Below are 72,089 nucleotides of genomic sequence, written 5' to 3'. Positions count from 1 at the left end.
TGGAAGAAGAAAAATTTCAGTGTTCCCAACCACAGAAAACGTATTACAGGTAGATAATGACTAGGGAGAAAAGGAGCATTGATCTCTCTAAGACCCGTGATTGTTTGACCAATATAAAGTCATCAGTCCTGAAACCACATAAATACAAAACATAAACCTGGATTAAGCATTGTGTGTGTGTGTGTGTGTGTGTGTGTGTGTGTGTATAACAATAATAATCCAAGAAAAAAATACTCGAATTTGAGAGTGAGTGGTAACATGGAAGAGACTGGAGGGATTAAAGGTAAAAGGGGGAGAGATGTAATTATATTTTAATTAAATGTAATAAAATTAAAAAAGGAAATAAAACATCTTCATTTTGTGTGAAAAATCTTTAAAAAGTTTTAAGAGAATATTATAAACTCACAACTCTATGGACCAACTTCAAACCTAAAAAAGTTAAAAGGGTTAAAGTAGGAAAATTACTATAGTCATATTATATCCATACTCACAATCAGAGAAGAATGACTTAAAGCATTAAAGCTGACTATGTGGCTATGAGGCTTTTGTTACTGTTTTGTGCTAAGGATGTGGAAGAATTTGGCACTTTTTGGTAGAAAAGCCATTGAATGCTTTTAAAGAAATGTTACAGATTGTCATAATGTGAGTTTGAAAGATAGGAATGTTGAGAGAAATGCAGACATTGGGAACCAGCTCAAGATATTTCAAGGGAAAATAGACTCTTATCCAGAATAAGGCTAAGGTTTACTTCTATGATATTTTGGCCAAGAATCTGGCTTACTCTGCCTGTATCTATCTGGTGGACCTGAGACAGAGCTTGGATTTGAAGAAAATTAATTAATTTAGTTTCTGAAATAAAGGTAGCTAGGAAAGCTTCAAGTTTAGGACAAGCAGAATACAGACAATAAAGCAGCTGTCAATATAAGAGATTGGTACCATTTAAGACAAAGATGACCTGCCCATAGGATAGTGTTTCCTAATGGTCAGCACAGAGAAGATGATACAGCTATGGTCCAATGAAACTAGGTTGCCGCTTGGGCCAGTCATGAAATTTGGTGGCAATGTCTACATTTTTTCTAAATTTAATATATGAAAGATGCAATACTAAGAGAGTCTTTAAGAACAGCTGAGGCCAAGAGCTGTGTGACAGAGTTTGAATCCTGGCAAAGAAGCCCCAAGAGGATGTTGCATGAAGTTATGAAGGTAAAGTTTAAGCTACTGTAGAGATTCCAGAGTATTAGAAATGCCAGGATGATGGGACATGATCTAATATCTGGACAAGGACATCTGGAGGTAAGAAATGGAATCAGTTCCAATGCTGAGAAAATCTGTGTGTGCTGAAGATAGCATATGTAGAGGGATTGGGACACCAAAGCTGATTTCTCCATGAAAAGCCCCAGAACTGGAGGATTTCATTTCTCTGCGTGATTTTGGCTTTTTGTATAATCATCACTTGCTATTCCTAGATACTTATTTTTATTTTGGGATAAGAATTTTTACATTATTCTATCATGCATAGCAATAACATAATTTTCTACAGGATATCACAATACATTTTTTGATGTGGTAAAGTTTTTAAAGACTATGAGGACTTTTAAAGTTGGACTGTATTTTGCATTATTAAACACACAGAGAACTTTGGAAATAAGGGTTGGTAGGTTATGTCTAAAACATAATGTGATGTGTCTATGTGACAGGTTAACAATGAATGAAGCTGTGATGGTTAATGTTATATACTTAACACAATATAGAATTGCCTGGGAGGGAAATCTGAATGAAGGATTGTCTATACTACTTAGTCTGTGAGCATGGTTGTGGGCCTGCATCTTGATTACTTTTAATTTATACGGGAAGAACTTCCCTTGTTGTGGCAACGTTATCTACGATGGGGATTCTGGAGTGTATGAGAATAAAGAAAGCAAATTAAGCTCTAGTAAGCATACATACATCAATTCCTTGATCTCTACTCTTGACTTGTGTCAAGTTTCTTCTACTTCCTGTTGCACTGATGCCCCAACAGTGACGGACTATAGTCTGAATTTGTGTGTAAAATAAACTTTCATGTACCTTGTTTTGGCCAGGATAACTACAGAAAGTTATAAGGTGCTAACCTTCTTAATGTAGTTCATGCTTGCCTCAAACTTTCAATACTACTCCATTTTCTCTTCCTCAGTGCTAGTTTTTTTTTTAAATAAGCCTAATATAATATGACTGAATAAATTTTTCTTTTCATTTTAAAAATATATTATTATTATTATTTATTATTATTGCTATTATTATTATGTGGTAGCATATGTGATCTCGAGCACATGTGGAAGTCAGAGCATCACTTTGCTGAATGCAGTTCCCTCTTTACATTCATGTATGTTCTGAGAATGGAATGAAGGCCATCACACTTGCTTAGCAAGTGCTTTATTTGTTTAGCGTCTCATTAACCTTCCATTTTGTGTTTCTATGTTTTTGTTATTGTTTTTGTTTTGTTTTGTTTTGGACTCAAAACCTTCCTATGTAGCTCAGCATTGCATTGAACTTACACTCATCCTCCTGTCTTTCAGGTACATAGATAGTAGATATGCATTATCATGACCAGCAAAGTTCATTATTTCTATGCTCTATCTGGCCCACTGTGAACATCCAGTACTTGGTATTCCATATGAGCTACATTGGCATACTAACTTGCCTTAGTTAGGTATTGTATTTAGGTGATAAGACATCATGAACAACATCAACAGGGAGAGAAAATGGTTTGGTTCATAATTCAGTTTGTAATTCATCATACATAAAAGTCACACCAGAAACCCTAGACTGGAATTTGGAGCAGGTAAGATCTGAAGTAGAGGACATGTAGGAAAATTGCATACTGGCATATTCCCCATGTTTTGATCAGCCTACTTTTTTTATAGCATCCAGTACCAACAGTCCAGAGCTGATACTGCCAACTGGTATATCCTTCCATAGCAATCATTAATTAATAAAATTCAACAAAAACTTTTCCAGGAAAAAGTTTGGTGGGGTTATTTTCTCAATTGAAATTCAATATTCTCAAATAGCTCTGACTTGTGTGAAGTTGCTATTAAATAAGACAGCAGAGGGCTTTAATGTATACAGCCATAGGCATGATGTGTTAAGGATAAGAAATGTTGTCTTGGACTTATCCATAACAGGAAGGCTTGCAGCTACAGAAGTAGAATTGGTAGAGTACTTTATTCTCATGCATGAAGCCTTGGATTTGATCTCTAACACTGCATCAAGTAGGGCATGCTGGTACCTCTCTTTAATCCTAGCTGTTCTGGAAAGTGAAAGCAGGAGGATCAGTGGTTCATAGTCATATTCTGCTATTAAGTGAGATAAAGGACAGTCTGAACTATATGGAATATATCTCGAAAGCAAGTAAGGATTATAATACTATATAATACCAACACACAAACTAAAGCCAGCTTATATCACATGAGACTGTGAATCTCTCATTTTTATTTAAGCCTCCCCTTACATAATCTAATAGTTCTACCATCGATCTCTATCCACAGTTATCCAGTGGACCTCATGGCTGCCCATGTCTAGGATGTAATTTATTTGACTAGTGGCTCTTAGTCACCTAACTTGTGGAAGACTAGCAGATTTCATACTTTGGTTATGAGGCACCTCTTTTAAGTACATTCAACTCAAACTTCCTTTAAACTGATAGATAAAACAAAGTACTTTTCCATATTATTTAAGTTTGTGTGTGTGTGTGTGTGTGTGTGTGTGTGTGTGTGTGTGTGTGTTGGTACGTACATACGTATGTAAGTAAATGCACATGCCCACAGGTGCCAGAGGCCTCCTGAAGCTCAAGCTGAAGGTGACTGTGAGCTACCCAACGTGAGCCCTCTGCAAGAGCAATACTCACTCCTCATTACTGACCACTCTCATCTCAGTGCTTTTATTCCCTGGCAACATAATCAAGCCCCTAAGTATAACTCTTAAATTATTTTTGTTTGGGGAAATTCTGTTTATACTTTCTGGCACTGATAGTCCTTGTACTTCTGATATTGCTCATGATTCAGTCTCCAAAGTACTGGTAAACTACTGGTTCCAGTAATTTTCCTATTTTCAGACAGGTTGTCATATAGCCTAGGCTGGCTCCAACTTAGTATGTAACCAAGGATAACTTGGAACTTCTAATCCTTCCAATACTAACTTGTTCCATACAAACCATTCTATTTTTTGAAAACACCCATAGAGTAAATATTATTTTTTGTCAAATTTCTCTTTATAAAAGTTCAATTCAACTAAAGACTATGTCATGTATATTCGACCTCTTCTGTAATCATGTAAAGAATTCTTGACAAACTATATAAATCTGTTCCTGTGACAGTTAGGACCTCTATTCCCTAACATAAAAGTAATATCTGTGCAGAGGGGTTTTACTTCACCAAAGTTGACAAATATAAATTTTATTAACTATCTTTTCAGAGCTATTTATTATCAGCTATCTTTGTCTGGGCATCTCTAAGGGCTAAAGTTTGATGCCTTGGTATATCTATATATTATTCAGTAATTTATTAGGGATATTATATACTTATTATAACTGACATACATTGTTCTGATAGATTAGAATAGAGCCTGGATAGCTATCTCAAAATATTTCAAAAGCCCAAGTACACATATTTCAGGGAATCATATCTAGGGGCTACACAAATTAAGTATAGGACTGAAAAATACTATTCCTGATAATTAAATCAATGGAAAACATATTGTCACAAAAATACACTTACATATTTTTAATATATTTGTTTGTAATTGTTGTTAGCTAAAAGCAGGTGTTTATCTGGGAAATGACCAAAGCACTGGTGTGTCTAATGCATAGATTATTTCTCAGCAATTAAAAAACAATGAGTACTCCCACCTTATCCTCTCTTTCTCCATTTATTTTTCTCCCTCTGATACACAGACACAAAATTTTCAATCAATAGGAACTCCTCTGGAAGTATCAGGAAAGTGCCACACACTACAAAACAAGCATTGGGTAATTTCCAGGCCAATACTATCATTTTAATTCTGTAGGAAAAAAAAAAAAAAAAAAAAAAAAAAAAAAAAAAAAACTCCCCTAGATACCTTAAAGAGGCAGAGACTCACTCCCTTGTAAACACAGGTAGAATAATAGGTGACTGTTGAGAAATATTCTGGAGCAAAGCAGCAAGTGAGAAATAGGAAGAAAAGGAAGAGGAGAAAAGAGAGAGAGAGAGAGAGAGAGAGAGAGAGAGAGAGAGAGAGAGAGAGAGAGAGAAAGAGAGAGAGAGAGAGGATATACTCAAAAGAAAGAAACTTTCTTTAAAGGCCAGTGTTCATTCAGAATTTATTTATTTATTTATTTATTTATTTATTTATTTAGCTTTTTTGATTTATTTAATCTTTTCTTCATACTCCAGGTGTTATACCCCTCCAGGTCAACCCTCCGACTGTTCCACATCCCATACCACTGCCCACCATTTCCACAAAATTGTCTTCACCACCCACCTCACCAGACCTCCCCAAGAGACTGTCTGTGGCCTCCAGTCTCTTGAGGGTTTGGTGCATCTACTCTGACTAAACCCAGACCTGGCAGTCCTCTGCTGTATATGTGTTTGGGGCATCATGTCAGCTGGTATATTCTGCCTGGTTGGTGGCTCAGTGTCAGAGAGGTCTTGGAGATCCAGGTTAAATGAGACTGCCGGTCCTCATACAGGGTTGCCCTCCTCCTCAGCTTCTTCCAGCTTTTCCCTCATTGAAACAGAGGGATCAGCAGCTTCTGTCCATTGGTTGGGTGTAAATATCTGCACCTGACTCTTCCAGCTGCTTTTTGGGTCATTCGGAGTACAGTCATGATAGGCCCCATTTTGTGAGCACTCCATAGCCTCAGTAGTAGTGTAAGGCCTTGGGGCCTTTCCCAAAGCTGGGCCCCACCTTGATCCTTTCACTGTACATCATTTCCATCAGGACTTCTCTGTTTTTGTTCCTGAAGGTCTTTTTGACAGGAATAGTTCTGGGTCAGAGCTTTTGATGTGGGATGGCAATCCCATCACTCACTTGATGCCTTCCTTATCTTTCTACTGGATGTGGGTTCTACAAGTTCCTACTCCCCATCTACAAGTTCCTACTCCCCACTGTAGGTCATTTCATCTAAGGTACCTCCATTTGAGTCCTGAGAGTCTCTCACCTCCCAGGGCTCTGGTACATTCTGGAGGGTCCCCCAATGTCATACCTCCATAGGTTGCCTGTTTTCATTTTTTCTGCTGGCCCTCAGGGCTTCAGTTTTTTTTTTCTCTACCCAATACCTGATCATGTTCCTCTCTAGTACTCCTGGTCCCCTTCCCCACTTGAGACCCTCCCCCCACCCCACCCCCACCCTGTGATTTCTTTCTTCTCCCTTCCAAGTGGGATTGAGGTGTCCTCACTTGGGCCTTGTGGCTTGATAACCTTTTTAAGTTCTGCGGAATGTATACTGGGTGTTCTGCACTTTTTTGGCTAATATCCACTTATTAATGAGTATATACCATGCATGCCCTTTTGGTTCTGAGTTACCTTACTCAGAATGATATTTCCGAGTTACACCCATTTGCCTGAAAAACTCAGGATGACTTTGTTTCTTAATAGCTGAGTAGCTTGATCCTGATTCAACTTTGGTACCTGGTATCTGTCGAGAAATTTGTCCATTTCGCCCAGGTTTTCCAGTTTTGTTGTGTATAGCCTTTTGTAGAAGGATCTGATGGTGTTTTGGATTTCTTCAGGATCTGTTGTTATGCCTGTAGTGGTGCACGCAGATAGGATTTGCTGAAGGAGGCAAAGGCAGGAGGATCACGAGTTCGAGGCCAGTCTGGGCTACACATTTTTTTAAATTAGGTATTTTCCTCGTTTACATTTTCAATGCTATCCCAAATGTTCCCCATACCCACCCACCCCCAATCCCCTACCCACCCACTAACCCGTTTTGGTCCTGGTGTTCCCCTGTACTGGGGCATATAAAGTTTGCAAATCCAATGGGCCTCTCTTTGCAGTGATGGCCGACTAGGCCATCTTTTGATACATATAAAGCTAAAGAATAGAGCTCCGGGGTACTGGTTAGTTCATATTGTTGTTCAACCTATAGGGTTGCAGTTCCCTTTAGCTCCTTGGGTAATTTCTCTAGATCCTCCACTGGGGGCCGTGTGACCCATCCAATAGCTGACTATGATCATCCACTTCTGTGTTTGCTAGGCCCCGGCATAGTCTCACAAGAGAGAGCTATATCTGGGTCCTTTCAGCAAAATCTTGCTAGTGTATGCAATGGTGTCAGCATTTGGAAGCTGATTATGGGATGGATCCCTGCATATGGCAGTCACTAGATGGTCCATCCTTTCGTCACAGCTCCAAATTCTTCCTCTGTAACTCTTTCCATGGGGGTTTTGTTCCCATTTCTAGGAAAGGGTAAAGTGTACACAATTTGGTCTTCGTTCTTCTTGAATTTCATGCCTTTGGCAAGTTGTATCTTATATCTTGGGTATCCTAAATCAGTCTGGCGGTTCCTCAGAAATTGGACATAGTACTACAGGAGGATCCAGCAATACCTCTCCTGGGCATATATCCAGAAGATGTCCCAACCGGTAAGAAGAACACATGCTCCACTATGTTCATAGCAGCCTTGTTTATAATAGCCAGAAGCTGGAAAGAACCCAGATGCCCCTCAACAGAGGAATGGATACAGAAAATGTGGTATATTTACACAATGGAGTACTACTCAGCTATTAAAAAAATGAATTTATGAAATTCCTAGGCAAATGGATGGACCTGGAGGGTATAATCCTGAGTGAGGTAACCCAATCAAAAAGGAACTTGCACAATATGTACTCACTGATAAATGGATATTAGCCTAGAAACTTAGGATACCCAAGATATAAGATACGACAGTATCCTAATTAACAAAATCAGAAATGAAAAGGGAGACATAAGACCAGAACCTGAGGAAATCCTAGGCATCATCAGATCCTACTACAAAAGGCTATTCTAAACAAAACTGGAAAACCTGGACAAAATGGACAATTTTCTAGACAGAAATCAGGTACCAAAGTTAAATCCAGATCAGAATAAAGATCTAAACAGCCCCATATCCCCTAAAGAAATAGAAGCAGTCACTAATAGTCTCCCAACCAAATAATGCCCAGGACCGCCCACATGGGTTTAGTGCAGAGTTCTATCAATCAGACCTTCAAAAAAGAACTAATTCCAACTGTCCTCAACCTATTTCACAAAATAGAAACAGAAGGTACGATATTCAATTCATTCTATAGAAGCCACAATTACTCTGATACCTAAACCATATAAAGTCCCAACAAAATAGAGGACTTCAGACCAATTTCCCTTATGAATATAGATGCAAAAATATTCAATAAAGTCCATGCAAACCGAATCCAAGAACATATCACAAAGATCATCAATAATGATCAAGTAGGCTTCATCCCAGGGATGCAGGGATGGTTTAATATAAGGAAACACATCAACGTAATCCACTATATAAGCAAACTCAAAAACAAAAACCGCATGATCATCTCCTTAGATGCTGAGAAATCATTTGACGAAATCCAACACCCATTCATAATAAAAGTCATGGAAAGATCAGGAATTCAAGGTCCATATTTAAACATAATAAAAGCAATATATAGCAAACCAGTAGTCAACATCAAACTAAATGGAGAGAAACTAAAACCAATCCCACTAAAATCAGGGACTAGACAAGGCTGCCCACTTTCTTCCTATCTATTCAATATAGCAGATAGGATTTGCTGAAGGAGGCAAAGGCAGGAGGATCACGAGTTCGAGGCCAGTCTGGGCTACACATTTTTTTAAATTAGGCATTTTCCTCGTTTACATTTTCAATGCTATCCCAAATGTTCCCCATACCCACCCACCCCCAATCCCCTACCCACCCACTAACCCGTTTTGGTCCTGGTGTTCCCCTGTACTGGGGCATATAAAGTTTGCAAGTCCAATGGGCCTCTCTTTGCAGTGATGGCCGACTAGGCCATCTTTTGATACATATAAAGCAGGAAGGAAGGTACACCCGGAACCTGCGCTCCCCAGAGTCCCCAAAGCCTGGGCGACCTGCCCTCGTGAGGATGGGGTGTCATACTTGATCCCGACCTCTCCGCATTGTCTTGATGTATTACATAGCAGGGTTGGCACACTCAAGACTAGTGACCCTGTCAGAATCGGCCCTATCAGAGATGCTGGGAGGTCCCTATTGTTTCTCCTGCGCAGCTGCTTGCAGAATTTTTAAACTCTTGTGGGGAAGGCAGGGATGGGGGTTGCGGGGTTCTCGGTCATGGAATGAATCAGCAAGGATGAATGTGGGAAGAACCAGGAGGCTAGCAGATAATCTCAAACTGCTAGCTAGTTCCCCTGTCCAGAGAAGTCCCAATGCTATATACTTAAGTGCCAGCCAGTACCCCCAAAGGACACGTGGCAGTGACAAAAGTGAAAGAGAAACAAGAAAGTGAATTCTGGAAGTATGAGGAAGTAAATAGAACCATGGAAATTGCTGTTCCTGAGCAGAGAAACTGGATCTGAGAAGACAAAAAAAAAAAAAAAAAAAAAAAAAAAAAAAAAAAAATCACATGGTTGGTGATTTGAAATCCTAGCCAGAGCAATTGGAAAACAGAAGTAGATCAAGGGGATATAAATTGGAAAACAAGAAGTCAAAACATCACTATTTGGAGATGATATGATCATATCTATAAGTGACCCCAAAAATTCCACCAGAGAACTTCTAAACCTGATAAACAGCTTCTATGCAGTAGCTGGATATAAAATTAACTAAAAAAAAAAAAAATCAGTGGTCTTTCTCTATACAAAGATAAACAGGCTGAGAAAGAAATTAGGGAGACAGCACCCTTTACAGCAGTCCTAAATAATATAAAATATCTGGGTGTGAATCTAACTAAGGAAGGGAAAGATCTGTATGATACAAACTTCAAGTCTCTGAAGAAAGAAATTGAAGAAGATCTCAGAAGAAAGAAAGATCTCCCATGCTCCTGGATTGGCAGAATTAGTATAGAAAAAAAAAATTGCTATCCTGATGAAAGCAATCTACAGTTTCAATGCAATCCCCATGGAAATTCCAACTCAATTCTTCACCAAGTTAGAAATGGCAATTTGCAAATTCATCTGGAATAACAAAAAACCTAGGATAGCAAAAATTATTCTCAACAATAAAACAACATATGGTGGAATCACCATGCCTGTCCTCAAGCTGTACTACAGAGCAATTGTGATAAAAAATGCATGGTACTGGTACAGTGACAGACAGGTAGATCTATGGAATAGAATTAAAGATCCAGAAAGGAACCCACACACCTATGGTCGCTTGATCTTTGACAAAGGAACTAAAACCATCCATTGGAATAAGACAGCATTTTCAACAAATGGTGCTGGCACAACTGGCAGTTATCATACAGAAGAATGTGAATTTATCCATTCTTATTTCCTTGTACAAAGCTCAATTCTAAGTGGATCAATGAATTCCACATAAAACCAAAGACACTGAAACTTATAAAGGAGACAGTGTGGAAATGCCTTGAAGATATGGGAACTAGGATAAAAAAATCCTGAACAGAATATCAATGGTTTGTGTTGTAATATCGAGAATCAACAAATGGGACCTCATAAAATTGCAAAGCTTCTGTAAGGCAAAAGACACTAGTCAATAAGACAAAAAGGCCACCAACAGATTGGGAAATGATTTTTACCAATCCTAAATCAGATGGGGGACTAATATCCAATATATACAAAGAACTCAAGAAACTGGACTCCAGAAAATCATATAACCCTAGTAAAAAATGGGGTACAGAGCCAAATAAAGAATTCTCAACTGAGGAATACTGAATTGCTGAGAAGCACCTGAAAAAGTGTTCAACATCCTTAATCATCAGGGAAATGCAAATCAAAACAACCCTGAGATTCCTCCTCACACCAGTTAGAATGGCTAAGTTCAAAAATTCAGGTGACAGCAGATGCTGGCGAGGATGTGGAGAAAGAGGAACATTCCTCCATTGTTGGTGAGATTGTAATCTGGTAAAACCACTCTGGAAATCATCCTGGTGGTTCCTCAGAAAATTGGACATGGACAGGAAGATCCAGCAATACCTATCCTGGGCATATACTCAGTAGATGTTCCAACTTGTAATAAAGGCACATGCTCCACTATGTTCATAACAGCCTTATTTATAATAGCTAGAAGCTGGAAAGAACCCCGATGTCCCTCAACAGAGGAATGGACACAGAAAATGTGGTGCATTTACACAATGGAGTACTACTCAGCTATTAAAAACAATGAATTAGTGAAATTCTTAGGCAAATGGATGGTGAAATGTTCAGTGGGCATCTGTTAAATCCATTTGTTTCATAACCTCTTTTAGTTTCACTGTGTCTATTGTTTAGATTCTGGTTCAATGACCTGTCCATTAGTGACAGTGGGGTGTTGAAGTCTCCCACTGTTGGGGCCGGCTTGCGGCTCTCATGTCTGGGTTCTAGCCTGGGATGCATTTTGAAACTGAAAGAAAAGAGGGAATCTAGGCGGGTAAAGAATGAAATGGAGTCAAGACTGAATTCTGATCAAGACTCAACTTTAATGTAGGCAAACACGCTTTATAAAGAAGAGGGGAGGCCCATTCCCAGCCACAAAAGGTTCCTTCGAAGTTGTCAGATCAGCCTTTTATTAAGAACCCAGGAAAATCACAGATCCTTGTTAACTCTGGAAGATCTTGGAGAAGTGATTCAGCCTCAGGCAGGTGGCAGGTAGTGGCATATCAAAAGAGAGGGATGAGAAGCAACACAGCAGGTGGAATTGCCTCAGGGGCAGTTGGTCTCAGCCAGTCTTGCTAGGCCGGAAGGAGGTAATATTTCCCCCCCTTTAAATAATATTAAATAAAACTGGAATGAGGCATAAAATTTATTTATGCTCTGAAGTCATGCCTTGGAATTATGGTGGCTGGCAGCTCTGCCTGTCTTGGGATCTCAGATCCTCCCGAACCATCCAATTCCATCATAGGGGGCTACATGCAGTTGTATGTGTAATAATTTACACAAACATGGCACTGTGGTGTCTTATCAACAACCACGGCCTTTTGGCATGTACCCCTGTATTAGATTGGTATGATTACGTGATCTGGTTGCCCTTCAACTGACTGTCAGGGCCTCATCGCACACCATATTCCCAAAGCAGACCAAAGCCACAATATGTATTTAGAATTCTTCTTGATGAACAATAATAATAACTGCCACCTGCGTTGTTGGAGGCCAGGTTTTACATCTGTTGCAGACAGGCTTAACTGCATTAACTGACCTGCTTGAAAAACAAAGGTGTGACTGTGAAAGACAAAAGTATAAAACTTCTTTGAAGAAGTCCAGGTACTCCATTCAGTTGCAAATTAGCAACAACCAAGCTCAGGCTTTGAGCTCCAGGTGTGAGGGAGCTGGCTTTGAGAATTAGCAGAAAGGCCAGAGATTCTCTGGAATTGGAGTCTGAGCTCCAAATTAACTTTTCTAGATAATTAAGAATTTTAGCTATCTTCAATATGAATCTCTAATATTGGAATTATTACTAGACCAGTCTAAGATTGAGTTAGAATAAATGGTCACAATGGAGAAAAGAGAAAAATCATTATGACTATATTATAGGACTGATCTTTCTAAGTCAGAATTTGCAGTCTCTGATGTTCTTTTTGCCATAAAGTTAAAAAGCTTGAAGCAAGGCAGCTTCACTAGTCCAAACTGAAATAAATGGTAAACAAGGATGGGTCGAAAACATGTACCCAATTTAGCTTCCTTGTCACATTAGTCAGGGCACTGAGCCAACTCACCTGCCAGCTTGTCACACAAATTAGCCATCATGCTTCTGCAGCGTTCTGTGGAGAGATCATATGTTTTTCCTTTCCCTAATAAGGTAGCTGTTCAGAATCAAGCCATATGCCTATAAGTAGATCCTTTTAAGATACTATAAGGCATTTATTAAGTTCTTTGACATCCAAATTTCAAAATTCTAAAATAAAAGTATGATTTAAATAATGTGCATGGGAATGCACTAAATAATATGCATGGGGATAATTTCCCTTCTTTGTCTTTTAAAAAGTTAAAGTTTTAAAGTTCTGCAATACCTTGTCCTTGAGAATTAATAATTTGTTGACAAAATATCTCAAATGCTTGACTGTTATAGTCAGTATTCATGTAACATGGGCAGTGACTAATAGCACTTTCAATTGTTTCTCTGAAAGAGCGGTTGTAACTAGAAAACTTGAAAAGTTGTTAATAGTCACAGGTGCATAATTTATTTATTCATTAACTTAGAAATGACAGTATTTATTTGCAGCAATTTATTAAGTATAAGTTCTCCAGAATTAACACTATTATGTGGAAACAAGTAGTAACTGAGGACGCTAATGGCAAAGAAATTGACATGCACAATTTCCATGAATATTAAAATATTATCTTAAATCACAACTGTTTTGAATATATAAAGAACGAGATTATATATCTAACCTATCTTATATGTAGGGCCTATAGATTGCCTGAGAGGTAAATCTAGCATGGCATTGTTTTAAGATGTCTAGGCAATCCAGAACAGTTTATTAAATGTCTAAAAACAGCCTTCTTAAAAGGATTACGATTTTTCTTATAAGTTGTATATGCATAAGCAATTGCAAATTTGAGAATTAATAGCATCTGGGGGTCAAACAATCTTAAGCAATTGTGAGCTCTGAGATATAATACTGACTCCAAATTAAGGTTTAAATTTTCAGCATTTTAAAACATCATCCACACCACACAACTAAATTATCTGTGCTGAAGCAGGGGGAAGCTCAAAAGAATATGCGCGTGATCTAATTCACATGTACTATTTCCCATAGAGGGGTTGTTTTTAAACACAATAATTGGGATGCATGCTTGCATGCATGAATTTATAGAAGATACAAAAAATGCATAAAAACAAATTTTAACTTACCTTTGGGATACTGTCAATTTTATTTAAAATGATGGTATATAATAGATTAATTATTAATATTCTGTAATAACCACATTAAATGCTGTTTGGAACAAGGAACAGACATTTTGTCAGGTTCCTAAGGCACATTTTTTGTTATAGGTTTGCCAAAATACACGAATATATCTTACAATTCTTTATTAGCACCACAGTAGTTTTAATAGATTTTTGAAACTGTGCTTTGAGGTGAGTACTACCTCGGCACCGCCCACCTGCCTTGTTGTGGCTCCATGGTCTCGGGCATGACACCCACAGGGTACCTCGGGGGTGGGGGGGGGGGTGGGGGGGGGCAGTTTGCCCTAAGTCCTCCTCGTCCCTGGCCGCCTGCCACCCTGGAATGCAGAGTCACTCTGAAAAGGACTCTGGATTTTAACCTGCTGTTGAGCCCCACATCTCTGAAACAGAGGTGGTGCATGCCCGCTGTGCCTGCTGCAGCGATGTCAAGTGGCAGCTCCTTCATCCTGGCACTGGCAGCAGAGTCGACCTTGCTGTATCAGCCACTTCTGTCACCACTGCAGCCACCTTGGCCTTCCTCTCAGGCTAGGAAACCCAAGGGAGGGTGTCTGAGCACCCCAGGCCTTAGTGGGAAAAATATGGCTACATGCAGAGGCTCATGGGCCAATGGCTGGCAAGGCCCTCCCCCCTGAGTTGGCTACATGGCCTCCCGATTTTTGCCAGCTTCTCTTATCACCATGCCCAGGGAAAGCTGTGTGCCCAAGGGTCTCGCCCCACAGCTGCCAGCAGTCACTGGCCCTGAGCCAGAGAATACAGAAATTAAAGAGGGTAGGAAATCACAGCAGGCAAAATATTTAGAAGTTACCTGACTGGAAACAAAGGAATGACTTCAAATGTATTAACAGGAACCAAATAAATGTTTACAGTAAGGATAAAGCTGCTCTGCCTAGGGTTAGCTTAATGACACCTAAGGTTTTAAGCAAAATTCCTTTGAGAGGCATTAGCTAATAAAATATTTTCTACTTAGAAAACAATATACACTGAAAGATTCAAACTCTTGGCTTCTTGTATAAAGCAGAAATGATAAAAATTCCTCACATAATGTAGACCTATATTTAGCCATACCTAGAGGCAAAATATTCCAGTAATTACAAACTCACTAGAAGCAAAACGTTTACAATCATTAAGATGCAAAGAAAAAAAAACAAAAAAACAAAACTTTTGGATCTATAATAACTATATAAACAGTAGGCAAGCCAGACTGTAATGCCTTTATAAATTCTACAGTGTGTTTGACCCTTTATAAACTATGAATTTGAACTTTATTAAAACAACATTTAGCTAGATCTGCAAAGGTGCTCTTTTAGCTAAAAGAAGATTTCCCAAAGATTTCCCCTGGAGGCAAGCTTCCAGAGCTTCCCCAGGCACCATTTGCAAGACAAAAGAAAGTCACACAAACCATGCAGAAGCTACTCTGAGCTTAGTTCCTCCTGCCATGAGGACAGAATTTAGAATTACTAAGTTTCTTTTGCAACATTAGATTATAACTATAACTTTGGGAAAGCAAAACCCAATTTCAAAACAATTTATCACCTTTAGAATCAATATTAGAAGCATTACTATCATATTATGAAGTTTGGCTGCCAGTTTATACCTATGAATACATGACAGTGCAATCTTTAATGCTTCATTAAAGAGTCATTGCTTTAAATCTTATCTTCTACTTTCTTGGATAAGAATCACATTAAATATTATCTCAGTTAGAAGTTTCTTAGGAGGCCCAGTTTTTTGACCTGCTTATGTCACCTGTTTGAAAAACTCTAGAGTTGCCAATTTAAGGCTAACCCTCTGTTATCAATGTAACAATTATTTAATCATAACAATAACTTATGAGCTGATTGTGAAGACACGCAGAGCACATTATCAGAAAAAAAAAGAAGCAGTTACACTTAGATCAATCAGAGAATATTAATTTTTTCTAGCTATAATTATAAAATAAAAGACACTTTGTAATCAGATAAACACAATAATTATGAATGCAGAGAATTTTCTTAGGGAATAAAACATCTATCAGCATTTTCGCCCCAATACCACAAGGTTGCAGACTCTCTTTTTTCTTTTAAAGAACAGTTTTTACAGCAGGGGCCCTCCTGATGTGTGCCTGATCTTGGCTAAAGCCTGTGGCCCTCTAGGCTTTGCTATACCAGCTGAGAAAGTTTTAGTCATCTTTTATCTTCCAACATGAAAACACAGAATATTCATTCATTCAGACTAGACATGAACATACATGAATCGAACATGTGGACAGACTGCTGCACCAGACATTAGTCAAGACCTTAGGAAAAAAAAAAAAAAAAAAAAACTCAAAGAGGGCAGAGAACTTTTGCTGTAGGTCCCAGAAATAACAAGTCAGGGCACCCCTAAAATTTCTCTCTGCTTCTGGGACAATTTCCTCCCACCTGATGCAGTTTCTGACTGTGACCAATCCAACTAATTATAAAATCTAAACCCCTTTTTCTCTCTAACCTAAGAAGCAGCTCTGGAAGCTGTCCCTAACTGACTTTTATGTTCCTAGATTCTGATAATCTCACTGCTGAACCTAAGTGAATTCAGCATGCAGGTTTAGCGCCATTCCAGCTTAGACTGTACCACACCTGGCAACCTTATGCCTGTTTCTTCTCATGTTCTGGTACAAATTTTCTTTAATTATTTTCTTCTTCCATGGAGCTCCAAACCAGCAGTGTTCCTTCCCGTGTCCTCTGCCATTTACCAGATCCTGCGTGGGACACCAATTTGTTGGTCCAGTCTGCAGCTCTCATGTCTGGGTTCAAGCCTGGGATGCATCTTGGAACTGAAAGAAAAGAGGGAATCTAGGCGGGTAAAGAGAGAACCTCCTTTGTCTTTGTGTGTACAAAATCCATTATATAGTAAAATTTTATTGGACTATATATATACATGCTAGGGATATATCACTAGCTAATCTAAGACTTGAGTTGAGACAGAAGACATTGTATAATAATCATGTCTGGTTATGCATTCACTAAGGTCTATATTTGGAATGAAAAAATTTTCCATTTTTTAAAATCTTATTTTATATGATATTCACAAATATTTTGTCTATATCTATATCTGTGTACTATAAACATGCCTGGTGCCTATTGAAGTTCAAAGATGGTGTCAGATTACCTGGGATTGTAGTTAAAGACAGATGTAAGCTGCCACGTGTTGGCTAGAAATCAAACCCCAGATCCTCACCAAGAAAATCAACTTCCTTTAACGACTGGGAAACACCTTAGCATTTGTTTGTTCATTTATTAAGTGCTTGAAATGAAACACAGTGGAATAATCACTGCTCTCTGTAAATACACCTCAAGATCTTGATTATTTACATACGTAAAAATGGACGAAAGTTAACTCATGAAACAACACCAACTACTTCAATATTCAAAAACCAAAAAGTACAAACAAAATCTAAATAATACCTTCAAATTCTTTTATAAATTATTGAAAATAGAGGGGAAGAATGAAGCAGTTACTCCAACTTCTTGATATACATAAGAATTCAGAGTGAGCAAATAGACATAGTAGTTCAAACTCTCTAAAATCCTTTCTGCTAATTAGAAACACATCAACCAATGACCTCATGGAATGCTAATATTCCATTGCTACAAACAGGGACCACATGGAGATGAAACTTTTAGTTGGGGAAACCATTCAGCTTAAGTGAAATTAAGTCTTCTCCTCAAGGATATACCAACAATTGTATCAAACCTTGTATCAGTAAGAGGCAGGTACTATAAGACACCTATATATTAACATTCAGTACAAAGAACATGGCATCACCCAGAAAGTACATTTTCTAAAGAGCTCAACCAGAGTTAGTTAACTGAGAAGACATTGATTAAATTTGTTCAGCAAACCAAAATTATTAAAATGTCATGGGTAATAGGCAGATGGGGACACTACACAAATGTGTGTGGTGTGTGTTTGTGTTTGTGTGTATGATGTGTACAAGTGTGAATTATAATCCTAAGAGGCAGATTGTGCAAATTAGATGCAAATAAAATTAAATGATATTTTCTGGGGTAATAACATTTCCGGGAATTTAATTTTAAATGAATAATTCTTTCTTTTTAGATATTTTCTTTATTTACATTTCAAATGTTAGCCCCTTTCTTAGTTTCCCCTCCAAAAATCCCCTATTCCCTCCCCAATCCCCCTACTCCCCAACCCACCCACTCTGATTCCTACTCCTGGCATTCCCCTGTACTGGGGCATAGAGCCTTCCCAAGACCAAGGGCCTCTCCTTCCTTTGATGACTGATTAGGCCATCATCTGCTACATATATAGCTAGAGCCACAAGTTCAACCATATGTTTTCTTTGATTGTTGGTATGGTTCCAAGGAGCTTGGGGGTACTGATTAGTTCATATTGATGTTCCACCTATAGGGCTTCAGACCCCTCCAGCTCAATGTGTATTTCTCTGGCTCCTTCATTGGGACCCATGTGCTCTGTCCAATGGATAATTGTGAGCATCCACTTCTGTATTTGCCAGGCACTAGCAGAGCCTCACAAGAGACAGCTATATGAGGCTCCTCTCAGCAGCCTCTTATTGGCATCTACCTAGTGACTGTGTTTGGTAGTTGTTTATGGGGTGTATCCCCAAGTAGGGCAGTCTCTGGATGGTTGTTCCTTCAGGATCTGTTCCGAACTTTGCCTTTGTAACTCCTTCCATTGGTATTTTGTTCCCCATTTTAAGAAGAAAGGATGTATCCACACTTTGCTCTTCCTTCTTCTTGAGACTCATGTGTTTTGCAAATTGTGTCTTGTGTATTCTAAGTTTCTGGGCTAATATCCACTTATCAGTGAGTACATATCATGTGTTTCCTTTTGTGATTGGGTTACCTCATTTAGGATGATATCCTCCAAATCTATCCATTTGCCTAAGAATTTCATAAATTCACTGTTTTTAATTGCTGAGTAGTACTCCATTGTGTAAATGTACCATATTTTCTGTATCCATTCCTTTCTTGAGGGACATCTGGGTTCGTTCCAGCTTATAGCTATTATAAATAAGGTTGCTATGAACATAGTGGATAATTCTTAAACTTTAAAAGAAATAATGTAGCCAGACAAGGAAATCTCCCTTTGCAATCTGAAGAGAGAGAGAGAGAGAGAGAGAGAGAGAGAGAGAGAGAGAGAGAGAGAGAGAGAGAGAGAGAGAAGGGGAGAAGGGAGAGGAAGGGAAAGAGTGAGAGAGAGAGAATAAAGTTGTATGTGAGAGATGGATTCTATATGTTCTGTCCTTTAGAGATCCATGACTAATACAACTATATTTATTGATTATTTACCTTGACAAACCATATTTAAAATTTAGATTCTATAAAACAAAATTGGCAAGTTGGAATGATAAAAATGAACAAAAATCAAAACAAACAAATAAACAAAAACATGAAAAAAAACTAAACCAAAAAATTCAACCAAAGAAGTAATAAACCAAATAGGAAAGAATGCTTGATGTCATTTTGCCATTTTCTGTCATAGGATACATAGGGTAGGGCTTTATGTCCTTAGAAAATCTAAGTTAATATTTTAAAAATATCTCCCATTACATCTCAGTCTAGGTCCCCAAAACCATTGCCAAGACGTTTTGATTTTCAAGGTTATGTATGCTGCAAATTTATTTTCAGACACGGGGAAACATTTTGATTTCCATTGAAGGACAGTAAGAAATAAAAATTATAGCACTTAATAAAAACAATATGGCAGATATGTATGCCAATCCCATGGCTCTGCCTGCTCTTTGAGCATTGGAAAAAATTGGCATTTGGAAAGATTGCAGGAAAGATACCTCTTCCTTGCTGGGCACGGAGAGGTGATTACACATAACAGCAAGAAAAATAAAGGTGCTAGCAATAGCATTGAGGACAGCTGAAAGAACAAATGGATTGTAGTCATTATTCTTATGCAGTTCCTCTGTGTATAACTGCTGTAGAGCAAAGACAGAACAAACTGTCCCAACCAGACCAACAACATTTGCAACCAGGAGCAGAATTTGAGATACCCGGATATCCAAAGGAACAAGGTTGTTATGGCAGGTGTAGTAATGGCAATCTCTCAGGTGGCTTGAGTTGTGGTTGTGGTGGCAGATGTAGGCCTCCCAAATATTCACAAAAGCCAGACTTGGGTAGGAAAGCATGGAGTTGTTCAAGTAGCAAATTCGCCATTCTGGAAGGGCCATAGAGGTATTGCACATTATGCATGCTATTGTAGCTAAAGTGAAACCTCTTATTTGGTGATTGGCAGACTTGTTTAGCAGGACCATGCTGGCATCAAATATGTGGAAACTGAAAAAGAAACGAAAGGATATATAAAGGTCCTCTTTCAGCCTTTAGCAGTGCACTTTAGATTAGTAGTTCCAAAATGATAGACTTGTGTTTAAAAAAATGTAGCCTTTTCTCTTTAAGGTATGCTGTTATGAGTATGGTTTGAGAATTTCACAATAATCAAAGATTATCAGATTCTAGTACATGCACTTTACTATTTGGCATACATTACCTTAGAGGCAACCCTTTAACTATCATTACCCATCTAACTAGATGAAATTTGGCAATTAAAAACTGGGGGAATCTTTACCAGGAAACAAATCTTCAGTGAAGAGAGATTAAGTACAAATTGCACTATAATTTTTACTTATTGTCTTTCATTTGTCATGAAATGTGTTGTAAAATACAAAACAATATACATTTGAATTCTGAGATGGCTAGTGTTTTTTCTTTTATCTATGTTAAAAGTCTAGTATCTTTGTGTGTGTGTGTGTGTGTGTGTGTGTGTGTGTGTGTGTGTTTGAAATATTTTTGCTAGAGAGACAATGAACCATATGTCTGAGACGTAGCTTAAACTGAAAGTTCAAACTACACATAGTAATATGAAAATCCAGATGACAACTGTGGATTCAAATGAATGAAGGATAAGACAAGAGAAGAAATAAAATTCTGACAGTGGAGAATACCAGGATGCCTGTTGGTTCTAGTAGGACTATTATCAGTTGGTCCATAGGATAAGGGATTTTGAATGCTGATTCTTAAAATGACTTCCCGTTGCCAGAGCAACACTAGTAGAGAACATACAAATAACTATATTTCTCTTTGGTTAGATGATGCTGCTAAATTATGGTCTGATATTGTAGGTTGAAGCTAAAATATTGTACATAGTACACAAGTTGTCTGCCATGGAACTCCCATCTCTCTTAAAAATAATTTGTTTTGAGGCAGGTTTTGAGACAGGTTCTTGGTAAGATACTTAAACTGGTCTTGCAATTCATATGTATTCTAAGAAAGCTTTCCTGAAGTTTTTATTTGTTTGTTTTATTTGAATTAATACCTCACTAGGTTCATTAGGGTAGCCTCAAACACTGTGTGACCCAGAATGCCCTTTACTTAACATTATTTCTGCTTCTCCCATCAGAAAACATTATACTCAAATCATATGCACAGATTTAAAAAAAAAAGACATTTTAGTTCCCTACCAAGTCTTTCTGACACAATCCTTAAGAAATAACATTCTAGGAGCTATGTGTCTAGTCGAGTGGGTAAGAAACATAAGGAAGTTAAAAAAGATCACAAGATTCCAGTATAGTGGACTTCATGTGTGCAGACCAGAAGAAACAAGCTCAGAACATGGTGTAGCCTCAAACATAAGGTCGCCGACATAAGTGGAATTTGGGGTGATTTTAATGTACTTAGAAATACCATTTTTGGAAAGTGGTACTGCCCCTGGGTGAGGATGCCTAAGTTGTACAGGTACCCTTTATTTCCATGGAACTGTATATATAATAGTCATTGTTAAATATTTATACCTATATTTAACCACATTAAGTAGAATATGCAATAAAGAAGGCAAGGGTATATACTAACCAGCAATGCTATCTTCAAGTTAATTCGTGTCTAGTAACTTGGCAAGAACATCTGATATCTGGTCCAATGGAGTCAGGAAGGACAAAGGTGTCTCTCCTAGCTGTGTGCTCTTGACCACACTGTTGAACTTGCTCCAAGCTCTGAGCCCTGTTTTGCATCACAAAATTCCAATCCTTTGTGACCTTACCATCCCCCTCTCTCCCTAACTCTCTCTGCCCCCTCTCTCCCTCTCATTACCTTTCTCTTCTCTCTCCTCCTTTCCTCCTAGGTCTTTCTTCTCTGATCCCTCTCTCTTCCCCCTCTTTCCCTGTCTCCCCTTAATTTTACCCCTCTCCACTCTCTATTTCTCTTCTTCTCTCTTTCTCTTTCTCCCCTCTTTTCTGTCCCCCATCTCTCACCCTCTTTACTCCCTCCTTTTCTCTGTCACCTTTCTCCAACTTCTCTCTCTCATCCTCCTCTTTCTATGCCCTTCTCTTCTCCTTTCTATTCCCTCTCTTCTCTATTCTCTCTCTTCTCTTTTCCTTCTTTTACCCTCTTCTCTGTCTCCCTCTCTCACGAGCTTTCTCCTTTCTCTCACTTTCTCACTCTTTCACTACCTACTGTCACCTCTCTACTTTTACCCCCTCCCTCCCCCTAGCTCTCCCATCTTTCTCTTCTGTCTGCCTCTCCTTCTTACACTCTCCTCTCTTCCATCTCTCCCTTCTGTCTCACTTTTTATCCCAAATTTCCTTCCCTCAATCTCCTCTCTGTCTTTGTCCCCTTCTCCTCTCCTAGTCCTCTTTTCTCTCCCCTATCTCTTCTCTACCTTCTCTTCTCCTTCCCCTTTCTTCCTCTCTCTTATCTCTACCTCTTTTTCTCACCATTTCTTTCCCCCCTCTTTCTCCTGTCTCTTACACTCACACCCTCTCTTTTAGTCTCTGATCTTAATTTTACCTATTTCTCCCCTCTCCATCTAAATCTTGCCCACCATATCTTCCCCTCTCTCGCTATCCCTCTCTACACACTCCATTTTTTTCTTTCCCATCTCTCCTCCTCTTTCTCCCTCATTTTTGACTCTCCCTACTTATTGCTCTTTCTTTACCACTTTCTTCTTCCTAAACTTAACTATATCATTCTCTAGACGGATGAAAACACCAGGACAGAGGGAGAGATAGGAGAATAAGGGAAGTAAGGGGAATGGAATAGAGGGCAAGAGAAGATGGTGTTGGAGAAAGAAAGAAATATATCGTGATGAAGTGAGAACAAGAGAAAGAGAGGGATAAGGGAATGAATAGGAAGAAAGAGATGTGAGAATAAATAAGGAAAGTGAAAGAGAGTAGGGTGAAAAGAGAAGAGTGAAGGAGATAAGAGGAGAGAATGACAGGAGAAGAAAGGGCATGTGTGGGGAAGACAGGAGAGAGGAAGGGAGGGAGGGAGAGTTAGAAAAATCTTGGGTGAGCAAAACACTGAAAGAACTACCGATAAATAAATGGAGAGTGCATAGGAGAGAAAGAAAAAGAAAGTAAAATCGAGAGAGAGAGAGAGAGAGAGAGAGAGAGAGAGAGAGAGAGAGAGAGAGAAATGAGAAATAAATTGGGAGGGGGAATGACCTTTAGAGAGTGACAAGTAAGAGAGGAGTGGGGATTAGGGTAGAAAAAAGAAGACAAGGTGTAATGGAGAAGGTAGGATAGGTTAGCAAAAGAAGGAGTGTGAATATAATAAATAAAGAGAAGGAAAGAGAAGAGATGGAAGTGGGGATAAATACAGAGGGTAAGAGAAATAAGGAAGGGGAGAAGATAGAAAGGGAAAGAGATAGAGGAAAATATAAGTGGAGAGGAAGATATATAAAGGGTGAAATATAAAGAAGAGAGACAGATGGAGGAAGACAGAGAAGAACGGAAGAAGAGTGTCAGAGAGGAGAGAGGATAAGGGTGAAAGGTAGATTGGGAGAGAAAGAGTTAAACAGGAAGTGAGGGGACATGAGAGGGGAGTAGGTATATAGAAAGGAAGAGAGGGGGTCAACATGAGGGAGATATGGTAAAAAAGAGACAGGGAGAAAGGAAGACAGATACAATGAAGAGAATTAGGACAGAGATAAAGGAGGAAAAGATAGAATAAGACAGGAGAGAAAAAGAAGTATGGGAGTGAGAGTACCATGCTGTCTCTCTGTCTTTCCCATTTTATTCCTGTCTAATTCTATCTCTATCTTCTTTTTCTCTCTTTCTCTCTCTCCTGCTCTTTCTCTCTTGCACTTTCTTACTTCTTTTTTCCCATTTTGTCTTTGTTGTTCCCTTTCTATTTCTCTGTTCTCCCATCCTCTCTTTTTATAACCCCTTTATATACCTCTCTAACTCTCTCTCTCTCTCAATCTCTTCCTTCACATACTGTACTCTTTCTCTTCTCCCTATCTCTCTTCCTTATGCTGTCTTCTCCCCATTGTTCCCCTCACTCTGCCTTCTCTCCCATTACCTCTCCACTCTGTTTTATGTGCTCTTGCCCTCTCCTTGTCAACCCTCACTGCATTTTATCTCCCTGTCTTCCCTGTCTTCTACTCTATCATTTTATTTCTATCTTCTTAACTCTCTTAAACTTGCTTACATTTTGACCTCTCTGTCTCTGCCTCTTCTTTTTTGAGACTTCCATTTCTTTTGCACTGCTTCCTTTCCTCTGTTTTCCTATCTTTCCTTCTATTGCTTTCACCCACTTAAACCACCTCTGTCTCCATTTATACCTGTTCTCTCCCTATTTCATCCTTTATCCCTCCAGCTTTATCTCTGCATGTCTCTCTTTCATGCTTCCTGCCTCCTTTTCTTTCTTCAAAGCTCCTTCTTTTTATCTCCTCTCACCTTCTTTTACCCCATTTTTCTACCCTCTCTATCTAATTTCTTCCTCATCTCTGATTTCTCTGTTTCTTCCCTTCATTCTCCAGGCCCCTTTCTATCTCTATCATTTTTCTTTCACCACCTCTCTCTTCATTTCTTTATCTTCCCCTCCACTTTCTTTTTCTCTACTTCTCCCCTCTTCCTCATCTTGTCACACTATCTTTTTCTCTCTCCAGCTATCTCTCTCACTCTCTTGCTTACTTTTCTATTCTTCAGTATTTGCCTCCCAAAAATCTCTAATACTCTTACTTTTGTTAAGTGTGATGTTTTTTCATATTGAAGAGAATGAGACGGGGGTGAAAAGAAATTAGAAAATGAGTGAGAGAGTGTGAGAGACTAGGGAGAGAGATTGGGGAGAATGGGCAAAGAGAAAGCAAATGAAGAGATAACTGTTGGATGAGAAAGAGAAAAGAAAATGAGGTAAAGAGATGGAGAGGAAGGGAGAGAGAGTAGGAGGAAAAGACTGAAAGATAGCTAGAAATGGAGAAAGAAGGAGAGATGAAGAATTAAAAAATAGGGAGTTAGAGAGAAACAGAGTGATAGAAAGTAAGAAATAGAAGGAATTATACACACACAAACACACACTAACACACACACACACATATATATATTATATATATGAGGCATATATATATGTGTATATATATATATGTATATATATATACATATATATATATATATATATATATATATATATATATATATATATATATATATATATGAGTATATATGAGGGACAACTGGAGAGACAGAAGAATAGACAGGAAAAATATACAGTGAGTTAGAGAAGGAGGGAATATGGTAGAAAGCAATAGAGTGAGATGAGGGAGAGATGGGGAGAGGGGGTAAAAAGAAGGAGAGAGGAATTGAGAGTGAGTGAAGGAATATGTGAGATAGATAGAGAGTGAAGGACAGAAGAGAGTGAGACAAAAAATGGGAAAGAGTGGGGGTGGGGGTGGTGGAGAGTGGAACAGAGGGATTAAAGATAGGGAGATCAAAACAAAGAGAGATAAAGGGACAGAGAAAAGGGGATAATAGGGGAAAAACACATTGTTGAAGGGTATGAATAGAATGAGACAAAGATAGAAAAGGAGAATGAGACAGGTAAAATGAAAATGGAAAAATAAAGAGTGACGTAGAGATAATATGGAAGATGATAAAGAAGGAATTGATCAAATGGGTCAAGGGAGAGAGTGAGAAAGAGGAGAATGGGTAAGAAATTTATGTAGAAAGAAAAAAAAGAGAGACTACTAGTGTCACAGTAATAGAGCTAGAGTTAAAGAGGCAGGAGTAGAGATAAAGAAAAAAAGAAACAGAGAGAGAGAGAAAGAGACATAGAGGGGTGGAAATGAGGGGCTTTGAGAGAGTTAGAAAGGAAGAGAGATTGAGTAGAGCAGGAAGAGAGGCTGAGAGAGGAAGAGAAAAACCCACTTCATTTCCTCCATCTGTCTTTCTCAGCATGTTTCCTCATTCTTTCTCCAACCATATATTTTAAAATCTTTGTCATCCTCTTTCTGTCATTGTTTTTATTTATCACCCTCTGTGTATCTTTCAGTCACATTCATCCTCTTTTTCTGTCGTCCTTCCTTTCTTTCTTCCTTCCTTTCTTCCTTCCTTTCTTTCTTTCTTTCTTTCTTTCTTTCTTTCTTTCTTTCTTTCTTTCTTCTATCTCATCTCTACTTCACTTTCTCTCATCCCTCTTTATTTTCTCTCTCCCTCTAATTTTTTCTATCTGTATTTTTCTCTCTTTCTCTTGCTCCCTCCTACATTCTCACTTCCCTCTACTACCCTGTATTCCTCTGTTCCCTCTTTTTCTGTCTTGTCCTCTAATCAGTCCTTACCTTATCTTCTATATTTTTCTTACTGTCTCCCTGTCATCTTGAATCTTTCTCTGTAATTCTCACTGTTTCTTACAGTTCTTATCTTTTCCTCTACCTCCCCTCCTCTCTACTATAGCTCTTTATATCTCTTACATATCTCATTCTACTCCATCACTTTATGGAAATGGAGGGGAAGAGGGAAAAGTGAGAGAGGAAAAAAAGAAGAGCACAAAGAGTGTAGAAAAGTTAGCTAGTGAGCAAATATGGAAAGGATATAAAGAGGATAGGAGACAAGGGGATAATAGGGAGGGAGAAAATAGAGAGGAAGAAAATAGGATAGAGTTAAATGGAAAGAGAGACAGAGATAGGGACGGATATGTGGTAAAAATAAATACAAAGCAGGGAGAGTTAGTGAGAAAGGCATAGTAATAAAGTGGGAGCTAATAGAGAGAGATAAGTGAGCAGGGAATCAACAGAGAGTGAGAGGAATGGAATAGAAACAGGGATGGAATTGAGTATAAACATGGATGGAGAGAGAGGGTAGAGATTAGAATGGATAAAGAGAAGAGTGAGACACAACAATGGAGAGGAAGAATAGGGAATGGATAAAAAAGGGAAGAGAAATGGATACATAGAAAGGGATAGGGAAAAGATAAAGGAGGAAGACAGAGAGACAATGATGGAAAGTGAGACAAAAAGATAGAAGGGATTTGGGAGGAGAAAGTGAGAGAGAGTAGAGAGAGGCTTTAAAAAGGTATTCACTTTCTTTCACCTCTCTTCCTCTCTATATCACTTCTCTCTTAACTACTCTGTCTATTACCCTTTCTATCTTCCCATCTTTGAATAATGTCTCCAACTCTCTCTTTAGTCCCTCTCTCTACTTCTCCTTCCTTCTCATTCTCTCACTCGCCATCTCTATTTGCTTCTCTGTGTCTCTTCCCTTCTATCCATTATATCTCTCCCATTGTCTCTCTTTCTCACTCTAACCTCTTTCCCTCTGTAATATATATCTTGTTCTCCTATTCTTATACTCTATCTTTTATCTGTATCTTTATCTCTTTCTGTTCCCATCTCTCTTTAGCTCTTATTTTTTATCTTTCTTCCTCTCCTCACTCTATGCCTCATTCTTTTTCACTCTTTATCACACCTCTCTCTCTCTCTCAAGGGAGAGAAATAGAAGAAAGAGAAGGGTATAAATGTGGCAGACTTGGAGGGAGAAGAGAGAAAAGGGAGGAAGGGAAGTGATTTGATTGATTTCCATTATGGAAATCAATCTGGAAGTTCCTCAGAAACCCAATTTTCTGGTTGCTGATCCACCCCATGATAATTGAGAAAATAGAAGATGTGAGAAGCTTTTTAACACACCTAACACTATATATACTAACTTATTAGAGTTTTGAAATTGTATGCATATTTTCTTTTTCACATGCTTCTCTTCAATCTTCTGTCTGCTGCCCTCTTTTTTACCTATGTGATCCAAAATGCATATGTCACAATCCATATATTTCTATATTTTTCCTTTAGCTCCATGTTCCCTGAACACTTTAAAGACTATCTAAGTATTATAAAAAATTTTTCTAAGCTACAAACTTGAATTTCTATATTACAAACTGATCTCTCCTTTTAGATATTTATTAGGCAATTTAAACCTAGTTTTCTAAAGTAAGATTACTGATGGAAATATTTACAACACAATTCTGAGCAGTCTTCTTAGTTCTGCCCTTGGTTCTTCCACGTTTATGAAGGTTTGTGCAATCTAATTAAAATACAGGGCATATAGTGCCCTATAACATCTTACTTTCTGTCACTTCTGTGAACTTCTCTCCACATTAGGGTCTTTGCTATTCATTAGAAATGCCAACCAGACCTAAGAGCTATTGCATTTGGTGTGCCTGCTGCCTAAAATGTTCTTTCGTAAATATGCACAGTTTGTAATTTCATTTCCCTGTACTATTTATTCAAATGTCAACACACTAAAAATGATTTCTCTAATCACTATATAAAATATACTTAAAATAGACATCCCCCACTGCTTTTACTTTTCACTATTATTATTTTTATTTCTATAGCAGTCATTACCATATAGTCATTTTTACAATTAGTATTTACTGTCCTTTATTTCAAAAATAATAGAAATTTCATGAGGTTAAAATTTTGTTTGTAGTTGCATTAAACTGTGTCAAATAGTCCCAGACTCCGAGGAATGAAATATGGTTTTGAGTAAAATAATACATCAAGTTAAACAGAAAACAAATACTTTGAAGTAAATTATGACACATGTTCTCTTTTAAAAGCAAGAGAACCTGGGCTTTAGAGAGAATTTACAATATGGTCAAAATCATAAGGATGCCAAATTTCTATACTTGTTAAGGTGCAATTTTCTTCTGGAGATATATACAAATATGTTTTTAATGTCAGTAATGACTGATAAACATGATTGAGTCCAAGCCTAGTTCAGTGAGAAACTTATATATTATGGTTATTTATAGGGGCATTGATAAGGAGTTGCTCATCTAAAAGCAGATAGATGATCAATACTTTCTGCATTTATCAGTGGCAACAATTAATAGGAACATAAAAGGAGCTCTGTGAGGGAATTTCAGGCAGCTCAACCACTTAGAAATCTTTTTCTAGGAAGGTGTCTATTTGTAAAACCATGTGTTTATCTTTGAATATATTATAAACTTCAGGAACTTTCTGTGCCTTCTAAGGTTTTATAGATTGTTTGTTTATTAGTTTTCTGAATCTTACAAACTTTCTTCCTTACTCCAGTAGGGAACAAATGTTTCACTTAACAGTAAATGACTACAAAACACTTTATTCCTTTCCCAGGCTCTTATATCACTTCTGTCCCATCCTTGAACATTGAAATTCTGATTTTATATTTGATAGTTTTCTTACTTTTATTCTTGAGAATGTGACCACTAAATCACATATACCATCATTTATTTTCAGGAGCTTGATATGTGCTAAAGCTTTATAGTAGATACCACCCATGTAGGACAAAATTGAGGTTTTCTTCCAAGACCAAGAACTACAGCAACAATGATCTACAGGTAGAAATGTTGTAGAAGGTACTTGTATAGAATACTAAACCCTTTTAACAAACAAGTAAACCTTGATTCCCCAGTTGCTTGTATAAACCATCAAACTACACACTTTTGTACTGCCTTGTAGTAATAGATGTGAGTTTACTATAGTGGACTGAGATTTAAATTCAATTAGAAAATATTTACTGTATCCTATGAATTCATGCCATTATTTCACCAGCCATAATATATTGCCTTTTATGTTGTATAGCTTTAAGAGATGAAAATCTATCAGAGTGGTTGATGACAATTCCCTTTTAGTGAATTTTATGATAGGTACTAGTACTATGAGAGCCAGCCACCAAGGTGGAAACTACTAGCTCATCCTCTGACTGACATTTTCATGTCCTGCTGCCAAATAATGTGTGTCTTGATCACTGGAGAATCATTTATTTCTTCAGTGTAACTAACAGCAATAATAGTAAGCTATAGGGTAGCAGTTGGGAATCAGTGAATAGCAACTTTTTTGGTATTGAATGACACATTCATAAGGATCGCCTAAGATGAAGTGAAACATAGGTATTTGAATTATTATTTATAACACTAGAAAAACTACACTTTTGAATTAGCAACAAAAATTTCACAGTTTGTGATCATCATACATAAAGAAATATATTAAAGGTTCATAACATTAGGACATTTGAGAACCCCCTGCTATAATTTTCTATTGCCGTGAAGGACATCCTAAAAAACAACTTATATTTAAATAATCTAACATTAGCGCTGGGATATTTTCCCCAAGACTTTGTGGTTCCTATGGTAATGACCTTATATAACTATGCAAGATAAGTATGCATGCTATTTTCTTCTTTTTACTATTCTTCCAGATATTAATTTTCTTCCAAATTTATAAGATAAATTGTGGGTCAGTGATAGATAATATTTTTTTCAGAAAATGGACAGGATCTTTGAAGGCTCATCATTATCAACTCTAAGTAATTATTATTTCACCATGAATATGTAAAGGAGTGCTAAAAATAAAGGTTAATACAACCTAATACAGTGTGAAATTATCTCACCAATGAATCAGTTGTTTTATCAAAACAGTAATGTAAGGCACATTAGAATAAGTAGAAAATAGTATCCCAACTTGCCCTTCATATTCAAGTAATTTTTTTTTTCTGACCATTTGCCTTCTAAGTGTGTAGATGGCTACATATGTATAGAAGCAAGAGATCCGCATGGGATAAACTCCTCAATCATTTTCCAAATTATTAAATGAGACAGAGTATCTAACTGAAATTAAAACATGCTAATTTGGATAGACTGGTTTTCTGGGAATCCTCAAGAATCTTACTATCTTAGCTTTCCCAGCTTTAAGATTATAGTCCATAGGCCCATCTTTCTTGCAAACTTTATATGCCTCAGTACAGGGGAACGCCAGGGCCAAGAAGTGGGAGTGGGTGGGTAGGGGAGTGGGGGGGGAGGGTATGGGGGACTTTGGGGATAACATTGGAAATGTAAATGAAGAAAATACCTAATAAAAAAGGAAAAGATTACAGGTGGATGGTAATACACCAAGATATGTGTATGGGTGCTGAAAATCTGAAATCTCATAGTTATTATTTGCATGTCAAACACTTTACGAGCTGATCCTTCTTTGTGGTTTCTATCTAATTTGTATAATTTGTACTGTTGCTTGCCTGGGTTCAGTTGTATATTTCTGTACCTCTAATTTTCTCTAAAAGATGGTGTCTACTGTTTTGCCTGGCTCATATCAATGTATGAGCATGGAAATACTCTACCTTTTTGTGATATTTGATGAAACCAACTTTCATATTCTGACAGGGTCTAATCCATAACTCTGATTCTTTAATTGTCTCAACCATACATGGCTGGTAGAAATATACTTATATCTCTAGTTAAGTTTTCTACTGTTGTGATAAAAATACCTCGACAAAATAACTTGGAGGAAAAAGGGTTTATTTTGTCTCGGAGTTCTGTAATACAGTTCATCATAGCAGGGGAATCATATCTGTAGGAGTATAAGGAAACTGCTCACAAAGCAGTCACAATTAGAAAGCAAAAGGAAACGAATGCTTGTGCTTAACTCACTTCATCTTTCTATATTTTTTTCATAATTTTATTAGGAAATAGGCTAACCTCAGCTTGGACACAAATGCAAGTTCTGAAGCCCATCTCCTTTTTGTTATTATATTAACTTGATGTTGTCAAGTTAATATTGCAGGTTAGTCAACATAACTCTAATGTTTTTCAACTTGATTCAAAAACAAAATACATTAAATCATAATTTAATTCCCCTACTGTGAAGTCTAAAATTAATCACAAAATGCAAAATACAATACAATTTCAAGGGTCTCCTTAATCTTTAAAAATTCTAAATATAGTGCAAAGCTGTATTATCTGAAACTCAAGTAAATATGTTATCTGTGATTTTTTGTAAATTCAAAAACAAGTTACATACTCTAAATCTAAAATTACTCTCTATAAACATATCCATTTTAAAGAAATGAAAAGGGAGACATAACAACAGAAACTGAGGAAAACTAAAATAGGAAAATCTACATGAAACGGATAACTTTTTAGACAGATACGAAAACATAAGTTAAATCAAAACCAGGTAAACGAACTAGAAAATTCCATATCCCTTAAGGAAATTGAAGTCATGAATTCCCCCCCACCAAAAAAAAAAAAATAAAGAAATAAAGAAAGAAACACAGAGCCAGATGACATTAGTGCAGAATTCAAATAAGAGCTAATTCCAATACTCCTCAAACTATTCCTTAAAATAGAAACAGAAGGAACAGTGTCCAATTAATTTTATGAAGCCACAGTTACTCTGATATCTAAAACACAAAGACCCAACAAAAAGAGAAGTTTTGTTTATGAATACTGATGCAAAAATACTCAAGACACTTCTAAAAAATTGAATCCAAGAGCATGTCAAAATAATAATTCACAACTATCAAGTCTGCTTAATCCTGAGATGCAGGGATGGTTCGATATACAAAATTCCATTAATGTAATCCACTATAAAAACAAACTCAAGGAAAAAAAATCACATGATCAGATCATTGGATGCTGAAAAAGCATTTGACAAAAATACCATTTCATGTTTAAAGTATTGGAGAGATCAGGAATTCAAGGCACTTACCTTCACATAATAAAAGCAATACACACAAATCAAATAGCGAATATCAAATTAAATGGAGAGATACTTGAAGCAATCCCACTAAAATCGGGGACAAGACAAGGATGAACACCCTCCCTGTATCTATTCAATATAGTCCTCAGAGTTCTACCTAGAGCAGTAAGACAACAAAATGAGACCAAGGGGGACAATTGGCATAGGAGAAGTCAAGGTATCACTATTGGCAGATTATATGATAGTATAAACAAGCAACCCCAAAAATTCGATCAGAGAACTTCTCGAACTGAAAAACAAATTTAGCACAGTGGCTGGATATAAAATTAATTCAAACAAATCAGTAACCTTCCTTTATACAAATGATAAATAGGCTGAAAATGAAATTAGAGAAACAATACCCATAACAATAGTCACAAATAATATAAAATATCTTGGGTTAACTCTAACCAAAAATGTGAAAAACCTGTATGACAATAACTTCAAGTCTCTCAAGGAAGAACTCAAATATGACCTCAGAAAATGGAGAGATGTCACATGACCATGGATTGGTAGAACTAGCAGAGTAAAACTGACTACCCTACCAAAAACAATCTACCGATTCAATGTAATACCCATCAAAATTCCAACACAGTCTTTCAAATCACGTAAAGAACAACTCTCAATTTCATGTGGAAAAACTAGAAATGAATAAATAAATAAAAATAAAACCACCTTGGCGAAAACCATTCTTAAAAATAAAAGAACATCTGGGTGAATCACTATCTCTGACCTCAAGCTGTACTACAGGGCAATAGTGATAACAATTGCATGATACTGGTACAGTAACAAACATGCTGAATAATGGAGTAGAATTGAAGACTCAGAAATAAACCCATACATGATGAACACTTGATCTTTGACAAAGAAGCCAAAAAAGTACATGGAAAAAAGAAAGAATCTTCAATAAATGATGCTGGTCTAATTGTCAGGTGGTATGTTGAAAATGAAAATAGTTCCATATTTGCCACTTTGCATAAAGCTCAAGTTCACATGGATCAAGTACTTCAATATAAAACCAGATACACTGAATCAAATAGAAGGGAAAGTGGGAAAGAGTCCCAAACTCATTTTCACAGGAGAAAATTCCTGAATAGAAATCCAATGGCTCAGGCTCTAAGAACAAGAGTTTATAAATGGGACCTCATGAAATTGAAACGATTCTGTAAAGCAAAGGACAGTCAATGGAACAAATAGACAATCTACAGACTGGGGAAAAAATTCACCTACTGACATCTAATAGAGGGCTAATATCCAAAATATATAAAGAACTCAATAAGCTAACCTCCAAACAACCAAATGACCCAATCAAAAAATGGGGTATAGAACTAAACTGAGAATTTACAACTGAGGAATCTTGAATGGCTGAGAAGCACTTAATGAAGTGTTCAAAGTCATTAGTCATCAGGGAAATGCAAATCAAAAACCCTGAGATACCACCTTAGACTAATCAAAATGGCTAAGATAAGAAACACAGGTGACAGCAGATGCTGGTAAGGATGTGCAGAAGGAGGAACACTCTTCCATTGCTGGTAGGATTGCAAACTGCCATGACCACTCTGCAGTTCAATCTGGTAATTGTTCAGAAAACTGGAAAAACACCTACCACTCTTGGGCATATACCCAAAAGCTGTCCCACCATAACAGAGGGACATGTGCTCCATGATGTTCATAGTGGTCTTCTTTGTAATAACCAGAAACAGGAAACAACCCAGATTCCCCACAAGTGAAGAATGGATCCAGAAAAGATGCTATACCTACACAATGGAACACGATGCAGCTATTAAAAATGACTTCATGACATTTGCAGGCAAACGGGTAGAACTAGAAAATATCGTCCTGAGTGAGGTAACTCTGACAGAAAAGTTCATAGATGGTAGGTACGCACTAATAAGTGGATATTAGCTAAAATGTACAGAATACCTTAGATATAACACACAGAATTTAAGAACTTTAATAAACAGAAAGGCCAAATGAAGTTTCTTAAATCCTGCTTTGAAAGAGGAAGAAAATAATCATAGGAGGCGTAGGAAGGGAGGGACTTGAGCATGAGAGGAGACAAGGAGTGGAAAAGGGGAAATGGATAAGATAATGAGTGGTGTAGGGGACAGAAGGAAGCCCAGAGGTCCAGTCAAATGAATGGAAATTTGCAGCCACAGAAGGTGGGACATACAGAACCCTCTAGAAAGTACCAGAGACCTGATAGGTGACATCCAGGACTCAATAGAAGTGACCTTAGATGATGTGGACAACATAGGGTAAAGAGAAATTCAAGAGTACATCTGCATTAGAAAGTAAATGCCTCAAGAGGAGGGATGGTGTTACCAATCCACAGTCAAAAATTTTGACACAGAAGTATTCCTTTCTAAAAGAACTGCAGGAAAAAAGTGGAGAGTAAAATGTCAATTTTATCTTGGGTATTCTGAACTTCTGGGCTAATATCCACTTATCAGTGAGTGCATATCATGTGTGCTCTTTTGTGATTGTGTTACCTCACCCAGGATGATATCCTTCAGATTCATCCATTTGCCTAAGAATTACATATATTCATTGTTTTTAATAGCTGCATAGTACTCCATTCTGAAATGTACCACATTTTCTGTATCCATTCTTGTGATGAGGGACATCTGGGTCCTTTGCAACTTCTGGATATTATAAATAAGGCTGATAAGAACCTAGTGGAGCATATGTCCTTATTACAAGTTGGAACATCTTCTGGGTATATGCCAAGGAGTGGTATTGCTGCATTCTCCAATAGTACTATGTCCAATTTTCAGAGGAACTGCCAGATGATTTGCAGAGTAGTTGTACCAGATTGCAAATCCACCAGCAATGGAGGAGTGTTCCTCTTTCTCCACATCCTCTCCAGCATTTGCTGTCACCTGAGTTTTTGATCTTAGCCATTCTGACTGGTGTGAGGTGGAATCTCAGGGTTCTTTTGATTTGTATTTCCCTGATGATTATGTTGAACACTTTTTCAGGTGCTTCTCAGCATTTGGTATTCCTCAGTAGAGAAATTTTGTTTAGCTCTGTACCTCATTTTTAATAGTGTTATTTGGTTTTCTGGAGTCCAACTTCTTGAGTTCTTTTTATATATGGGATATTAGGCCCCTATCAGATTTAGGATAGGTAAAGATCTTTTCTCAATCTGTTGGTTGCCCTTTTCTCCTACTGACAGTGTCCTTTGCCTTACAGAAGCTTTACAATTTTATAAGGTTGTATTTGTTTATTTTTGATTTTAGAACATAAGCCATTGTTGTTTTTCAGGAAATTTTCCCATGTACCCAAGTACTTGAGGCTCTTCCCCACTTTCTCTCCTATCAGTTTTAGTGTATCTGGTTTCATGTGGAGGTCCTTGATCCATTTGGACTTCAGCTTTATACAAGGTGATGAGAATGGATCAATTTTCATTCTTCTACATGCTAATCATTAAATGAGCAAGCACCATTTGTTGAAAAGACTGTCCTTTTTTCCATTGGATAGTTTTAGCTCCTTTGTCAAACATCAAGTGACTATAGGAGTGTGGGTTCATTTCTGGGTCTTCAGTTCAAATCCATTGTTCTACCTGCCTGCCCTTGTAACAATACCATGTGGCTTTTAGCTCAATTGTTATGTAGTACAGCTTGAGGTCAGGGATAGTGATTCCACAAGAAGTTCTTTTATTGTAGACAATAGTTTCCTCTATCCTAGGTTAGCTCTTATTCCATATGAATTTAAAAATTAATCTTTCTAACTCTGTGAAGAATTGAGTTGGACTTTTGATGAGGATTACATTGAATCTGTAGATTGCTTTTGTCAGGATAGCCATTTTTACTATATTAATCCTGCTAATCCATGAGCATGGGAGTTCTTTCCATCTTCTGAGATCTTCAATCTCTTCAGAAACTTGAAGTTATTATAAAAATTTTTCACTTGCATAGTTAGAGTCACTCCAAGGTATTTTATATTTTTTGTGACTATTGTGAAAGGTGTTGTTTCCCTAATTTCTTTCTCAGCCTGTTTATCCTTTGTGTAGAGGAAGGCCACTGATTTGTTTGAGTTCATTTCATATCCACCTACTTTGCTGAAGTTGTTTATCAGGCTTAGGACTTGTCTGGTAAAGTTTTTGGCATCACTTAAATATAGCATCATATCATCTGCAAGTAGTGATATTTTGACTTCTTCCTTTCCAATTTGTATCCACTTGATCTCCTTTTGTTGTCTGATTTTAGTGGAATTGCTTCAAGTTTCTCTCCATTGATTCTGATGCTGAGTCTTGTTTGCTATATATTCCTTTTATTATGTTTAGGTATGTACGTTGAATTGCTGATCTTTCCAAGACTTTTCTCTTGAAGGGTGTTAGATTATGTCAAAAGCTTTCTCAGTATCTAATGAGATGCTCACATTTTTTTTTCCATTTTTTATTAGGTATTTCGCTCATTTACATTTGCAATGCTATAACAAAAGTCCCCCATAGCCACCCACCCCCTCTCCCCTACCCACCCACTCCCCTTTTATGGCCCTGGCGTTCCCCTGTACTGGGGCATATAAAGTTTGCGTGTCCAATGGGCCTCTCTTTCCAGTGATGGCCGACTAGGCCATCTTTTGATGCATATGCAGCTAGAGTCAAGAGCTCCGGGGTACTGGTTAGTTCATAATGTTGTTCCACCTATAGGGTTGCAGATCCCTTTAGCTTCTTTGGTACTTTCTCTAGCTCCTTCATTGGGGGCCATGTGATCCATCCAATAGCCGATTGTGAGCCACATTTTTTTTTAATTTATATATTTTGTGGGATACATTAATGGATTTTCCTGGGATGAAGCCTACTGAATCATGATGGATGATCATTTTGATGTGTTCTTGCATTTCATTTGGGAGAATGTTATTGAGAATTTTCTATTGATATTCATAAGGGAAACTGGTCTGAAATATTCTTTGTAGGTCTATGTTTGGTATAGGCATCAGAATATTTGTGGCTTCATAGAACAAATTGGGTAGAGTACCTTCTGTTTCTATTTTGTGGTATAGTTTGAAGAGTATTGATATTTGGTCTCCTTTGAAGGACTGATATAACTCTGCACTAAACCCATCTGGTCCTGGGTTTCTTATTTTGGTTGGGAAACAATTAAAGACCAAAGTGAGGATAATTCAAGTCTTCTTAGAATGAGGAACAAAATACCCATGGAAGGAATTACAGAGACAAAGTGTAGAGCAGAGACTGAAGGAGTCACCACCCATAGACTTCCCCACCTGGGGATCCATCCCATATACAATCGCTAAACTCAGACACTAGTGTGGATCCCAACAAGTGCTTGCTGACAGGTACTTGATATAGATGTCTACTGAGAGGATCTTCTAGTGTCTCATGAATACAGAAGTGGATGCTCACAGCCATTCATTGGTCTGAGCACAGGGTCCTCAATGAGGGAGATAGAGAAAGTACCCAAGGAGCTAAAGGAATTTCCAGACCCATAGGAGAAACAATAATATGAACTGATCAGTATACCCATAGCTCCCAGGGACCACCAAACAAAGGGTACAAAAGTGGGACTCATGGCTCCAGGTGCATATGTAGCAGAGGATGGCCTAGTTGGTCATCAATGGAAGAAGTCCTTGGTCCTGTGAAGGCTCTTTTTTCCAGTGTAGGTGAATGTCAGGGCCCATTAGCAGGAGTGGATGGTTGTTGAGCAGGGGCAGGACAGATGGATAAGGAATTTTTGGAGGAGATACCTGGAAAAGGGATAGCATTTGGAATGTAAATTTAAAAAAACTATCTAATAAAAATGGAAAAAAAAAACGGAGAGGAGACTGTTGGAAGTGAGCTCCAGTGACAGGCCCAACTAGGGATCCACCTCATGGGGAGATACCAAGGCCTGAAAATATTACTGATGCTATGATGTGCTTAGGGGCTGATCAAGGGTGTCCTCTGAGAGTCTAGACCAACAGTTGACTGAGACAGATGCATATACTTACACTGAATCCTTGGACTGAAGTTGGGACCTCTATGTTTGAATTAGGAGAAGGAAGGAAGAAGCATAGAAAGACAAAAAGGCTCAACTTGCTAAGACCCCTGGGAGCTCCCACACAGTGTGTCACTAACTAGGCAGTATACAGGAGCTGGCCAGAGGATTCTAGTACATATATAGCAGAGGACTCCCTGTTCTGTCCTCTGTGGGAGAAAATAAGCCCAGAGAATCCTCTGGAGACTGAGGTCCCTGGTAGTGGGGAATCCTTGTGTTGAAGGAACATCCTCTTTGCGACAGAGGTGAGGTATTTTGGGAGGGGGGCATGGAGGGTGGCAAAGGCTAGAATACAAATAAATATATAAATAAATTTAAGAAACCAAACTAAATAAACAAAACAAATAGAGGAATTTGACACACAAGAAATGATCAGATTAAAGGAAGTATGGAGCCAAGTGTCCAGAAAATGGGGATTTTAAAAGCAGAAACCATGTCCAGGCATCTCTCTCAGCAGACAGATGTAATTACAAAAGCATGGAATTTAAAGGAATCAGCTTTAACAGAAGCTAAGTGGCTAACTAGAGGGGATTCCCACAAACAGGCAGTTTAACATAAGATAAGTTATCTAGGATATGTTGACCTTTAGTTTTGTTTGACCTTGTCACATTCCCCCACCCCTTCTATGGGTATAAGTCAAATTACTGACTCATCTTGTTCAAGGAGTGAATAGTTAGTCATGAAGGTGAGGATACACAATGCCACAGTTAACAAGATCAGAATAAAAATTAATGGAGCAGCTAATGATTATAGTTATGAGGACCTGGTAAAAATAGACTGATACCAATCATCTGATACTCGTCACCTTCCTTCCTCCCTCCCTCCCTCCCTTCTTTCCTTCCTTCCTTCTTCCCTTTCTTTTCTCTCTCACATTTATATTCTTTTCTTTTTCACTCCATATCAACAATTCTTTTTTTACATTTTCTCCATCTTCTTTTGTTCTATCATTCATTACATTTTTCCATTTAACTGTTCTTTTTCCCTTTCTTTCTCTATTCCACTTTCTTTCACTTATATCTCATGGCTTCCTTTCTTTCCTTCTTTAAAGCAGTTGGCAATGTCTGTACTCAAGGGGACTGTCAGACAGCATGTGTAAGTTTTCCCTCACCCTTCCTTAGAGCAATGGTGTACCGAACTTCCAGGAAACCTGCTGGAAACTCGACTGGGACGAAGTACTGGAATACCACCTCATTTCCTGTTCATAGAAGGTAATAGGACTCCATGGGAAGTTACAGACCCTACATACTCACCCAGCAAGGGTCCTATTTCTTGCAGCTCTCTTGCTGATAAACTGGGCAAAACAATACCAAAAAAGGTATTAAAAATATATTCAACTTTTAAAAAGTTCCTTCAATTCAGATTCTAGAGACTAGGATCATTATCAATAATCAGTGCTAAGGCAGTTGAATGGCTATGGCAGTTGCAGTGACTATACCTGCCCTGATCAAGAATAAAATTAACCTTTGTTAACAATGACTCTTGGCTATTATAGGTTCTTTCCCATCTCTTTTATGGGTATATACCTAGAGGATAACATAGACCATTTTACATAGAATCTCTTTTGGGGGGGGTAGGTTTTGGGATGATATGATGTCTTTCTTGGGTAATCTGAAAACTTCCAATAGTTGCTATGGTTTTCTTCTCTATTTTTGATTATTTTTCCTGCTGAGGTTAACAATCTTCTTTCCCTGCGTAAAACTCTGTGGACATGGGCCATGGTAAAATGAAAGCATTTGGGTATCTACATATATGGTAATGGTTTTGTCTATTCTCCAGTGCATCAATACACTTTTATTTCTTCAGATGAAGTAATAAAATGAGAGTTGCAACCAACGTAAGCTAATATATGACTTGGGCTGATATAAGAACATTTCCTTTTCTGTTCCAACTATCTCTAGGCCTATGCCTAGAAGCTTCTAGCTTCCTTACAATCTAATATTTGAAGCTGAATGATTCAATAGAGCTTCTCTCACCTTTTGACTGGATTGTTCTGCATGACGTCATGCTAACATTAGCAATATATTCTAATCTTCAAGTTACTTTTTATTCTCTGGCTCATTCTGTCTTCACCTGTGTCTATTTTGTTCTCTCTGCAGTGTATCTCTGTAAAACTGTCTCAGTAAAACTGTCGTACACATATACTATGCAGCTCACACCAAACACCAAACCAAACTCCAAACACGACATACCACATATGACACACACACCAACACTCTCTCTGCTTTTAAGTAGACTCATTTTAGTGTTTTGTTCTGAGAGTTGGGAATATTCCATCTCTGACTTATTCTATCAAACCTTTCTCTGATTTATTTAACTGCCTCTCAATTGGATGTCACTTTAAAACATGGCTACTTTATTCTATAAATTAATCTTAACTTCACTGTCAGAAATTAAAGATTTGTACTAAGGGTGTGTCTGTATTCCAGCCAGATCACACTATATATACTCTAGGGGCTATTTTCATTCTGGCAGGATCATACAGACCTAGAAGGTCTATGGAAGTGATCCCTTATCAGAGCAGCCGTGCTCCATGATTAAAATTTCTCTGCAAAGTGGAATGCTTTGGTCAAAGATAAAGGTTCAGTTCAGTGAGCTGAGGTTCCCCTGCTTAAAGATTGTGCTCAGATTGACTTATCTTGGGCCAGTCCTGTTGCTGAAATATACTTGATATCATCTTGGGTAAAACTACTCCCATGTGTGAGTAATAATTCATCTGGTATTGTGAGTGGCAAGTCAGTAAGATCAGGCCTGCTATCAGATCAGTCACCACAATATAACTATTCATGGGACCAATAAAGTCATTGTCTGTTAGGGGACTGGCAGGATTTATGGCTGAGATCTTGTGGAAACAAATCTAAACTTTATCAAGAAGCAGGGCTTGGTATTGAGTCACATTAGTGTTAGACATCCATGTGTTGGGCCATCTGCTCAATAGAGTAGCAACAGACTATGAGGCTGTCAGGAACACTTCATGCCCTAATATTAATTCCTAAGCTTCTTTTACTAGAGACAGTCATGACCTTATATATGTTAGCAATCTGGTTGTGACTAGGTCAAGTCTCTGAACATACTTGATGTCTGTCTTTTCCCATGTCCCAGAGATTGTATGAGGAAATTTTAGGCAATGATTTCTGGCCTTATATTTATACAAGTGGCTTAGTAATATCTGTAAGAACCAGGACCAGGACAGAAACCTAGGAATTTTTAAAGGTGCTAAAGTTCTTCTCAGTCTCACTTCATTCTAAATGCCACACATCACTAATATTGGCATAAAGATGCTTGACTGTCTTGACAAATCCTGTTATTCATAGCTAGCAATATTCAACTACTCACAGGTTGATGTGGGAGTAGGTATTTGCAGGGTACCTGAAATACAGTTGTTAGAAATTGTTTTCTTAATCTTGGTTGTAGCTTAGGTGTTTGTCTTGAAGAATATAGAGCAGAGATATTTTGGTTAAGACTTTGAACCCTAGAGCTTAGCCTCTAAAGAGAAATTCTGGTAGTTGTCAACTCTTGAGAACTCTCAGATCTCCCAAGGCCTCTATGTGTCAGGCCCATTCTCTAGGATTTCAGTTGGGACCTCTAAAATATATTGGTAGCCCATTAGAAATGACCACTCAGATACAATTTATAGCCATTTGAAGACTTCATTCCAGCTAGCTGCAACTACAGCAGGCACCTGAGGATCTAAGTATGGCCCTCAGTGTCTAGAACACAAGGTTTTTAAATGCAGAAATCATGGTCTGGTATCACTCTCAGCAGTCACACAGGGTTTTATAAAAGCAAGCAGTTTTAATATAAGCTAAGACAAGCAATTAGGTGGAAGGGGGTCCATACAAACAGGTAGAAGGGGGTCCATAAAATCAGGTTGTTTAGCAAAAGATAAGTTAGCAAAGGTATCCTGACCTTTGATTTATAGAATAGGGATGGGTAATTATCTTTGGGATTTTCCATTCTAGTTAAATCTAAATGATAATACAAGATGAAAATATTTTTGCTATATCTTGCCCCATCACACAGCTTTACAAAAATGCTCTTTCAGAAATATCTTGCAGTGACTCCAAACATGTTATATGTTCCTGGATTCCACTGTATGCTGAATCTGTGCCCCGCTTCATGTTCCTTATGATCATATCATAGTATAAAAATGTGTTTAATCCAAATTTAAAGTCACCAAACCACCTCAAATATCCAAAGTCTCTTCTGATATTCAAGGCAATCTGTTAATTGTAACTGACTGTAAAGCCAAAAAGCAAATTATATATTCCAACATATAATGGCCGAGGATATTGGTTATTATTCCCAAAAGGCAGAATAGAGTCATAGAAAGGAAATAAATGATGAGCCAAAGCAAAACTGTAATCAGCAGGGACATCACAGGATTCTGTAGATCTATGTATAATTTCAAAGGTTTTTGACCTCTCCCTTGGGCTGACACCATTCACTTATTTTATCTCCTACTGTCAGATATCTATAGATCTGTCACCTCCACCATCTGGGGTTTCTAATAGTAATGTTAGCATTACTTTCATTGTTTCATTTAATGACTTTCAGAGACTTCTTTGTGCTTTCATACAGTTACTCTCACTGCTATAAATGTGTGAGGGCTAAAGTTTTGTTTTAAGTTTTAATTTCTGTGTTTAAGATATCTATAAAACAAAAATGCTTCTAACATGTAAGCCTCACTTGTCCAAGGAGAAACAAATTCCTGGAATGCCACCTTCAAGGGAGATAACAAGCAATATGTTTTCACTTCTATAAACATGTTTTGTTGCCCTAACTGCACAAGATATGCTAAATCTCACATAAACAAGAGGTAAGTAGGCAGGATGTGAGTCAGGATGTATGCTGTCTCTCCATTGGATGAAGACAGGAAGTATGAAGCATGAAGCCTTGAAGCCTTGGGGAGTTTTTTCATTATAAACACATACTGACTTTTTTTTTTTTTTTTTTTTTTTGGAACCCCAGCTTTGAACCAGGCCATTGAAGATTTTCCTGGCTAGTATTTAATAAAACTCACTTCAAATTTGGCTCAAACTTTGGGTTACTGGTGTTTTTCTTGCTTGAGGGATTAAATATGCTTGGTTTTAATGCTATTGTAATGATGGAGGAAGAAGCCATGACCCCTTGATTCCTGTACTCATGGATTTAAGTATAGAAGCTTTTCAATACAATGTGACCCCATTGAGTGCCAATGACATGCTTTTTTTTTTCTTTCTTTCTTTCTTTCTTTCTTTCTTTTATTCAGTTCCTTTCTAGGAACACAAATCTTTTGATCTCTTTCAAAAGTTGGAAGCTTAGTTTAGTGTGGTCTTTTCTTTCCTTTTCCCATTGTTCCAGTTCAAAACAAAACCCTCTTCTTACTGGTGTTAATCTCCTTAACAATTAAAACCACTTTCCTAACATTTTCTGGGCTACAACATTAAGCTTCTCACTGTTTATTTCTCTTTAAACTGTAAATTTTTATGTCTTTCTTCACCACTCACTCGTTTTTATTCTAAATATACATAAGCATCATAAGTCACAACCATGCCACAGAATCAGAAGTATGTTTTCTTGAAACTTTCTTTTTGCCGAAGAAATCAGTTCAGTTCTTTTTTTACTTAGCAGTTGGAATATTCTTAGGATAAAAGGAGGAAACCTCAAATACTTTGGCAAAATATCACAAGAATGACCAGGAGCCCAGTTGTTTAAGTCTGTTTTTTTTCTCTATAATTTGATTTGTTATCAGAATTTACTGCCTTCCAGTCTCCTCCTAGAAAAGACTTTTATGCTCTGCTTGCATCATTCAACTACTTTTCTAGTCCAAAGTTCCAAATATTCCATTTCTACAAAAAACAAACAAAAATTTAAAAAAAACACACAAAACAAAACAAAAACATGGTAATGTTTTTCACAGAAATACCCCCCTAACCAGTAAAATTTTCTATATTATATAGTTCACTATATAAAATACTATTATCAAAAGTATTTTATAGAATAATATCCTAATAACCATCATTTCCTACTACCTTTAGTGGGTGGTGGGCTAGAGGGGACCTTAAACCCTTATTAAAATAAGAACTACATTATATGTGCTTACTGTCCTTCCTCCATGTTTATTTCTGTACATCCTCTAGGCAGGAAAAATTGTTAGTCAAAATTTTTCTTTGTGTTGTTATCCCTATTCCTTCATTGGAACTCTGGCCTGATTATAGGAGGTAGTCATTTTAGATATTTTATCCCCTGTTTGCTAGGAATCTTAGGTTCACCTTCATAATTTCCTAGGAGTTTTTCTTTTGGTAGTTTTCTAGTTCATCCCAGAGATAGCCTACCCACCAATCTCTGAGTCCTATCTTCCAGTTCTCTCTCCTTCTGACCTCCCCATACTTGATCCCTCCTGTTATACTCCCAACCCCTAGTTCCTCCCAGTTCTCTTTCCCCATCCATCCCAAATGTCTATTTTATTTTCCATTCTCAGTGATATTCAAACACACATCCTTAGATACTTCTTTTTTTAAGTAGCTTCTTTGGAATTGTGGATTGTAGCATGGTTATACTGTACTTTATGGCTAATAATTAAATAAATAATTATAAGTGAGTACATACCATGTTTGTATTTCTGGATCTGGTTTACATCACTCAGGATGACCTTTTCTCGTTCCATGCATCTGACTGCAAATTTCAAGATGTCCTTGTTTTTAGTAGCTGAGTAGTATTCCATTCTGTAAATATAATACATCTCCTTTATCTTTATTTCTTTATCCTTAGCTTTAACTCTATTTTTGTAAAGGGACATCTAGGTTGTTTCCAGTTTTTGTCTATTATGAATAGAGCTGCCATGAACATATATGATCAAGTGCTGTGTGGTAGGATGGAGTATCCTTTGAGTATATAACCAGGAGCTTTGAAGTAGAATTATTCCCATTGATTTGCAAAGTGGTTGTACAAGTTTGCATTTCCTCAAGCAATAGAGAAATATTCCTATGGTCTACATCTTTGCCATCATGAGATGCCACTTCTTTTATTGATTTTAGCCACTTTGACAAGTGAAAGAAATCCAGAGTCATTGTAATTTGCATTTTTATGATGACTCAGGATGTTGAACATTTCTTGAAGAACCTCTCAGTCATTAGAGATTCCTATGTTGAGAATTCTGTTTAACTCTGTACCTCTCTTTAAATTGTTACTTGGTTTGTTGTTATTTAATTTCTTGAGATTTTTATGTATTTTAGCTATCAGCCCTCTGTTAGATGAAGGTTTGATGAAGACCTTTTCCAAATCTATATGCTGATATTTTGTCTTATTCATAGTGAGATTCCAATTATTGATTGCTAATCTAATCCTCCAATTCTTGGAAAACCTCTACCCTTTTAATTTGGGGATTATAATGACCTATATACCTATTTTCAGGACTGTTCTTTCAAATCTCACTTTAGGGAGATAGCCATGTTTAAAAGAAAATAAAGTTTGCTTAATTTGAAAAGAAACATGTTTGTGTTGATGGCCTTATACTCTTTCAGTGGGATTACCAATCATTACAGTAAGAAAATGGCCATGAGCATATTAGTAGAAGCAGACAGCTGAGAGACCATATCCTCAAGTGCAAGTATAAATAAAGTAAAAAGAAAATGAACTGACTATTTTATGAGATATTAAGCTCTCAAACTTTGCTTCCAGTGACTTACTTCCTCCAGATATACTGCTGAAACATTCCCAGCAGTGTCAACAACTTGGGTCCAAGTGTTCCACAATCTGAGGCTATAAGGGGACATTCTCATTTAAAACAAAACAAAGAAATAAGACTATATATTACCCTAAATCATGATTCTTATAAGACTAAGACTGAAACACTTGTACCTGTGAAAGATGCTGCCAAGTTTACTTTCTAGCTTGAGATCTATGTTGTCCCTCTCGCAAAATGAGTATGACAGCTTCTGTGTGACAATGGTATTGAAGAAACTTCACTATGCAATTAGTTTTGAGAAACAGGAAACCCTTTAAGTTTATCCTTACTTTCTTCAAATATATTTGATAAGATGGGCTTTTGATGGGAGGAATTTTTCTATCAGGACATCATACATGCTGGCACAGTGCAATGTTGAGAGTTTCTCTTTAGTTTTGCTGATCTCTATAACAATTAAATATGATTTCTCAGTACAACCTTCAATATTTTCTCATCTTAAAATGTCCTCTGCCAAATAAATTATCTTGTTTCCTTACACTATACTTTATTCAAGTTTTCAGGAAATAAGCACATTAAAACCAGATTCTTGTTCAAAATACCAGATGGTCGCTAATCACCCTTATATTATAGTGCTTGTAATCTTCTGAAACCTCATGAGAAAAGTGTTCTACCTAATTGTTTTCAACTTGACAGAAGTTAGAGTTATTTGGGAGAGGAACCTCAACTGAGAAAATAACTTGATCAGATTGATGTAGATGAGTCTATACTGGCGTTTTCTTTACTAATGATTGATGTGTAAGGGTCAGTCCTGCTAAAGGCAGTGCTACTCCTGAAACCTGGTCCTAGAAAACAGAGAAAGCAATGAGAAGCTAGTCTTGAAATGAAAGGTAGTAAGTAGAAATCTTCTATGTGTCTTCTCCTTCAGTTCCCTATTCAAGGTTCTGGCTTTAAGTTTCTCTTTTGTCTCCATTCAGTTTATCAAGTTTTATTTGAGAGTTGTAAGATGAAATAAACTATTCTTCTCCAAGTTGATTTTGGTCGTAGCATTTTATCATGGCAATAGACACCAGGATTCAATTATCTACATTTCTCTTAGCACTCATTATTGTCCAAGTTCTACCTGATCTGACCACTAAGCTCTGCTTAGATCTTTTGGTATGTTCTATAGGCAGAAATCCCAAACTTTTCTACACTCCTCTAGTAAACCATTTCCAAATATTGTAGAGCCACCACAAGGTCAGTTTTGCCACAGTAACAACCTTATTTATAGAAACCAAATATCTATTCTTGCTTCTTTTCCTATTTTATAATAGATTAATCTGAAAAAAATGATAAAGCTTATTTCACTCAGAGTTGCAGGGGGTGTAGTTCATCTTGATAGGGGATACCAGCTAGAAAGAGCTACAATTAGCTTGTTATATTGACCCTGCTGTCAATGCAGCAGACAGAAATAAATATTTATGAACAGTTCACTTTGTCCTTTTTATACAGTTTAGAATTTTATTCCAGTAAATGCTGCCATGTATTATGAACATTTTTTCATACCTCAATTAACATAATGAGTACAATTCCTTACACCTATGATTAGAGATTTATCTTCTAGCTGACTATAGATCTCAAATTGAAAATAGAGATTAACTATTTTATCCTATGCATTAACAATCTCCTTTCCAGTTATACTTTTATTTTCAGGAAAGAAATGTACTTCAGATTTGTGGTGAATAAGTATACACTTCTATATATCAAGCATAATATTTTCACCTGTTCTAATTTAATAATTTTTATTTCTGTCAATTGTTACTTCAATTTTTATCTTATAAAAAACTTACTAGCACAATATTTAATTTTCTATTAATATTGGTTTCCCTAAGAACTCTAGCTTGGCAGAAATATTGACACATTTGCTTTTGAATATCCTAGACAGATACTATGTGTGTTTCATCCTGACCTCATTCCTTCTTGATTCTGTTAGGCTTTCATACACGCAAATTTGTTAACCTATATCATTTAGATCTAATAGACTCTACTAGCTAAAAGAAATAACACATCTCACCACTCAATTACAGAACTCCATGAAGGCAATAAAACTTCATGCCCTTAATAGGCCCCTGCTGAATCAGTCTTATTTTTCACTTACCAATAATCATTCTTCTCTCTAAAGCAATGTCCTAGATATCCAAAACTGTATCTTTTTCTTATTAGTTCCTCCAGAAATGACTGTTTTTCCTCTATTGTTTTTTACTTCCTGATATTTGTGGAATCACCACCTGATAATAATAAATGACTTCCATTTTATTTTATTTTTTACTGAGTGTATTTTCAACGTGCATGCCTGTCTGTGTGCATGATTCCATGAGTGTATACAAGAGAATGTGTATATGTGTGAGTGACTGAGGATGCTAGACTTTGATGATATATGCCTTCTTCAATTGTTCTACACCTTATTTATAAAGGCAGGATTGTTGTGTTTTATAAAATGGTAGCAGTAAAGTGGCAGAAAGAAGCAACTGGGCAGGCCGATACAAATGTATTCCCTCTGAGAAATGAAGCCATTAGGCAGACCTAATATAAACAAGGTTTATTGGTGAGAAGGAAAATGATGTGGGAGGGGTTGAAAAGGAGGGAGGGAAGAAGGGGGAGAGAAAGGAAGAAGGAAACAGGTTTGGTTCAAAAGGGGAAGAGAGAGAGAGAGAGAGAGACAGAGAGAGAGACAGAGAGACAGAAAGACAGAGAGACAGAGAGACAGACAAAGACAGAGACAGATAGAGAGACAGACAGAGAAGATGGAGAGTCCTTTTTTCTATTTTATCCATGACCAGGCTTATACATAGTTGTTGCTAGATAATTGCTTGGCATTGGGCAAAACCTATAGGAAATACTAACTTTCCTCAATTTTGTTTAATTAAAAAAACAAGGGGTTCAAAAGAGATAAGACATTATGTTCTTTAGCTACTTCCTGCTTACTTTGAGCTGATGGTTTTCTTCTGGGAACCTAAGAAAATTGGGACAGGATGCTGGTCATGTACAGCGAGAGATGGCTGTTTAGTTGCTGTACAGGGTTTTTGGGAGCATCTGTGAGTGGAAAGGTAGAGGTCCAGTACAAAAGTCAGTGATGGTATAGACTAAGCATCAGTGCATTGCTTCTTTGAAGCTGGTCTGGATGAAGATTTTGAGTCAATACCTGGACTTGGCAAGATACTGAAACAAATAGAAATATAAGAAGCAGAAAATAAAGTTAAGTAGATTTGGGAGAAAAAACCTTTTTAAGGTATATATTTGAAACACTTAGGCTAATGGTCTTAGTTGTTGGGGGAAGGGGTTCCACAAAACTAGGGAACAGGGGAGGAATCCCATCCTCTGGAATAGGCAACAGGTGGGAACTTACGCTATTGGTTTATAGACTAATGTATCCATTTGGAGTTCACTTGACCCATACAAGATAGATCATAGTGGGTTTCCTGGAGTGTACAAGAATCTTTAAGTTTACAAAAGAGATAAATTTGTTATCCACATGGACAGTCTTTAACATGAACTCAGGAAAGAGAAAAACCTTTCTGGGAGTAGAAGGGTCAAGAGCAGCTTTTTCCTTTATCCAGAAGACTGAATGTATATAAATTTAGCAGAATGTGGTTTATATTTTAGAGACAAGCAAAAGAAACTTTAATTTGTAATTATGACAGTTGATCCTATAGATTTAGCATGAGATACACCTTAAGATTATAGTTAAAATACAACCAAAGAAAATATAAAATTTTGAACTTGTGATTATAAAAGTGAATAGTAGAATGTTTAGAGTTAGGCTAATTTATCATAACTCCACTGACTAATATTAGGATTCTGAACTCTTGAAGTCTTAATATAACTGTGGCATGGTAAGGAGAAGAAATTTGAAGCATTTTGTAACAAATCAATTATTTTATACACACCCTAGGTTTATATGTCCTCCAAACATTATGTTTTATAAATACCAAACTCAAAACATCTTCCTAGACCCTCACATATATTCTTAGACCCTCATATCTTAAGCTTTCTTATTCTCAGACCTTGCATAAAGTTTACATCTTTTTCCATCCAATTATTTACCATGAGATATAAGTAGTTGATCATTGGGAAGCCATCACTGCAAACTGATATTTTTAGATAAGAGAGTAACAAAATGTAACATCTGGGAAAGATTACATCTAAAACTGTTGTGTCTTTTATCATGAAGCCTGTGGGGAAGTCAAACCTGTTTGTCTTTTTGATAAGAGATGTAGAATCCTTAACTAGCTAATGAATTGACTAAAGAGCTAATATGGTGGTAGTTTACTTGGGATTAGGAGCTGGTTGTTTTTTCTCTAGCTGTCAAGCTGCAGTTAGCCTAGCTGTCAATGTAATAAAAGACCCATAGAAGAACAACTTTTAAAGGTTTTAAATTAGATATTTTCTTTATTTACACTTCAAATGTTAGCCCCTTTCCAGGCTTCATGTCCAAAACCCCCAAATCCCGCCACCTCCTCCTGCTCATCAACCCACTCACTCGTGGCTCCTAGCCCTGGTATTACCCTACACTGGGGAAAAAGAGCCTTCACAGAACCAAGGGCCTCTCCTCCCATTGATGACTGACTAGGCCATCCTCTTCTATATATGCAGATGGAGCCACAAGTCCCACCATGTCTACTCTTTGGATGGTGGTTTAGTCCCTGGGAGCTATAGGTGTACTGTTCAATTCATATTGTTGTTTTTCCTATGTGGCTGCAAACCCCTTCATCTCCTTGGGTCCTTTATCTAGCTCCTTCACTGGGGACCTTTTGCTCAGTCCAATGGATGGCTGTGAGCATCCACTTATGTATTTGTCAGGTATTGGAAATGCGTCTCAGGAGACAGCTATATCAGGCACCTGTCAGCAAGATCTTGTTGGCATCCACAATAGTGTCCGGGTTTGGTGATTGTTTATGGGATGGATCGCCAGGTGGGGCAATCTCTGGATGGTGAGTCCTTCAGTCTCTGCTCTACACTTTGTCTCTGTAACTTCTTCCATGGGTACTTTATCACCACTTCTAAGAATGATCAACGTATCCACACTTTGGTCTTTCTTCTTCTTGAGTTTCATGTGGTTTATTAATTGTATCTTGGGTATTCTGAGCTTCTGGTCTAATATGCACTTAACAGTGAGTGCATATCATGTGTAAGTTCTTTTGTAATTGTGTTACCTCACTTAGGATGATATCCTCCAGATCCATCCATTTGCCTAAGAATTTCGTAAACTCATTGCTTTTAAGAGCTGTGTAACAAGAAAAAAACAAAACACATTTACACATGAGCTGGGCATGGTGGTGCACGCCGTTCATCCCAGCATTTGGGAAGCAGAAGCAGGCAGATTTCAGAGTTTGAGGACAGCCTGGTCTACAAAGTGAGTTCCAGGGGACAGCCAGGGATATACAGAGAAACCATGTCTCGAACCCCTCCCCCCCAAAAAAACCCAAAAAACAAAAAACAAAAACAAACAACAAAAACAAAACAAAAAACAAAAAAGAGCTGTATAGTACCCCATTGCATAAATATACCACATTTTCTGTATTCATTCCTCTGTAGAGGTACATCTGGGATCTTTCCAGCTTCTGGTTAATATAAATAAGGCTGCTGGGAACATAGTGGAACATTTGTCTTTTTTACATGTTAGAGCATCTTCTGGGTATATTCCTAGAAGTGGTATTGTTGGATCTTCTGGTAGTACAATGTCCAGTTTTTGAGGAACCACCAAAATGATTTCCAGAGTGGTTGTACCAGCTTGAAATGCCACCAGCAATGGACAAGTTTTCTTCTTTCTCCACATCCTTGCCAGCATCTGCTCTTACCAGAGTTTTCGATCTTAGCCATTCTGACTGGTGAGAGGTGGAATCTCAGGGTTGTTTTGATTTTTATTTCCATGATGACTAAGGATTTTCAATCCCCATCAAAATCCCAACTCAAGACTTGACGGAGCAAGAGAGAGCAATTTGTAAATTCATCTGGAATAACAAAATAAACCTCAGATAGTAAAAACTATTCTCAACAATAAATGAGCTTCTGGTGGAATCGCCACCCCTGACCTCAAGAGGTACTACAGAACAATTGTGATAAAAACTGCATGGTATTGGTACAGTGACAGGCAGGTAGATCAATGGAATAGAATTGAAGATGCAGAAATGATCCCACATACCTATGGTCACCTTATCTTGGAGAATGGATGCAAAACTATTCAGTGGGAAAAAAAAACAGCATATTCAATAAATGGTGCTTGCTCAGTTAGCCGTTAGCATGTAGAAGAATGCAAATTGATCCATTCTTATCTTTTTGTACAAAGCTCAAGTGCAAGTGAATCAGGGACCTCCACATAAAACCAGGTACACTGAAACTAATATAAGAAAAAGTGGTGAAGAATCTAGAGCACATGGACACAGGGGGAAATTTCCTGAACAGAACACCAATGACTTATGCTCTAAGATCAAGAATTGACAAATGGGACCTCATAAAACATCAAAGCTTCTGTAAGGCAAAGGACACTGCCAATAGGACAAAAAGGCAACCAACAGATTGGAAAAAGATCTTTACCAATCCTTCATCCATTGAGGGCTAATATCCAATATACACTAAGTCCTCAAGAGTCAGACTCCAGAGAACCAAGTAACCCTATTGTAAAGTGGGGTACAGAGCTAAGCAAAGAATTTTCAACTGAGGAATACCAAATGACAGAGAAGCACCTAACCTCGGATAACTTTTAAGCTAGATGTCTGTCTTAGTCAGGTTTTCTATTCCTGCACAAACATCATGACCAAGAAGCAAGTAGGGGAGGAAAGGGTTTATTTGGCTTACACTTCCATACTGCTGTTCATCACCAAAGAAGTCAGGATTGGAACTCAAGCAGGTCAGAAAGCAGGAGCTGATGAAGAAGCCATAGAGGGATGTTCCTTACTGGCTTGCTTCCCCTGGCTTGCTCAGCCTGCTCTCTTATAGAACCTAAGACTACCAGCCCAGAGATGGTTACACCCACAAAGGGCCTTTCCCCCTTGATCACTAATTGAGAAAATGCCTTACAGTTGGATCTCATGGAGGCATTTCCTCAACTCCAGCTGTGTCAAGTTGACACAAAACTAGCCAGTACAATTGACCCCTTGTCAACTTGACACACAAACACATCACTAGTAAGCCTCAACCCTTAGTTCTTATTCATCCCCAAGATCTAAATAACTTTAAACGTTCCATGTTGGGAGCCGCGCCCACATTCGCCGTTACAAGATGGCGCTGACAGCTGTGTTCTAAGTAGTAAACAAATAATCTGCGCATGTGCCGAGGGTGGTTCTCCACTCCATGTGCTCTGCCTTCCCCGTGACGTCAACTCGGCCGATGGGCTGCAGCCAATCAGGGAGTGACACGTCCTAGGTGAAGGATAATTCTCCTTAATAGGGACGGGGTTTCGTTTTCTCGCTCTCTTGCTTCTTACACTCTTGCTCCTGAAGATGTAAGCAATAAAGTTTTGCCGCAGAAGATTTTGGTTTGCTGTGTTCTTCCTGGCCGGGCGTGAGAACGCGTCTAATAACAATTGGTGCCGAATTCCGGGACGAGAAAAAAACTCGGGACTGGCGCAAGGAAGATCCCTCATTCCAGAACCAGAACTGCGGGTCGCGGTAATAAAGGTTCCCATAAAGCAGACTGTTAAGAAGGATTCAACTGTATGAATTCAGAACTTTTCAGCTGGGGAACGAGAGTACCAGTGAGTACAGCTTTACGAGGTAAGACTGGCCTTGAACTTTCTAAGGAAATTCAAGACAGTCTATCAGAAGTAAAGTGGAAAATGTTTGGCCTTGAATTTTTTCTAGTGTTAGAAGCCCTTTTGTTCCTTTTCACATGTTATCAAGTGGTTAAGGCAGGGAGGATTCTAGAGGAAATTCAGGACAAGCTATCAGAAGTAAAGTGGGGAGAGAGAGTAGGAACAAAGAGGAAATATGGTACACAAAATAAGTATACAGGCCTTTCCAAGGGTCTTGAACCCGAGGAAAAGTTAAGGTTAGGTAGGAATACCTGGAGAGAGATTAGAAGAAAAAGAGGAAAAAGGGAAAAGAAGAAAGATCAATTAGCGGAGGTCTCTAGGAAAAGGAGCCTGTGCTCATCGCTGGATGGGCTCGGGGAGCCAGCTCTTGGTAGCTCTGAATCAGATGATGAATTCTCCTCTGAAGAAACAGACTGGGAGGAAGAAGCAGCTCATTATGAGAAAAAAGGGTACCAGCCAGGTAAAGTGCTAGCTAATCAGTTAAGGAAGCCAAAAGCGGCTGGCGAAGGCCAGTTTGCTGATTGGCCTCAGGGCAGTCGGCTTCAAGGTCCACCCTATGCGGAGCCCCCGCCCTGCGTAGTGCGTCAGCCCTGCGCAGAGAGACAATGCGCAGAGAGGCAGTGCGCAGACTCATTCATTCCCAGAGAGGAACAAAGGAAAATACAACAGGCATTTCCAGTCTTTGAAGGAGCCGAGGGTGGGCGTGTCCACGCTCCGGTAGAATACTTACAAATTAAAGAGCTTGCCGAGTCGGTCCGTAAATACGGAACCAATGCTAATTTTACCTTGGTGCAGTTAGACAGGCTCGCCGGCATGGCACTAACTCCTGCTGACTGGCAAACGGTTGTAAAAGCCGCTCTCCCTAGTATGGGCAAATATATGGAATGGAGAGCTCTTTGGCATGAAACTGCACAAGCGCAGGCCCGAGCAAACGCAGCTGCTTTGACTCCAGAGCAGAGAGATTGGACTTTTGACTTGTTAACGGGTCAGGGAGCTTATTCTGCTGATCAAACAAACTACCATTGGGGAGCTTATGCCCAGATTTCTTCCACGGCTATTAGGGCCTGGAAGGCGCTCTCCCGAGCAGGTGAAACCACTGGTCAATTAACAAAAGTTGTCCAGGGACCTCAGGAGTCCTTCTCAGATTTTGTGGCCAGAATGACAGAGGCAGCAGAGCGTATTTTTGGAGATTCAGAGCAAGCCGCGCCTCTGGTAGAACAGCTAATCTATGAGCAAGCCACAAAGGAGTGCCGAGCGGCCATAGCCCCAAGAAAGAACAAAGGCTTACAAGACTGGCTCAGGGTCTGTCGAGAGCTTGGGGGACCTCTCAGCAATGCAGGTTTAGCGGCTGCCATCCTTCAATCCCAAAACCGCTCCATGGGCAGAAATAATCAGAGGACATGTTTTAACTGCGGAAAGCCTGGGCATTTTAAGAAAGATTGCAGAGCTCCAGATAAACAGGGAGGGACTCTCACTCTTTGCTCTAAGTGTGGCAAGGGTTATCATAGAGCTGACCAGTGTCGCTCTGTGAGGGATATAAAGGGCAGAGTCCTTCCCCCACCTGATAGTCAATCAACTGATGTGCCAAAAAACGGGTCATCGGGCCCTCGGTCCCAGGGCCCTCAAAGATATGGGAACCGGTTTGTCAGGACCCAGGAAGCAGTCAGAGAGGCGACCCAGGAAGACCCACAAGGGTGGACCTGCGTGCCGCCTCCGACTTCCTATTAATGCCTCAAATGAGTATTCAGCCGGTGCCAGTGGAGCCTATACCATCCTTGCCCCCGGGAACCATGGGCCTTATTCTCGGCCGGGGTTCACTCACCTTGCAGGGCTTAGTAGTCCACCCTGGAGTTATGGATTGTCAACATTCCCCTGAAATACAGGTCCTGTGCTCAAGCCCTAAGGGCGTTTTTTCTATTAGTAAAGGAGATAGGATAGCTCAGCTGCTGCTCCTCCCTGATAATACCAGGGAGAAATCTGCAGGACCTGAGATAAAGAAAATGGGCTCCTCAGGAAATGATTCTGCCTATTTGGTTGTATCTTTGAATAATAGACCTAAGCTCTGCCTTAAGATCAACGGAAAAGAGTTTGAAGGCATCCTTGATACCGGAGCAGATAAAAGTATAATTTCTACACATTGGTGGCCCAAAGCATGGCCCACCACAGAGTCATCTCATTCATTACAGGGCCTAGGTTATCAATCATGTCCCACTATAAGCTCCGTTGCCTTGACGTGGGAATCCTCTGAAGGACAGCAAGGGAAATTCATACCTTATGTGCTCCCACTCCCGGTTAACCTCTGGGGAAGGGATATTATGCAGCATTTGGGCCTTATTTTGTCCAATGAAAACGCCCCATCGGGAGGGTATTCAGCTAAAGCAAAAAATATCATGGCAAAGATGGGTTATAAAGAAGGAAAAGGGTTAGGACATCAAGAACAGGGAAGGATAGAGCCTATCTTACCTAATGGAAACCAAGACAGACAGGGTCTGGGTTTTTCCTTAGTGGCCATTGGGGCAGCACGGCCCATACCATGGAAAACGGGGAATCCAGTGTGGGTTCCTCAATGGCCCCTATCCTCTGAAAAACTGGAAGCTGTGATTCAACTGGTAGAGGAACAATTAAAACTAGGCCATATTGAGCCATCTACCTCACCTTGGAATACTCCAATTTTTGTAATTAAGAAAAAGTCAGGAAAGTGGAGACTGCTCCATGACCTCAGAGCCATTAATGAGCAAATGAACTTATTTGGCCCAGTACAGAGGGGTCTCCCTGTACTTTCCGCCTTACCACGTGGCTGGAATTTAATTATTATAGATATTAAAGATTGTTTCTTTTCCATACCTTTGTGTCCAAGGGATAGGCCCAGATTTGCCTTTACCATCCCCTCTATTAATCACATGGAACCTGATAAGAGGTATCAATGGAAGGTCTTACCACAGGGAATGTCCAATAGTCCTACAATGTGCCAACTTTATGTGCAAGAAGCTCTTTTGCCAGTGAGGGAACAATTCCCCTCTTTAATTTTGCTCCTTTACATGGATGACATCCTCCTGTGCCATAAAGACCTTACCATGCTACAAAAGGCATATCCTTTTCTACTTAAAACTTTAAGTCAGTGGGGTTTACAGATAGCCACAGAAAAGGTCCAAATTTCTGATACAGGACAATTCTTGGGCTCTGTGGTGTCCCCAGATAAGATTGTGCCCCAAAAGGTAGAGATAAGAAGAGATCACCTCCATACCTTAAATGATTTTCAAAAGCTGTTGGGAGATATTAATTGGCTCAGACCTATTTTAAAGATTCCTTCCGCTGAGTTAAGGCCTTTGTTTGGTATTTTAGAAGGAGATCCTCATATCTCCTCCCCTAGGACTCTTACTCTAGCTGCTAACCAGGCCTTACAAAAAGTGGAAAAAGCCTTACAGAATGCACAATTACAACGTATTGAGGATTCGCAGCCTTTCAGTTTGTGTGTCTTTAAGACAGCACAATTGCCAACTGCAGTTTTGTGGCAGAATGGGCCATTGTTGTGGATCCATCCAAACGTATCCCCAGCTAAAATAATAGATTGGTATCCTGATGCAATTGCACAGCTTGCCCTTAAAGGTCTAAAAGCAGCAATCACCCACTTTGGGCGAAGTCCATATCTTTTAATTGTACCTTATACCGCTGCACAGGTTCAAACCTTGGCAGCCACATCTAATGATTGGGCAGTTTTAGTTACCTCCTTTTCAGGAAAAATAGATAACCATTATCCAAAGCATCCAATCTTACAGTTTGCCCAAAATCAATCTGTTGTGTTTCCACAAATAACAGTAAGAAACCCACTTAAAAATGGGATTGTGGTATATACTGATGGATCAAAAACTGGCATAGGTGCCTATGTGGCTAATGGTAAAGTGGTATCCAAACAGTATAATGAAATTTCACCTCAAGTGGTAGAATGTTTAGTGGTTTTAGAAGTTTTAAAAACCTTTTTAGAACCCCTTAATATTGTGTCAGATTCCTGTTATGTGGTTAATGCAGTAAATCTTTTAGAAGTGGCTGGAGTGATTAAGCCTTCCAGTAGAGTTGCCAATATTTTTCAGCAGATACAATTAGTTTTGTTATCTAGAAGATCTCCTGTTTATATTACTCATGTTAGAGCCCATTCAGGCCTACCTGGCCCCATGGCTCTGGGAAATGATTTGGCAGATAAGGCCACTAAAGTGGTGGCTGCTGCCCTATCATCCCCGGTAGAGGCTGCAAGAAATTTTCATAACAATTTTCATGTGACGGCTGAAACATTACGCAGTCGTTTCTCCCTGACAAGAAAAGAAACCCGTGACATTGTTACTCAATGTCAAAGCTGCTGTGAGTTCTTGCCAGTTCCTCATGTGGGAATTAACCCACGCGGTATTCGACCTCTACAGGTCTGGCAAATGGATGTTACACATGTTTCTTCCTTTGGAAAACTTCAATATCTCCATGTGTCCATTGACACATGTTCTGGCATCATGTTTGCTTCTCCGTTAACCGGAGAAAAAGCCTCACATGTGATTCAACATTGCCTTGAGGCATGGAGTGCTTGGGGGAAACCCAAACTCCTTAAGACTGATAATGGACCAGCTTATACGTCTCAAAAATTTCAGCAGTTCTGCCGTCAGATGGACGTAACCCACCTGACTGGACTTCCATACAACCCTCAAGGACAGGGTATTGTTGAGCGTGCGCATCGCACCCTCAAAGCCTATCTTATAAAACAAAAGAGGGGAATTGAAGAGATTTTACCCCGAGCACCAAGAGTGTCTGTGTCTATGGCACTCTTTACACTCAATTTTTTAAATATTGATGCTCATGGCCATACTGCGGCTGAACGTCATTGTTCAGAGCCAGATAGGCCCAATGAGATGGTTAAATGGAAAAATGTCCTTGATAATAAATGGTATGGCCCGGATCCTATTTTGATAAGATCCAGGGGAGCTATCTGTGTTTTCCCACAGAATGAAGACAACCCATTTTGGATACCAGAAAGACTCACCCGAAAAATCCAGACTGACCAAGGGAATACTAATGTCCCTCGTCTTGGTGATGTCCAGGGCGTCAATAATAAAAAGAGAGCAGCGTTGGGGGATAATGTCGACATTTCCACTCCCAATGACGGTGATGTATAATGCTCAAGTATTCTCCTGCTTTTTTACCACTAACTAGGAACTGGGTTTAGCCTTGATTCAGACAGCCTTGGCTCTGTCTGGACAGGTCCAGACGACTGACACCATTAACACTTTGTCAGCCTCAGTGACTACAGTCATAGATGAACAGGCCTCAGCTAATGTCAAGATACAGAGAGGTCTCATGCTGGTTAATCAACTCATAGATCTTGTCCAGATACAACTAGATGTATTATGACAAATAACTCAGCTGGGGTGTAAACAAAAGTTTCCGGGATTGTGTGTTATTTCCATTCAGTATGTTAAATTTACTAGGGCAGCTAATTTGTCAAAAAGTCTTCTTCAGTATATGTTACAGAATTGGACGGCTGAATTTGAACAGATCCTTCGGGAATTGAGACTTCAGGTCAACTCCACGCGCTTGGACCTGTCCCTGACCAAAGGATTACCCAATTGGATCTCCTCAGCATTTTCTTTCTTTAAAAAATGGGTGGGATTAATATTATTTGGAGATACACTTTGCTGTGGATTAGTGTTGCTTCTTTGATTGGTCTGTAAGCTTAAGGCCCAAACTAGGAGAGACAAGGTGGTTATTGCCCAGGCGCTTGCAGGACTAGAACATGGAGCTTCCCCTGATATATCTATGCTTAGGCAATAGGTCGCTGGCCACTCAGCTCTTATATCCCATGAGGCTAGTCTCATTGCACGGGATAGAGTGAGTGTGCTTCAGCAGCCCGAGAGAGTTGCACGGCTAAGCACTGCAGTAGAAAGGCTCTGCGGCATATATGAGCCTATTCTAGGGAGACATGTCATATTTCAAGAAGGTTGAGTGTCCAAGTGTCCTTCTCTCCAGGCAAAACGACACGGGAGCAGGTCAGGGTTGCTCTGGGTAAAAGCCTGTGAGCCTAAGAGCTAATCCTGTACATGGCTCCTTTACCTACACACTGGGGATTTGACCTCTATCTCCACTCTCATTAATATGGGTGGCCTATTTGCTCTTATTAAAAGGAAAGGGGGAGATGTTGGGAGCCGCGCCCACATTCGCCGTTACAAGATGGCGCTGACAGCTGTGTTCTAAGTGGTAAACAAATAATCTGCGCATGTGCCGAGGGTGGTTCTCCACTCCATGTGCTCTGCCTTCCCCGTGACGTCAACTCGGCCGATGGGCTGCAGCCAATCAGGGAGTGACACGTCCTAGGCGAAGGATAATTCTCCTTAATAGGGACGGGGTTTCGTTTTCTCGCTCTCTTGCTTCTTACACTCTTGCTCCTGAAGATGTAAGCAATAAAGTTTTGCCGCAGAAGATTTTGGTTTGCTGTGTTCTTCCTGGCCGGGCGTGAGAACGCGTTAATAACAGTTCCACAGTCTTTACATATTCTTAAATTTTCAATCTCTTTAAAATATTCATCTCTTTTAAAATAAAAAGTTTTTTACAATTAAAAGTCTCTTAACTGTGGGATCCACTAAATAGTTTCTTCCTTCAAGAGGAAAATATCAGGGCACAGTCACAATCAAAAGCAAAAATCAATCTCCAACTGTCCAATGTCTGGGATCCAACTCATGATCTTCTAGGTTCCTCCAAGGGCTTGGGTCGCTTCTCAAACCATGCCGTTTGTAGCACACACGTCGTCCTCTAGGCTCCAGATGCCTGTATTCCACTGCTGCTGCTCTTGGTGGTCATCTCATGGTACTGGCATCTCCAAAACACTGCATGTCCCCTTCAGTCCTGGGCTGTCAATTTCAACTGAGGCTGCACCTTCACTTAATGGCCTTCCATGGCCTCTCACAGTGCTGAGCCTCATCTGCTCTGCATGACCTCTTCATGCCTTCAAAACCAGTACCACCTGGGTGACTCTTACACATTACCAAGTCCAGCCACAGCACAAGGTACAACCTTGGCTATCTCTGGAACACAGCCTCTTTGTGCTTTCAGAAAACACTACCCAGAAGATGTCACCCCAATGATGCTGGTCTCTTCTTAATCACTGCTAATTTCTTAGCTCCAGCTAACCAGCATCAATAGTCCCAGTAATGCAAAGTTTTTGCTTTAGTAGTCCTGGTATCTTGTTAATCACAGCTGATTCTTCAGCCCCAGCTAACCAGAACCACAGAATCTTCACAACCAAAGTAACAATGGCCCTGAAAAGTCTTTAATTTTCCCTCTGAAATTTCACAAGCCAGGCCTCCATCTTCTGCACTGTTTTCATTCAACATTATCTTCCAAGCTCCTACACAATGTCTGGCAGAGCTCTTAACACCAAATGGATTTTTCAGAGGGGAAAGTAAGAAAGGGGATAACATTTGAAAAGTAAGTAAAGAAAATATCTAATTAAAAAAATGAAACAATTTGAAATTTCACATCTATATTATCTACACCTACACCAACACCTACGTGTGTGTGTGTGTGTGTGTGTGTGTGTGTGTGTGCACCACATGTGTGCCTTGAACCCAAAGATGTCAAAAGAGGGTAGCAAATCCCTTTTAACTGGAATTAAAAGTGGTGTGAGCAATATGTTGCTACTAAAAGACAAATCTAGCTTTTCTTCAAAAGTATCAAATTATCTTAAATATTGAGCCATCTTTCCAGATATTCCTAAAAGAATTTTGAAAGTAGCATGCCTTCCTTTAATAATTTAAGGGTGACATAAAAATTTTCCCTAATATTTTAAATAGAAGCAAAATCTGTTCATAATATAAATTGCAGTGTTTTAAAAAGGGTTCACAAGTCTCTAAATTATGAACAATTATAACTACTATGACTATTTTAGGTCATTATTGATATTTTTAAAAACCATATAAGCAAGCTTTTTAAAACTCACAAAAGAACACACATGATATGCATTCAGTGATAAGTGGATATTAGCCCAGAAGCTCAGAATGCTTCTTAGAAGGGGAAACAAAAATACCCATGGAAGGAGTTACAAAGACAAAGTTCAGAGCAGAGACTGAAGGAAAAACCATCCAGAGACTGCCCCACATGGGGATCTACCCCACAAACAACCACGAAATCTAAATGCTAACAAGAGCTTGCTGACAGGAACCTGATAAAACTGTCTCCTGAGGGGCTCTTCCAGTGCCTGGCAAATACAGAAGTGGACGCTCACGATCATCCATTGGACAGAGCACAGGGTCCCCAATGAAGGAGCGAGAGAAAGTTCCCAAGGAGTTAAAGGGGTTTGAAGTCCCATAGGAGGAACATCAATATGAACTAGCCATTACTCCCAAAGCTCCTTAGAACTAAATCACCAATCAAAGAAAACACATGGTAGAACTTGTTGCTGTAACTGTATATGTAGCAGAGGATGGACTAGTCAGTCATCAATGGGAGGGGAGACACTAGGTCCTGTGAACATTCTATGCTCAGTATAGGGGAATGGCATGACCAAGAATCAGAGAGGATGGGTTGGGGAAGAGGGGAGGGGGTAGAAAATAGGGGATTTTTCAGAGGGGAAAGTAAGAAAGGGGATAACATTTGAAAAGTAAGTAAAGAAAATATCTAATTAAAAAAATGAAACAATTTGAAATTTCACATTAATTTTTTCCCAAATTCATGCTTTGTTACCCATTTACTCAACTAATTTTATTCTAATAAATTATAAATTTATGATTGAAATGTCTCTAAACATGATATCATAGAAGTATGTAAAAGAATATTAATGTCTACTTAATATGGACATGAAATTATGTGCTGACATTATTTTTCTATACTGAGTTGTAATTAAGCATACTAGAAAGTAACAATTAAACAAAAAAGAAAGCCAGGCATTGGTGGCACACGCCTTTAATCCCAGCACTCGGGAGGCAGGGGCGGGTGGATTTCTGAGTTCAAGGCCAGCCTGGTCTATAGAATGAGTTCCAGGACAGCCAGGGCTGCACAGAGAAACCCTGTCTCAAAAAAAAAAAAAAAAAAAAAAAAAAAAAAAAAAAGGAAGAAAGAAAGAAAGTAGGAAGGAAAGAAAGAAAGAAAAGAAATGAAATGAAAGGAAAAGAAAAGAAAAAAGGAACAAAAAGAAAATAATTATTTTTAAAACTAATTATTTATCATAAAAGTCAAATATCATTGGAAGTTTTCTTAAAGCCAAGAATAATGATAGCTTTAATTTATATATATTTATGGATACGCATTACTGATTCCTAACATAATAGAGCATTCAAATTTGATTTTTATATTTTATTTGCTTTAGAACTATTATCAGTGACAAAACTTATTCATATATATCAAAAATGGCAATAGCAATAGATTTATTAAGATACTGAATATGTGAATTTTTTCCAACTTTCACAGTGATGTAGAATCAAAACATTTTAATCACTTATAGTCTATAGCTGTATATATTTCTGACTAAAGTTTCATGGAGAGAAAAATAGGAATGCATCTGGTTTAAAAGAATTGATTATTCTTTACTATAATTAATTTTATCTTCTTTTCATTACTCTCCTTAAATTAAATTATATTTTCATATAGTTATATGTGATTCCTATACTAGGTACTCTAACTTCTTATACCCGGAGGCAAAACCCCAAAGCAAAACTTTACTATGAAAGCTATGTCTTAAAAATATTCTCAACAATAAAAGAACCTCTGGGGGAATCATCATGCCTGACCTAAAGCTGTATTACAGAGCAATTGTGATTAAAAACTGCATGGTACTAGTACAGTAAGAGACAGGTAGATCAATGGAATAGAATTAAAGACCCAGAAATACACCAACACACCTATGGTTACTTGATCTTTGACAAGGGAGCTAAAACCATCCAGTGGAACAGAGACAGCATTTTCAAAAAATGGAGCTGGCACAACTGGCGGTTATCATGTAGAATGAGATTTGATCCGTTCTTATCTCCTTGTACAAAGCTCAAGTCTAAGTGGATCAAAGAACTCCACATAAAACGAGAGGCATTTAAATTTATACAGGAGAAAGTGGGGAAAAACCTTGAAGATATGGGCACAGGAGATATATTCCTAAACAGAACAGCAATGGCCTGTGCTGTAAGATCAAGAGTCGACAAATGGGATTTCATAAAATTGCAAAGCTTCTGTAGGGCAAAAGATACTGTCAATAAAACAAAAAGGCCACCAACAGATTGGGAAAGAATTTATACCAGTCCTAAATCTGATAGGGGGCTAATATCCAATATATTCAGAGCTCAAGAAGATGAAATCCAGAAATTCAAATAACCCCATTAAAATGGGGTACAGAGCTAAACAAAGAATTCTCAACTGAGGAATTTCAAATGGCTGAGAAGCACCTGAAAAAATGTTCAACATCCTTAATCATCAGGGAATGCAAATCAAAACAGCCCTGAGATTCCACCTCACACCAGTCAGAATGGCTAAGATCAAAAATTCAGGTGACAGTAGATGCTGGCTAGGATGTGGAGAAAGAGGAACACTGCATTGCTGGTGGGATTACAAGCTGATACAAACACTCTAGATATCAGTCTGGTGGTTCCTCAGAAAACTAGACATAGTACTTCCAGTGGATCCAACAATTCCTCTCCTGGGCACATACCCAGAAGATGTTCCAACTTCTAATAAGGACACACACTCTACTATGTTCATATCAGCCTTATTTATAATAGCTAGAAGCTGGAAAGAACTCAGATGTCCCTCAGCAGAGGAGTGGATACAGAAAATGTGGTACATTTGCACAATGGAGTACTACTCAACTATTAAAAACAATGAATTTATGAAATTCTCAGGCAAGTGGATGTATCTGGAGGGTATCATCCTGAGTGAGGTAACCCAATCACAAAAGAAGTCACTTGATATATATTCACTGATAAGTGGATATTTGCCCAGGAACCTAGAATACACAAGATACACTTTGCAATAAACATGAAACTCAAGAATAAGGAAGAACAAAGTGTGGATATTTTGCTCCTTAGAATGGGGAACAAAACACCCATGGAAGAAGTTACAGAGACGAAGTTCAGAGCTGAGACAGAAGTAAGGATCATTCAGAGACTGTTCCACCCAGGGATCCATCCCATAATCAACCAACAAATTCAAACACTATTGCATAAGCCAGAAAGATTTTTCTGACAGGACCCTGATATAGCTATCTCTTGTGAGGCTCTGCCAGTGCCTGGCAAATACAGAAGTGGATGCTGACAGTCATCTATTGGATGGAACAAGGGCCCCCAATGAATGAGCTTCTAGGTGTGCCTATCCCTAGGGTGCATGAGATTCGTGGGTGTAGCTACCAATCCTAGTTTAGACATGTCACCAAAAAGTATTCAAGCCACACACTTTCTGAGCCTTCTTTGTCTACCTCAATATTTTATGAAGTAAAGTTAACCACGGAAGAATCTGGCGTGTCCTGTGTTTATTTCCTGTGGGACAGGGATAAGCTCAGGATACTTGGTGCTCGAAACCCTGGGGAAAAACGCCTTAACAAGGCACAGCACCAGAGAGGAGAACCTCCGACCAACCAGAGCAGGTTCAGAACCATGGTGGATTCAACTCAGAGAGGATACTGTGAGTAACTTTGATCCTTCTTAATCCCTCCCCTTAACTGGAAGGCAGCACTGAAAGCCTTTTGTTCTAGTGCTGTCTGTGTTAACCCTATTTCTCCTGGTTTGATCCTGCACTCACCAGAAGTGCACTTCTGGTGAGTGCAGGATCAAACCAGGAGAAGTAATCTTATGCATAAAGTTTGAGTAAAATAATCTATAACTTAGAAGAGTGAACATGTCACAAACTTTGTAGAAAATTTAAATGTGGACTATGGAAGACATAGTGGTTGGTAGTTCTATTCTCAGGGGTAGAAATGATACTACTAGATGGCCGTTTATTGCCAAGGACAGTACAGTACAGAAATCAACAAAACCAAGTATACTCCAACATATACTGCCACGGGACTCCAGTGGAGTCAGCTTGACAGATGAAAGTCTGAAAGCTTTCTCATGAGGAAAGAGTTTCAAGGAAACTTACTCCTGGATCTTTGGCTATTCCCCTAACCCATAAAATTAATTTTCCAAATCCACCTTAGTCTAGTGTATGGATCCATGTCCACTCTATATAGTATTACCTTATTGTAATGTCTTTTAAGATTGTATTCTAACATAGCTAAAGCCTTTTCCCAGTGTTCTTAGATTCCAGATAGCAGCAAGGAGTTTAACCTATTCACTAAGTAATTAAGCACTACCATAAAACAATAAAGCACTAGCCATTATTTCAGTTGTCTGCAGAAAGAGTCTAAAATATACTAAAGAAATTCAATGAAACATAAGATAATATTCTGAAATAATAATACAAAAATTATAAAATCTTGAAGAAACTGAAAAAAACTTATAGGTATATATTACCTGCATATTTAAATGAAGGGGATAAAAGAAAACCAATATAAGAACTCATGTTCTTGAAATGTGGTAATGGTATCATGGCAGGGAACGTACCATAAAAGTCCAGGACTAGATGGTTTTAGCAATGAGTTCTACCAGACTACAGAATTTCTTTTGTAAATGTAACTGCATTTGTGTTTCTCTGATATACTTTCCTTTCTGTGGTTGCATACGTCACATCATGAATGTGCAGGTCATGGGACAACTTTCAGAAGCTGGTTCTCTCCTTTCAAAATTGGTTTCCAGGTTTGCAAACTTAGTAGAAAAAAAGATTCATACTGCATTGAAAAAAAATCACCATAATCAAACTGGATCTACATCAGAGATATGCCCTCATAATCATAATTTACCACACATGAAACAATATAATAGAACACCTATGCATATCTAAGGTCAAAAATTATATGAACGTTTCTATATATTAAAATAGAACCATTTTACTTTATACATGAAAGGGTCTCTTCAGGTTCTATCACACTGCTGTTGGGCATTTCGTCTAATGTCATCCTCATTGGGTCCTGAGAGCCTCACAACCATGCTGTCTGGGACTTAGTAGTGGTTCTTCCCATTCCCCATTCCCCACGCCACACTACTAGATATTTCTATTCATTCTCTTGGCCCTCAGGGCTTCTTTCCTGTCTTCCTCACACCAGATACTGCCTCCTTTTCTTCCCTCCACTTCCCCTGTTACACACATGTCCCTCCATACCTCTGCCTCCAATGATTATGTTGTTCCATGTTCCAAGTGAGATTGGAGATTGAAGCATCCACATTTGGGCTTTCCCTCTTCTTAATCTTCATATGCTCTGTGAATTCTTCATGGATATTCTGAACTTTTGGCTAATATCCACTTATCAGTGACTACATACCATACCATATATTCATATATATCTCCTTTGGTGTCTGGGTTACTTCACTCAGGATGATATTTTCTAGTTCCATGCATTTTCCTGAAAAAAAAAAAAAACTGATATCCTCATTTTGAATAGCTGAGTCGTTTTGTTGTTGTTGTTTTGTTTTTGTTTTTTGTTTTTGTTTGTTTGTTTGTTTGTTTTTCGGGAAAGTATCTCCCTGTATAGCCCTGGCTGTCCTGGAATTCACTCTGTAGACCAGGCTGCCCTTGAACTCAGAAATCTGCCTGCCTCTTCAGTAGTCTTTCACTGAGTAAATGTACCACATTTTCTGTATCTATTTTTCGGTTGAAGGACATCTGGGTTGTTTCCAGCATTCAGCTATTATAATTAAGGCTGCTGTAAACACCGAAGGTTTACTTATGATATGGTAGAGCATTTTGGAGTATATGCCCAGAATTTGTTGTACTGGCTAATTTTGTGTCAACGTGACACAGCTGGGGTTATCACAGAGAAAGGAGCTTCAGTTGAGGAAATGCCTCCATGAGATCCAACTGTAAGGCATTTTCTCAATTAGTGATCAAGGGGGAAAGGCCCCTTGTGGGTGGGACCATCGCTGGACTGGTAGTCTTGGGTTCTATAAGAGAGCAGGCTGAGCAAGCCAGGAGAAGCAAGCCAATAAAGAACATCCCTCCATGGCCTCTGCATCAGCTCCTGCTTTCTGACCTGCTTGAGTTCCAGTCCTGCATCCTTTGGTGATCAACAGCAGTATGGAAATGTAAGCCAAATAAACCCCTTCCTCCCCAACTTGCTTCTTGGTCATGATATTTGTGCAGGAATAGAAACCCTGACTAAGACAAATTGGTACCAGCAGAGTGGGGTATTCCTGTGACAACCTGACCATGTTTTGGGGAGGACTGTGGAAGGACTTTGGAACTTTGGGCTTGAAGATCCATCCGTTGTTAAAAGCTCTGTCAGATGTTGTGTAGGAGCTTGGAAGATAGTGTTGAGAACACTGCAGAAGATGGAGGTCTGGTTTGTGAAATTTCAGAGGGAAAATTAAAGACTCTTTTCAGGGCCATTGCTGTTTTGATTGTGAAGATTCTATAGTTCTGGTTAGCTGGGGCTGAAGAATCAGCTGTGATTAACAAGATACCAGAACTACTAAAGCAAAAACTTTGCATTACTGGGACTATTGATGCTGGTTAGCTGGAGCTAAGAAATTAGCGGTGATTAAGAAGAGACCAGCATCATTGAGGTGACATCTTCTGGGAAGTGTTTTCTGAGAGCACAGTGGCTGTGTTCCAGATATAGCCAAAGTTGTACCTTGTGCTGTGGCTGGACTTGGTAATGTATAAGGGTCACCCAGGTGGTACTGGTTTTGAAGGCATGAAGGAGTTGAGCAGAGCAGCTGAGGCTTGGCACTGTGAGAGGCCATGGAAGGCCATTGGTGAAAGTCCAGCCTCAGTTGCATTTGATGGCCCAGGACTGAAGGGGTCATGCAGTGTTTTGGAGATGCCAGTACCATGAGATGACCACCAAGAGCAGCAGCAGCAGTGGAGTACAGGCATCTGGAGCCTAGAGGATGACGCGTGTGCTACAAAGGGCATGGCTGGAGAAGTGACCCAAGCCCTTGGAGGAGCCCAGAAGATCGTAAGTTGGATCCCAGACATTGGACGGTTGGAGATTGACTTTTGCTTTTGATTGTGGCTGTGCCCTGATATTTTCCCTCTTGAAGGAAGAAACTGTTTTAGTGGAGCCCACAGTTAAGAGACTTTTAATTGTAAAAAGACTTTGGATTTTAAAAGAGATGGCTATTTTAAAGAAATTGAAATTTTAAGAATATGTAAAGACTGTGGGACTTTTAAAGTTATTTAAATCTTGGGGATGAATAAGAATGTAAGGGTTGAGGCTTACTAGTGATGTGTTTGTGTGTCAAGTTGACAAGGGGTCAATTGTACTGGCTAATTTTGTGTCAACTTGACACAGCTGGGGTTATCACAGAGAAAGGAGCTTCAGTTGAGGAAATGCCTCCATGAGATCCAACTGTAAGGCATTTTCTCAATTAGTGATCAAGGGGGAAAGGCCCCTTGTGGGTGGGACCATCTCTGGACTGGTAGTCTTGGGTTCTATAAGAGAGCAGGCTGAGCAAGCCAGGAGAAGCAAGCCAGTAAAGAACATCCCTCCATGGCCTCTGCATCAGCTCCTGCTTTCTGACCTGCTTGAGTTCCAGTCCTGCATCCTTTGGTGATCAACAGCAGTATGGAAATGTAAACCAAATAAACCCCTTCCTCCCCAACTTGCTTCTTGGTCATGATGTTTGTGCAGGAATAGAAACCCTGACTAAGACATTTGTATATATGGATATTCAGATAGACTTATTTCCAATTTTGTGCAGAAATGCCAGACTGCATTTTCGGCTCCAGACAACTGGTCACCTTCGGGGCCAGAGGACAGGTGTCCGCCCAGCCCGGGAGGCTTCTGCCTCAGGTTCCACGGAAGCCACCTTCGTTTCAGGACTCTGTGGAGAACAGTCTGCACAGGTGAGAGTGTGGACTACAGACGCTAGGAGCTTCAGGGACACTCGAGGGCCGCAGAGATTCTGGGGCAGCGCCGTTTTCTGGCTCCAGACATCCGGCCACCTTCCTGGCCAGAGGACAAGTGTCCACCCAGCCTGGGAAGCCTTTGCCTCAGGATCTGAGGAAGCCATCTAGGTTCCAGGACTCCGGGGAAAGTAGTCTACACAGGTGAGAGTGTGGACTACTGAAACAATGGCTTCTGTTACAGGCCAAGGCAACACAGCTTCTGGGAAAGATCCTGTTTTGGGCCTTCATCTTCGGCCAGGAGGAGGTCCAAACGCCAGATAACTGTGCACCTTCCCTGAAAGAGATCTTGCCTGCAGAGACTGCCCTGACCACTGAAACTCAGAGGAAAGATCTAGTATCCCAGGTCTGCTGATAGAGGGTAACAAAATCACCAGAGGAACAATCTATAAACAGAGACAACTATAACAACTAACGCCAGAGATTACCAGATGGCGAAAGGTAAACGTAAGAATCTTACTAACAGAAACCAGGACCACTCACCATCATCAGAATCCAGCACTCCCACTTCACCCAGTCCAGGGCACCCCAACACACCCGAAAAGCTAGACCTGGATTTAAAAGCATATCTCATGATGATGATAGAGGACATCAAGAAGGACTTAAATAACTCACTTAAAGAAATACAGGAGAACACTGCTAAACAGATAGAAGACATTAAAGAGGAAGTACAAAATTCCTTTAAAGAATTGCAGGAAAACACAACCAAACAGGTAGAAGACATTAAAAAGGAAGCACAAAAATTGCTTAAAGAATTGCAGGAAAACACAACCAAACAAGTGATGGAATTGAATAAAACCATCCAAGACCTAAAAAGGGAAGTAGACACAATAAAGAAAACCCAAGTGAGGCAACGCTGGAGATAGAAACCCTAGGAAAGATATCTGGAACCATAGATGCGAGCATCAGCAGTAGAATACAAGACATGGAAGAGAGAAACTCAGGTGCAGAAGATTCCATAGGGAACTGCAACCCTATAGGTGGAACAACAATATGAACTGTCCAGTACTCCGGAGCTCTTGTCTCTAGCTGCATATGTATCAAAAGATGGCCTAGTCAGCCATCACTGGAAAGAGAGTCCCTTTGGACTTGCAAACTTTATATGCCCCAGTACAGGGGAACGCCAGGGTCAAAAAAGGGGAGTGGGTGGGTAGGGGATTGGGGGGATTTGGTATGGGGGACTTTTGGAATAGCATTGGAAATGTAAACGAGGAAAATACCCAATTAAAAAAAGAGAAAAAAATGGGGCTCAGAGCTAATCAAAGTATTTTTACCTGAGCTATACCGAATGGCTGAGAAGCACCTGAAAAAATGTTCAGCATCCTTAATCATCAGGGAAATGCAAATCAAAAGATCCCTGAGATTCCACCTAATACCAGTCAGAATGCCTAAGATCAAAAATTCAGGTGACAGCACATGCTGGCGAGGCTGTTGAGAAGGAAGAAAATTCCTCCATTGTTGGTGGGATTGCAAGCTTGTACAACCACTCTGGAAATCAGTCTGGCGGTTCCTCAAAAAATTGGACGTAGTATTACCATAGGATGCTGCAATACCTCTCCTGGCCATATATCCAGAAGATGTTCCAACCAGTAAGAAGGACACATGACCCACTATGTTCATAGCAGTCTTGTTTATAATAGCCAGAAGCTGGAAAGAACCCAGATGACCCTCAAGAGAGGAATGGATACAGAAAATGTGGTACATTTACACAATGGAGTACTACTCAGCTATTAAAAAGAATGAATTTATGAAATTCCCAGGCAAATGGATGGACCTGGAGGGCATCATTCTGAGTGAGGTAACTCAGTCACAAAAGAACTCACGTGATATATACTCATTGATAAGTGGATATTAGCCCAGAAACTTAGGATA

At 38.8% G+C, this 72,089-nt stretch overlaps 1 protein-coding gene across 4 annotated transcripts; it reads right to left on the bottom strand.

Annotated features, from left to right (window-relative positions):
• Positions 1 to 16,777: 16,777 nt before the first annotated feature.
• Positions 16,778 to 45,516, bottom strand: Cldn34c2 (claudin 34C2). 4 transcript variants are annotated; one of them, XM_011247720.2, is made up of 4 exons: positions 45,400 to 45,495; positions 40,062 to 40,102; positions 20,046 to 20,328; positions 16,778 to 16,832 (listed from the first exon to the last, which is right to left on the bottom strand). In XM_011247720.2, the coding sequence occupies exons 1-4, from the start codon at positions 45,400 to 45,402 to the stop codon at positions 16,809 to 16,811; spliced, it is 351 nt and encodes a 116-aa protein (XP_011246022.1). In that variant the 5' UTR covers positions 45,403 to 45,495; the 3' UTR covers positions 16,778 to 16,808. The 4 variants fall into 4 exon arrangements, with proteins under 4 accessions (XP_011246022.1, NP_001365203.1, XP_006528491.1 ...); NM_001378274.1 differs by lacking the exon at positions 16,778 to 16,832 and having other exon boundaries at positions 19,630 to 20,328; positions 45,400 to 45,516; XM_006528428.2 differs by lacking the exons at positions 16,778 to 16,832; positions 40,062 to 40,102 and having other exon boundaries at positions 19,630 to 20,328.
• Positions 45,517 to 72,089: the final 26,573 nt, after the last annotated feature.

This window comes from Mus musculus, chromosome X, assembly GCF_000001635.26.
Source record: "Mus musculus strain C57BL/6J chromosome X, GRCm38.p6 C57BL/6J".
NCBI classification, from domain to species: Eukaryota; Metazoa; Chordata; class Mammalia; order Rodentia; family Muridae; genus Mus; species Mus musculus.
This window is presented reverse-complemented; position numbering and strand designations above follow the sequence as displayed.

Coding starts and splice junctions, on each gene's coding strand:
- Cldn34c2 (NM_001378274.1), bottom strand. CDS start 20,306: ATGGTCCTGCTAAACAAGTCTGCCAATCACCAAATAAGAGGTTTCACT.